At 42.4% G+C, this 72,089-nt stretch overlaps 1 protein-coding gene across 1 annotated transcript; it reads left to right on the top strand.

Moving 5' to 3' along the window:
- Positions 1-609: 609 nt before the first annotated feature.
- Positions 610-54,391, top strand: ADTRP (androgen dependent TFPI regulating protein). The gene is made up of 6 exons (XM_006138772.4): positions 610-1,022; positions 10,885-11,019; positions 12,579-12,680; positions 29,308-29,423; positions 38,572-38,723; positions 53,496-54,391. Exons 1-6 carry the CDS (start codon positions 870-872, stop codon positions 53,537-53,539), a joined length of 702 nt encoding a protein of 233 aa, XP_006138834.1. The 5' UTR covers positions 610-869; the 3' UTR covers positions 53,540-54,391.
- Positions 54,392-72,089: the final 17,698 nt, after the last annotated feature.

Below are 72,089 nucleotides of genomic sequence, written 5' to 3' on the forward strand. Positions count from 1 at the left end.
TTATCTATATACACATATATAATGCTGCAGTGTCATACCAGGGTAGAACCACTACCTGGAGGTTAATGTGCTTAAGCAAACAAGCAGGTAAGTAGCAGCTCAGTAAAGAAACTACTGAAGTTTATTACTCAAGAAGACTGTTGCTCCTTCCCTCTTCCTGCTCCCAGACATTAAAGTGACTTGAATTTTGTCAGACCAGCTGTGTACATTTACAAATACTTAAAGTAACATGGATTGACAGAATGACATACTTCAGGAAGACTTTCTGCAGAGGATGCCAAAGATTATTTCAAAACTTACAACATTTATCAGACCACAGAATCCTAACATCCGTGTATTAACCCTTTAGCTAACCCCCCTCCACACCAACAAGTGTATTGAGTTCCCTTTTCAAAGCCTCCTCTTTTTTCCATCTTTTTACTTTGTCCAGAGAAAAGTGACAAAGGTTCCACAAAATTGATCCAGGTTCATGGCAACACCAATATCTCACCAGAAGGAAAACTAAGGATTCTTCCCCTATTTGTCCAAAAGGCATGTGAAACACTCAGTTATGCAAAACAAGCGACAACCTCCTCCCCTGGTGCAGAAACACCAAAACTTATGTAACTCTGCAACTAATCTTCGGTAATCTTGAGTGAGGCATTTAAATCCAGGGAATAAGCCTATTTTTTCCCAAGCTTATCAGTAGAACAAAAAAGAGAAGAAAAGGGAAGCAAAGTCCAGCCAGTGTTCTAAAATTTGTTTCATGTGAGCAGTGTCCTGACTTTCTTCGGGTAGCAAATTCTCCTGCAGTGCAATTTCCTATGCATGGCTGAAGAACATTAAAAGAAGAGCTGCTTCAGGGTTTGAATAGGACTCACAGCAGAGCCATGGCAATCGCTACCCTGGCTGTGTATCATTCCCTTGTTTTTGTCTGGTATGTTTTTGTAACTTATTCAATCTCACTCGTAAGAGCAGAAGACCGGCCGTCTGAAGTATTCCTTTATGGTAGGCAGTGGAAATATTTGACAGTTCTCAATCTGGTAAGCACATAGTATACTGTGGTACCAATCTGTCTATTTGTCTGTCTACCATCTGTGCCTCAAAACATATGCAGCTGGTGTATTTGCTGCTGTGATACTGCTTTCTTTTATGGTTTGTACCCCAAAGGAAACTATGTAGGTATCCACATTTGTGTTGTTTATGCATAAAATGTATACTGTAGCTAGTTGCCTCATTATAAAGAGACAAGTTAATTGGGAGAAGGAATGAAATGTAGAATATGTACAGGAAGGATGTACAGCTTTGAACCATGTTATCTAACCCTGGGAGTAGAACAGTTATCAAATATTATAAGTATATTCAGCATGCAGTAGTAGCTATGCAGTGCTAATTATAGTTCTTCCAATGGGATTTTACCTATTACAAAACAGACAAGCAGCAAAACAAAATAAGGGGAGGCACTAGCTAATCATTGCATGTACTTAATTACAAATTGTTTAGGGGGGAAACATTTTAAGTCACAAGGGCTAAAAAGAAATGCAGAAATATGTGCAATATTATCGCATGCATTTCAAGGAGTGTGATCAGTGGTTTGCTCTGTTTCTTAGAATTACATTAGGATATACTGACAATAATATATTTCTGCATCACACATTATTACTAATGGCACAGCATTACTAAGCGAATGAAAACATATGTCATGCTGCTCATGGGACAAAACTTGGTCCAAGTAACCAGCCCAAGTATCTGGGCTGCGACGTGAGGATTTCTATAGGTAGAATAGGGGCTTGTGGAGAGGATTCCAACTGAGCTGTTGCTTTGGAAATGGAACCATTTCAGGGATATTCGTTAGCCTTGAGGCTGACAAGAGAAATCCTTGCATTCCCTTTGTACCCAGCCTGTGGTGCATGGATTTGCAAAGCAGTGGAACCTCCAGACCTATCATGCCCATCCTTATCCCTAGAGGACCTCTGGATGATACTACTCTGGGAGTCACCACACAATAGAGGGCACAGTGGTCTACATTAAAGCAGCAGTGCCCAACCGCCAGGCTGTAAACCACTGGCTGCGGCAGCTCTGGTGACCGGTGCTTGGGCATGCTGCCTAGCATCTCCCTTCCTGCCAGTGTTGGAAGAGGTGTATCCTGCCCCCGCCTTTCAGCCAACCAGCACTAGGCAGCAGCAGGGTCTCCTCCTGGACATGGAAGAGTGGTTTGCTGTGTGATGGGAGGGCCACGTAGAGCCCGGCATGGCAGCTTTAGAACGACTGCAACGTGGGCAGCAACACTAAGCTGGGAGGCAGCATAGGGCTAGGCGAGAGGGGCCAGGCAGGCACTGGGGGTTTCGTGGGGCTAGGATAGTGCTGTGGGGCTCAGAGTAGGGGGAGCTAAGAGACAGGGGGCTCTGGGGAAAGGACTAATATTGGGGACTGGCAGCTGGCACTGGGGAGGGACTCTGGGGGGTTGGGTGCAGTAGGACTCTGGAAACAGGAGGCTGGCACTCGGGAATCTGGTGATGGGTGCTCTAAGGGGTGGAAGGGCTGGCACTGAGGTGTTTGGGACGGGGGCCTGGCACTGCAAATATGTAAATAAAAAGTTACTGGTTCATCAAAAGTTTGTGAATGGTCCACAGTATAAAAAAAGGCTGGGAACCTGTGCATTCAAGCCCTTTTTTAGCCTTGGCACTTCAGGGTAAGGATTTGTCTCTTCTGTGTCTGTGTGAATAATCAATGTGAATAGTTACTGCTGTGGCTACTAATAACCAGAAGCACGATCTACCCAGGGGCTCCTGGCTCACTGGATGGAAACAGGCTGTAGTCACCACCCTGGGACTTGCTTAGGAGCAGGAGAACATGTCAGAAGTTCTGCTCTGGGGCACTTGAGCTTTCTGCTCTGGGTGTGGGCATCAGCAAATAAAGACTAGGAGACTGTTCAGAGATTCTGCAGCCTTTTGAAATAGAACTATGGCTCCTCAAAGGATACTAAGAACTGTCTCTTGGAACTAAAGTTGGCTGAAAACATTCAGACCAGTTTTCTGTCAGAAAATGCTGATTCAATGGAATCGAAACATTCTGAGGGAACATGTTGATTCTGGTGGACGTTTAAAGTGAATCCAAGCAGGCAGGCAGACTGGTCAGTAGGCCAACTTGGTTTCCTGCCTGTGCCCCACCCCCTCTTCCCACAGTCAGCCGGCCAAGTGGTGAGCTCATCAGGCTGCCTGGGATCTCTAGCACCCCATCCAGTTGCCCAGGTTCCTAATAGCCAGCTTGCCAGCCTGGAAAAATATCACAACGTTTCCTTTTGGTCCTTCTGAAACAGACTTTTTTTTTTAAATGTCCATTTTGATCTCTGGCTTTTTGTTAAGATTTAGAATGAAAAAAAAAATCCAAAATTCAGAGTTGTCCATGCCACGGAAATCCTTGGTCCTGAACAGCTTGGCTTGGAAACACATACTTGCTTTTATGTCTGCTGCTCTTTTAGCAATTTCTCCACATTCACACCTACTGTGTGAGCCTCCAAAAAGCCAGATTCCAGCACTCACATACCACTTCAAATCCACCTACTCGCTATTTGTTGCAGTCAGAGCCCCTGAAAGGAGAAAGCATAGGGCAGTGTGGCACAAGAGGAGAACAAAAGCTCTAGTGTTCAATGTTAAAGATTTCCTTTCGTCCATTCCTGAATTGATAGAAGAGACTATTGGACAGATAAGAATAGTTTTACATCCATTATTGTGTGATATGAAACATACATACATTCTAAGTTCTTTGGGGCTCTTTTTGTTCTGTTTTTGTACCATGCCTCATACAACAGATCCTGGGTCCATGACTCAAGATCTTAGTTGCTACTTCCATATGTAAGGGGACTGTTACCCCTTACTAAAACTCTGTGGGAGTTTTTTGGTTTACCAGCTTCAGAAGGGGAAGGGTTCATGAGACTGACAGACCCCAGAGACAATGGAAAGCAGTCAACACTCCAGCTCAGCCTGACTGACAGGTTGTAAGTGGGGATTGTTCTGGCTCTGTCTCTGAACAAACAAGCTGTGTGCAGAAGAGGTCCTGCAAAGACAGAGAGCTGAAAGAGGAGTACAAGAAGAAGTCCTGCAGCGACAGAACCAGACACAGACAGGCCAAGCAGTGCAGACCCTGTGTTGAGCAGCAGACTGGCAGTGCTCAGAAAGCCAAAAGGAACAGAGAAGCAACACAAGGAACTGGAACTGGCCAAGCAGCACAGCCTGCAGCTGGATGTGGTGAGCTACTGGGACCTGCAAAGTGTGGGGAAAGGCTCTGGACTGGGAGAGGGGTCTGGCCACTTAGAGACTGAGGCTGTGTGGTCACTGCCAGTGCAAGCGTGTCCAGCCTGCAGCCCCTTGCAGCACATCCAGGGCTTCTAAGGAAGAGACTGTGAACTGTCCTTACACTCTGCAGACTGCTGCGTTGATGTCCCTGTGCTACAGAGCAGGGCTGTGTGTTCTCATTTAACCATTCTCATTGATTCTTATTCTATTCTCTTTAATCAGTTGATGTTTAATAAATTGTATTTGCTTTGAACCTTATGAAGTGATCACTGGGCCAAGAAGGCCTGCAGTGTAAAGAGAGCACCTCGGAGTGGGGACACCCTAACTCCTGCCCCTAGTGACTACAAGGTCAGGGATTAAGCCCCAGGAAACCTGGGCCCAGCCTTGTTGGGGTTTCAAGGGCTCTGCTACTCAGGAGAGTGGAGGGGGAGCCCTCAGGATCAGGGAGCCGTGGGGTAAAGGAAGTGGGAGCGGGTACTCAGATCCTTTCGCTGGTTCATTTCACCGGGGTGTATAGAAGCCAGGAAAGTTCCCCACAAGAGCGGGACCATTCCCCCGCTTACACATACAATGAATAATGCAGCATCCAGAATATGTTATTGCTACCAAATCTTTCCATTTATCACATAAAAAAAGGTTTGTTGCATACACACAAGATGAGTTCTTCATAAAGAATATCCCTCAATGCAGAACATCTGAATACAGAAATTTGCATTCACAAACACCCCTCCCAAATTTCATTCATTACATGGAGCACTCATTTGCATATGCAGCATTCTCATTTGCATTTCCTCTTCCTTTCCCCTTTGTGCAAGAGGGTTTGGCGCAAAAAAGTGCTGTGTAGACGGCTCCTTTTTGCGCAACAACCCCCTTTTGCACAAGAACCGTTCTTCCTCTAAAAAAATGAGGAAGAACAGCTCTTGTGCAAAGAGGCGCCATCTACGCAGCGCTTTTTTGTGCAAAAGGAAAAGGAAGAGGAAATGCGAATGAGAGCGCTGCATATGCAAAAGAGTGCTCCATTTGCATTTGCTCTTCTGCAAGAGGCTTGTGGTAGAGACGTAGCCCATGGCTACTGCAGCTCCAGCCAGCACAGTTGGGGGAAAGGTGCATATCCCCTGTCTGGGGCAAGTCCCAGTTTGTCTGCCTCCTGCGCTCCTCACCCAGAGTGAGGAATGCAACAAACTGTGCACTTTCCCTTGCTCCCTGACGAAGGGGAACAGCCAGCTCCCAGTATGGGAGGGAGCTTCAGTACCACTTATCTCCTCTAGGGGGGACCTGGGGATTGGGAAACTCAGCAATGGGGCAGTCCCAGCCAGCCCCTGTCAACTGCCTAATGATTCTGTCTCTTTTCTTTATTGGTTTTCTGAGAAGCAATCCCATCCCAGGCACATCCCATTGTCTTGGCACAACCAAATCCTTTCCTTAGGATAAGAGGAAGCTGCATACCCATTTTGGTGGTCTTAGCTCTTAATGTTTAGGAGGAGTTCTTGAACAAACAGACCAACAGACTCTGTCAAATATATGGTAGAGTAAACAAACGCCATGGGCACTATTTACGACTATCAGTTTGGGAATGAGATATAGTCACGTAGCCAGATGGTGTCTTTGAAAATGAACCACAGGAATAAATAGATGGAAATACTTGCTTTGATCTAATTAGGTGAATTTGATTTTTGCTGCTGATGCCTCCTTAGTTGATCCAATCTGTCGGGCCAAATTATATGCATATTGTTAATGAAACACATCCTGTCTGTCTGTACATAAGCAGTTCTAAAGCACTTATCACTGTGGCACTAAAAACAGTTTACAGAAAACATAAGTTTGTCTTGAAGGGCTAGTCAATTCCCCATCCTTCTCTGCAGGTTACTCATTGGATTCTTCTTTTCAGAATGTTTCTGTGCTTGTTTCTATTCCTGTTCTGGTGTGGGGTGCGGGGGAATACTCTGGGAAATCCCTTTGAACAACACCGGGCAGATTTATATACTGAGAGTAGCTGCAGTTGCAAGTGCCAGTATTGTGTGTGGAAAGTCATAGGGTCATTGGAAATAATTTCATCCTTTTGTATATTTTTAGTATGCTTTTACCTTTCTTAGAGCTGAGCTAGAGTGGCAAAATGTGGATTCATGTCCAGGAAGGAATTTTCCTGAGTTTGTGCAAGTTCAGATCTGGTGGTCAAGTCCATCTGTGTTCTATGGCACGGTGATATATTATAGAAGTACTTGTGATGACTCCATAATGAAGACTGTGCTCAGTTTTCCAGTTTTAAAGTGGGGTTAAAATTCTCTTGTTACACCTGAAAACAAAGGCCGGGTGTAATCCAAATGAAACCACTTCCCAGAGGGTATCTATGCAGGCACACAGAGCTCCTTTCACCGTTTACAGGACATTTGGGGGGGGGGGGGTGATCTACACTGCATTAAAAACCCACAGCTTCCCCATGCCAGCTCACTCGGGCTCACCAGGCTCAGGCTAAGAGGCTGTTTAACTGCAGTGTAGACATTTGGGCTCTGGCTGGAGCCTGGGCTTTAGGCAGAGGTGAAAGCAAACTACTGTGCTCTGGTGCACTGTTCTGGCAAGCAGGAGCTGGCTGGGGCACTCTGCTGCAGGAGGAGGTGGAGAGTTTACAGCTGGGCTCCTCTGGCTCTCCTGCAAGCTGTCATGCTAAGCAGCTGGCAGCCCAGCAGGTTAAAGGGGCCACTGGGGGCACATTCCCTCCCTGGTCCAGGACTGATCTATCCCCAAGAACCCTTTCCAGGGTGCCATTTAGGATGAGGGTGGGGCTTAAACTTCCTACCCGAGACTCACACTGGTATGCTCTTGCTGTTGTTCCCCTTCCTGTCACTCTCAGGGAGCGAGAGGACAACACACAGCGTGTCTGCCTGCATCCCTCTCCCTCCTGGCTGGGGAGGGCAGGGGGCAGAGGAGTGAATGACCCAAGCTGTGTGCTTTCCTCTCACTCCCTGACAGTGCCAAAGGGAAACAGTAAGCAGTGTTCTGGCAGAAATCCTGGGGCTGGGAGCTTCAGCCCCCCTGCCCTCCCTAAATAGCATCCTTGGTCTCCTGCACTTCCCCCGGATGCACACACACCAGTTCCCTGCCTTGTGCTGCTTCTCACAAACCCCCAACCCTAACTCCTGCACCCCTCACCCTCCCAACCCTTGTGCACTCCTGTGCCCCTCCTCCCAACCTCCTGCCCGGAAGCCCCCTGAACTCCATCCCACACATCTCTTATAGGTACTATCATATCATCACCCAACCCTCTGTCCTGAAACCCCCTCTAGGAGGGAGTGGGTGCAATACAATAGCACCTGTAAGAAATTAAAGTTACTTTCAGCTCTGGTTAGAACCCTCTGAGGTGGAGTGACCCAGAACACAGATTGCAGGCTGAGCCCAAATGTCTACATTGCATTTAAATAGCCCCTTAGCCCAAGCCCTGCATGCCCCAGTCAGCTGGCACAGGCCAGATATGGGTGTCTAGTTGCAATGTAGATGTACCCTATGGCATCAGGGCTTCTTTCCTGCACTCCTCTAAAGGTATGTGTACGCTTCAAGCTGGAGGCATCATTTCCAGTTTGAGGAGACTAGCTTTCATCAGACTACAGCACTAAAAACAGAGGTGTGAGTGGTGGCACAGACTAGGCATCCAAAGTTCTTAACTAGTCTCTTGGCCTGGATCATAGATGGAGTGGCTAGACCCTCTGCTGCTCATTGAATTGAGCCTACATCTCTATTTTTAGTGTTTGAGTTTGACCAGAGTTAGTGTAGATATGTCTCGTTGAGCAGAAATTTCGCCTCCAAATAAGGCTTAAGAGGGACTGAAGTATTCATAAGCCTCAGGCAGGCAGGCCTTCCGCACAAGAATGAGTCTCACCATCCTAAACTGACTAGCAAGATCACAATTCCTTTTCTGAGATGGGCGAGGACAATAGCTAGCTTTCCAAAGCCTATCGTTAGTTGCTCTTGCAATTTGAGAGTGCACACTCACTGTTAGCATGTCTCTATTTCTGTTCAACCAGGTATAAGATGGAATGTTATTTCAGTTTGGTGGTTAATTTCCTTGAACTGTTCATTTCTGTATTGTCACTGTTTTTGAAGACAAAGGGAGTGGGAAGAAATATAGAAGCTTGTGCAATATTATCTCATGCATTTCAAGAAGTGTTATCAGAATAAAGAAAAATGAATGGAAAGTTTTCAGCATGGAAGATATTATTGACTTCTTCTGTAAGCTACAGGGAAAAAATGCTAGACTGAGAACTTGGATATTTTGGGACCATCTGTTTCTTTTCCATCCAAATGTTTGTTTTAATTGATTTTAAGGAGGAAATGAAGTTTATTTCTGTTCCATGATTAATGTAGGGCTCACCATAAGAGCGGCAATCATACCCGTGTACTCTGGGAACTATGCCTCTCTCAAACAGGGAAAGCCTATGAGATGCTTTATTAACCATTAGTCATGATGCGTCACCAGACTTTCACTGTCATCATGTCACCCAGGTCATTTCATTGCCATTTGTCATGCTGTTTAAAGTATAGGGAGAAAGAACTGAATTGAATATTATAGCTGGCTCTGCAGCCTGTGGTATTTACAGCCAACTGCATACAGGAACAAAAACAATTCTTAAGCACCCAGCTCCCATGTGTGCACCTCAAGAAACAGGCTCCCAGGCCCTGATCTGACAAGGCGTGTAAACGTGCTTAACTTTAAGTATACATGGAGTGCTACTGAAGTTGGGCACATGCTTATGTGCTTTGCTGCTCTCAGTGCAGCACCTTGCAAGATGGAGCCCTTAAGAAAGAAAAATTGTACCCACAGTTATAGAGGCCATCCTTCATAAGAAAGATCTCAGAGTCAATGGTGAAAGACGTGCACATATTTAAAGGGCTATTTTTGTGTCTCAATCTAGAATGAACTTAGATGGTTACTATTTCTAGTTCTGGCATGGTCATTTTTAATGACAATTACATTAATCAGTCCGTAAGGCTCCTGTCCTTTTTTGGAGGAAGAATGGTCTTGGTGGTGTGTCACAGTCTATTTGCCAAGTGATCTGCATTTCACTCCCACATCTCCCACATATTCCTATGTGACCACCAAGGGCAAGTCTCTCAGTTTCTCGGTACCTCAGTTTCCCTGTCTTTTGTTTAAAGCTAATTGCCTGCCTGATAAGGATGTTGTGAAGAGTAAGTAATTAATATTTAAATACCCTTTGACATCCTAAGGTGGGTTGCGGGGGGAGAAAGTCATCCTGCTCCCCATCTTCTATTCTTCTTCTAAAACTTTATTTAGGGAAAAGTTCATTGAAGTACAAAACTGAAGACTGCTGACCTGAAATCCCACCACTTCTTCCCTTCTGTCAGACATCTGATAGTATAGCATTATCTGTGGAAGTGCTGTTCAAACACTGTCCTCTCCCAGCCTCACCTCTCCAGTCTCCCAAAGCAGTCATCAGTCCTAGCTCAGCTATCACAGGTACTCAAAATAAAAATCTGATTCAGGGTAAGATCATGGTCAAAGAGACATCATTCTGCATACCGGACAGTATCTTTCCATTTCAACAGTGCCTGCATTTGCAATAGGCAGTTTCCCAGCACAACAGTGGGACAATTTAGCCTTAAAAATACCATCAGTGATCAAGAGACCTGAGCTCAGGTTCAAAGTGGAGCACAGATTAGCAGTCAACGAGCAGCAAGCTCTTAATACGCTTCATCTTTACTTCTTCCTACTTTAATGCACCACGGTTCATTGTGTAGCACAATCAGTGGTTGAACAATGAAAAGCATTATTTTCAAATACAATTATTGGAGGATCAGTAGAAGAGAATACAGGTTATACATTATTTGCATACTATTATTGGACCAGCTATAAAGTCAGCTAATTACAAAAAAGAGCCAGAATTTGTTGGTTACATTTTTTGGTTACACCCCAGCTCTCACAGTTCTAAGGTCTTCTTTCTAGTTACTGAAATCCAGATCCTCAAAGGTATTGAGATAGCTAACTCCTGCCTAAAAACCTTTGAAGATCTAATTGTGAAGTCCTACTCTTGCATCCCCCTGAATTCAGCAGAAATAGGTTCAGAACCCAGTCCAAGACGATTCTTTTTTTGATGGCTTCTCTGTCTAATACCGTCCTATTTGAGTGTTTTGTTTGGGTTAAATGGTGTGATGTTGGCCTGACCTCCAACACATCACCAGACAGGAAGCACCATCGTGGCTAACCTGTGAGAATGCTTATAGCAGCTGCTTTGCAGGAATAGCCACAGATTTCTCCCCTCCCATCACCACTGTGGTACCTCGAGGTTAAAAATTAACATATTAATTGCAAAAAGGCCTATCTTTCAACATATCTTGCCACCTCCAGTCTGAATAAAGCTCACTCTTCACGCCACACTGTTCTGCTTGGGCCATTAAATGAGGTACTGTTAAAGTAATCTCCTGAACTACTGAGTTCAATCACTTTCAGTTAATAAGGAAAATTGAGCCAAAAGCTATTTCCCTGGTGCTGACTTGTAGTTCACCAACAAAACAGCTCCCTAAAGAGCAAGTATTGAGTTCATGCAGGAACATGCTAATTAAAGGTGGATGAAGATTCCTTCATTATCTGTAATTAATTTAGGTTTTGCAGGCTGTTTTCTATGGAGTCTCCTTCCTGGCTGATGTGCTGAGACTAATTAAGAAACTGCAAAGTGTTAAGTACATAATTTCCTGCAGAGACCTTCTCTTCAGTGTCCTGGCTTTCCCTGTGGCCACGGTAAGTAACCAGTGTCCATTATAATAATCAGATATATACATACACTCATACCAAATAGATACAGATATTACTAGAGAGCCTCATTTTGTCTTTTGAAAACAGTAGGAGTCCATATAAATGAAGAAACAATGTTTAAATCTAGCCCCAGATGTGAGGCCAGTTAGTGGTTTAATGTTGAATATGTTGCTTCGACATGGTGGTTTACAAGCCCCTCCTACAACTCAGACATAGGCACATGGAAAGCCAAGAAAATTAAAGGGCAGAAAGTGGACATTCTGCCAACCTTATACGAACAGAGTCACTGAAATTATCTACTGAAGTATCAGAGGGGTAGTCGTGTTAGTCTGAATCCGCAAGAACTATGAGAAGTCCTGTGGCACCTTTATGCTCCAATATATCTGTTAGTCTATAAGGTGCCAGAAGACTTCTTGTTGTTCCTACTGAAGTAGTTTCACCAAAAGGGCAAGATCTGCCTTAAGAGTCTTAAAAGGCAACAAATCCTCATATTATCTTCCCAGACAGCACAATGAAGTTAAACACAAAAGAGAAACAGACTTAAATGACATGACTTAGAGTAATCTACATCAGATTCTTTTTGGACTGTCTGTTCATATGTAGATATTTGTCTGCCAAATGGTTCTGCATAGAATGGGCCAGACTTGAACTAATGCAATACTCACATGAGTAAGTACAACTCAGCGTGAGAGGGACTGGCAGAAGCTGGTCTCCAGAGAGCTGAAGCTCATCTTTAACTGGGGCCACAAGCATTTCAGCCAGGTGACTCAAAAGAGGTCCTTCCTGTGACTGAGACTAAGCTACCGGGCTACTAGTCGTTCTTTGTGTGCCAGTTTCTTTAACCCAGCTGTCACATCTTCTGTGCACACGTCCGGGTATGTAACAGAAAAGGGTTGAACTCCAGGATGTACCTATCTGTAACCGGCCTGCACTATATTTAGTATTGACAATCCTCCCCACCTCTCATACCCTCAGTTTCCATAATATGGACAACTTGTGCTTAAAACATCAAACCAGGCCAAGAAAGTACAAATGAGCTTTCGGCTATCAGTAGCTGATACCGGGATTCATTTCTTACTCTTAAATCCTCCGGCTGTAAATCCTCCCCTGTTGGATCAGATAGACCCAAGATACAGCCTACTCCTGTACCTATAGCTTAGGAATGAAGCTTACAGACTTTACCGGCATGCCAAGATTTAAACAATCAGTCTTGCCACGATCTGCTTTTACTTTGTTATTGAGCAGAACAAATCCTTTGGCCTCATAACTAAGGCATAGGAACCTGGGACCATCCCAGATCCCACTGGCAACATAAGACTGGTTCAAGTCACGTGTTCCATGGAAATTTCAGTGTCAGCAGTTGCTAGAGTAGAGGAGAAGTTTCTTATGGATATACGCCCCAGCAGCCCGCTCAAGACTAGCTGCATCTTGCAGTACTGTCCCTTCTTTACTTTGTTATTTGTGTGATATGTCAGCTATTTTATCTCACATTTTTCCTGCAAACTGTTTTGCCTCTTAAAACAAAAAAACCTCTTTTGTTGCAGTTTGTGTTTATGTCCTTTTGGGTGCTGTATACATACAACCGAGAACTGGTTTACCCCAAGAGCCTGGATGGCATCATTCCAATGTGGCTAAATCATGCTATGGTGAGTAAAATGCCTGATTCGCACCTAAAGCCCACAGACTTTTGCAATGAATGTCCCACTGTTGCATTATTTATCTTTCCAAAAGAGTTTCACAGTTATTTTTTTCCTGCTGTCTATTTAAAGCATACGTTGAGCTGTATGTAATGGATGGGTGCATGTGCTAGAATTGCCTAAAGAAGCCTTTTAGCACATACAGGGAACGTCAGTGGATCATGGCTTGTCAAGCCCCTTAAAGATCAATGAAAAGATGTGTAATCATAAAAAGAAAACCATGTAGGTTACTGCAGTTCAAACAAGAAATTGTCTCTGTAAACAAAACGTTATGAAATACAAAATGATTTGAAATAAGTCTGAGCACTTGGTAATTTTTAAAAGGGGTGAAAGAATCAAAGAAAATCTGACAGCTCAATAGCTCATACACTAATGTGTGCATGGCACTGAATAGTGGAATTGAAATGATTGTTTACAGATTTCTATAAATATATTCCAGATCTCTCCTTCAATTGCCATAGCTGTTTTTATGATGTGTTGAACAATCACATACTTCTCATCAGTCAAGTGTAAGGATGCTGACAATAACATGGAAACCGTGGGTGGTTAGTAAGGTCATGGCAGCCTCCTGGGGGAAGGAAGGCAGGAAGGGGAGAGGTTTGATGCTAGTCCGAAACAGAGGAGCCAAAAAGTATGAAATCATAATACAGACGTCCCAGGCTTGTTTCTCTCAGGATTCCACTTTTTAAAGATTTGTCCAACTCCACAGCTTTGCAACACTGCAGTTGCTGACATCTTTGAAGCTAATGGAACTCCCCAGATATCTCTGCCACTTTCCACACAAATACTTGTGCTGTTCAGCATGAACATATGCATACATCACTTACCCGTGAGTGATATCCATGTGATAAATGGAAGCCAAGATGCACTTTTGACCCTATCACCTGCTCTCTGCCCACTAATCCAGCTTCACTGGGACTACGTCTAACATTCCAAACCTGTGAGCATATGCAAACAGCCACAATTTTTTTTTAAATTACGTCACGGAAAATTATTTCTTTTCTCCTTGAAATTACACAGATCTCAGGTTCAGCATTTTGGACCAGCAATAGGTCTACCTTAGTATATAATTAATTGCTAGATTTTGGAATTTTTTTTAATCTCAGTACATAGCTGGGATTATGCTCTTTCCAATATAGCATGGCCTAGGCAGATAGAGAGATGCTGGGACTTCCATTACAGATAGAAAAACTATTTGCAGAAGTCTCTAAAATGCATGTGTCATAATTTCCTCTCTCCTTCCCATGCCTGTACAGATGGACAAACAGTACAAAGGATACGACTGAAAGGGTTCAAAAAAATTGTAACAGTAAAATGTTTTCAAGCTCAATGAGATATCTATATTTATCCCCTTTGGTAAACATTCAGCATATACAGGATACCTGACAATTTTTGTGGTACCGAGGTTTTATTGGCATGATTTTGAGATGGATCCTAGTAACTCAAATCTTCCAAATGAGATGACTTACATCACCCTCTGCAAATAGCCTGCTGGAGATGAGTACAACATTCCAGACTCCGTTTAAAAATGATACCATCTTATAAGTGTAGTCAGAAAAGAACATAAATTAAATCGCAGTTCCCAAATCACGCTATGTTCAGGGCAGGTTCAGATCCCACATACGTGAGAAGAAAGAACCGTGTTTTCTCTTTGTCAGAACAGAATCTGGTTACTGAGTCTGAATAAATGACTGCTTCTAGTTCATCTATGACAAGCTTCCTCCTGGTCCTCATGGAAGCAGTTCCTGAAAACACACCTATTTTAGGAAACATTCCAGCTACTGCACAATGATCAGCCAACCTCTTGGTGACTGTCTGCAAACCAGCTGCCTGTAATATAATGAGCCATTATATAAATGATTAATACTATTAGCAGTGCTGCCAAGTTGTGGGAGGAGCATGGGGGAAGTTTCCGTCCCGTAACTGTAGAATCCAAGATGTCTGCTAGAAGTGAATTAAGAGCTCTGAAAAGATCATTGTCACTGAAGGGCTGGGGGAGAAGGGGCAGAGAATCTAAATGAGAGTTATAAATGCTATCAGCATGTAAATAAGGTTTTTAAATAGCCAAGGGCATTTCTTCCTTTTGATCCAAGATGTCCGTTGTAAATACTGTGAATCTGGGGAACTGCCAGATATTTAAAGGAACAGCACTTTAAATGTCAATTGTCAGGGAAAATTTGATAAGGGGGTGTTTCCTCTACCCAGTGAACTCCGCTATATTTCATAGCTCAAAGGTTAGCAAAAGTTCATATTGACTGGCACAATATCTAGCTGGCTACAGGGGGACAGTTTTGCAAAGTGGCTGCGTGTCTTAGAGATACATCAGTTGCTAGCAGCTGTACCTGGCATTGCTCAGGTCTTTAACTGAAGTAATTTTTGGAGGTTTTTTTTGAATAAATGAAAAATGTACATGCTTTATTTCCAAGATTGAATATTTTAAAAATGAAGGAAAATCAAGGCTGGAGTGAGGGCTCGGGGGTAAGGAGAGGCAGAGGGTTAGGGGGTGCTGGGCGTGAGGGCCAGGGAAAGGAGGTGCAGGACTCAGGGCAGGGAGCTCAGGACTGGAGGCTGGGAGATGGGGCGGGGCGGGGAGGGGAAAGACTAACTGAGGCCTCCTATGGCAGTGAGGATGGCACTGCTATGGCAGCAACTCCCTCCCAGGGGGTTGTGGCAGTGCTCCCCGCCAGTGATCCTCCCGAGAAGCTGGGGCTGTGCTCCCTGGAGGGTGACTCCTCCAGGAGGGAGGAATCAGGGTCTGTGCACTTGTCAGGTGGAGGTTGGGACTCTCCCAGGCCTGAAGCTTATCTGGGGGAGGGTCAGCTTCAGTGGCTTCAGGAGGGTCCTTGTTTGTGGCAGTGGCCATCCTGTCCTGCAGTCTGTTGCGGGGGACAGCACTCTGTGAGCCTGAAGACTGTCTGCGGGAAGTGGGGAGTGAAGAGGCTTCGTGGGCTGCCCACTCCTCCAGCTCCCCCCCCCCACACACAGCCTGCAGGCTGTCTGGGGAGGGGTCAATATCCTGGGGCTGCGCCTGCCTCCAGATGCCTTCCCTGCTGCCCGCAAGCTGTCTGGAGAGGGGTAGCCTCCAGAGGCTTCCACCACACACCTGCCTTTGCTCCAGCAGCCCTCCTCCCCCCCCCCCCACTGCCTGCAGGCTGTGTGCATAGGGGCCAGGTTCTGGAGGCTGACCCCTCCTTCAGTGAGTTCCCCCCCATGTCCTGTGGTCTCTCCCCCAAGGGGAAGGGTGGCTCCAAGTTTGGGGCAGAGGGCTCCTTACCTGGTCTGGAGGAAGGTAAGATAGCAGAGCTCCAGCCATCCTAGCTATGGGTATGTCTACACTACCACCCTAGTTCGAACTAGGGTGGTAATGTAGGCAACCAGAGTTGCAAATGAAGCCTGGCGCCGCCATTTTTAAATGTCTGCTAGTGCGGAAATGGAAAATTTTCATTTTGAAAAATGAAGAGTGGTTGGAAATCAAATTTTGTTATGCAGATTTATGGTGCTACAGAGAGGCCCAGCGGAGACTGTGCTGCATTGGGAGACAGGCAAGCCAAGTTCTGGTCTTGGCTTTCCTATTGAGCCTTATGCAATTCATTTTCTGTGTGCCTCAGTTTCTCCATCTGTAAAATGGATGTAATTATGCTTGCCCATCTTTATAAAGAGTTTTGAGATCTATGGATAAAAGCTATTAAATCACTCCTAAGTACTATTATTTTACCTGAGCTCAAATTTTTGGGTGGAGGGTGGCTCAGGGAAAAGCCATTTTGACTCATTCTTTCCTGGTGTTCTGTTTTCAAACTGTATCTGGATACTCCCTCAAAAAGCCACTCCCTTCTATGTACAGTTTGAACTGAATCACTTGTATATATTATTCATTTTAATTGCAGTTGAGAACAACACTGAATTTTTAAGAGGCTGACAGGATTGACAGTTAAACAAAAAGGAGAATTGTGGGTCATTCAGAATCAGTAGTTTGCGTCAAAAGCAAGAAAATAGGCAACTATTAATTGAGTTGCATTGGAAACAACCATAAACAGACATGTTTTTCTTCTTTATTAGATATTTTCTTTTAGTCTGCAACACATTATCCTTTTCAATTTAATTTAATATTTTATTCTTTTCAGCTATAGACAAGTTTTGGTTTAACAATACCTTAGCCTGAATTATTTGCATGTATTTGTCATATGGCAACTCTTACAAGCCTCAATAAAGATCAGGGCCCCATTGTGCTAGGCACGGTACTGATACCACAAAAAGTCATCGGCATGTGTCAACACCCCCTCATTTTTTTTGTTTAAAATGGGGATTTTTTCAACTTTAAATGGCAAGTGTGGACATACCCTGAGGACAATTTATGCCAGTATGGTTTAGTTTTGTATGGGAAGGAGGAGTATGCAATTCTGCTATAATCACTACTAGATTCCTGGGCAGCACTGAGGGTTGAGTGGGAGAGACTAGCACCTAGCCCTGCCTCTTCTACCAGAGGCCCTATCCCTTACAGGGGCCAGAGCAGAGCCTCCTGCCCCCCAATCTTGCTCAGGACCTGGTGAAGTCTGTTGCCAGTCCTGGCTCACTGCATTCCATTCAGGACTGCTATTTTTCAAAAGACTATATTTACTCATAAGCTATATCCTTGGGCATTTTCAGCCACATCCCTGACCATCTTATACAATTTCTCCTGCATTTATATTAAACATTTAATAGCTCCTTTAAATATGCAAAAAGATAAACCTTTCAATTTGCTTGCATTTCCAACTATCCTGGTTTTAAACCCTCTGGCAGCTATGGACATTTAGAGGTTTCCCTTTATATTCATTTGTTAGCAGAAAAGAAGAATATCACTATGAGGGTTATGGTGCATTAAACTAACTGCCACACACATTTGGGTGCTATGATGCTTGATTTTCCCCAGTGCTCTATACAGTTTGTTTCCATTTTTGTTGGTATTACCCCATTTACTCAGAGAGAGAGAGGGTATGTCTACACTAGAAAGTTAGTTCGAACTAACGGACGTTAGTTCGAACTAACTTTCCTATGCGCTACACTAGCGCTCCGCTAGTTCGAATTTGAATCGAACTAGCGGAGCGCTTAGTTCGAACTAGGTAAACCTCATTTTACGAGGACTAACGCCTAGTTCGAACTAGCTAGTTCGAACTAAGGGCTGTGTAGCCCTTTAGTTCGAACTAGTGGGAGGCTAGCCCTCCCCAGGTTTCCCTGGTGGCCACTCTGGCCAACACCAGGGAAACTCTATGCCCCCCTCCCGGCCCCGGACCCCTTAAAGGGGCACGGGCTGGCTACGGTGCCCGTGCCAGGTGCAAGCCTGCCAGCACCCAGCTAGCAGACCCTGCACCTGGCACGGCACAGAGCCACCCACCCGATGCCCCCCAGCCCACCCCCTCTTGCCGGGACCAGGCTGGCGGCTCCCGGGAGCTTGCCCTGGACCGCAAGAGGCGGGCACCTTCCTGGGCTAGTGCGGACATCGTGGACCTCGTCCACGATCTCCGCACTAGGCACAGGAAAGTGGCCGGCTAGGGCAGGAGAGCTGCCAGCCTGGCCACCCAGGACCAGGTGTGCATGAAAATCAAGGGGGTCCACTGAGACCCCCGACACTGAGCCCTGAGCTTACAATGGCCGTACTGGGTCAGACCAAAGGTCCATCTAGCCCAGTAGCCTGTCTGCCAACAGCGGCCAACCCTAGGGACCCTGGAGGGGATGGACCGAAGACAATGACCAAGCCATTTGTCTCGTGCCATCCCTCTCCAGCCTTCCACAAACTTTGGGCAGGGACACCACTCCTACCCTCTGGCTAATAGGACTCCATGGACCCAACCTCCATGACTTGATCTCACTTCCCTTTAAACTCTGTTCTAGTTCTAGCCTTCACAGCCTCCTGCAGCAAGGAGTTCCACAGGTTAACTATTTGCTTTGTCAAGAACAACTTTCTCTTACTAGTTTGAAGCCTGCTACCCATTCCTTTCCTTTGGTGTCCTCTAGTCCTTCTTTATGGGAACTCATGAAGAACTTTTCTGAATGCACCCTCTCCACCCAACCCCTGCTTTTAGAGACCTCTATCCTGTCCCTCCTCCGTCTCCTCTTTTCTAAGCTGAACAGTCCCAGTCTCTGTAGCCTCTCTTCATCTGGGACCTGTTCCCAACCCCTGATCATGTTAGTTGCCCTCCCCTCTCCCAGCCTTTCTCTTCCCCTCTCCCACCTCCTTTTCCCAGTCTCCCCCAGTTTTTTTCAATAAAGACAGAGTCAATGTTGGAAGAAACGTTATCTTTATTTTGTACATCAATAAGAAGGGGGGCTAGGGAAGGGCAAGTGGAAGGAGGTGAGGGAGGAATGGGGTACGAGCCCCCGATGGGGAGGACTGGGCTGGCTCTGCGGGCTTCTGGGGGTGGAAGCTCTCCTGCAGCCCCCCAATTACTCCCTCTCCCCAGATGGCAGCCTGCGGCAAGTGCAGCCGGGCTGATGGCCGAGTGGTGTGATGTGCCCAGTGTGGGCACTCAGGGCACTCCAAGCCAGAACTTCTTTGCAAGCGGGGCACCCCTTAGAACTGTGTGTCCGGGGTGGGGGTCGGGACCCTTTAAGCGCAGCCCTCGGCTAGCCTGAGACAGTATCTCCATGCTCTAAGTCCTCCTTTTATGCCCTGCCGGCACTGCTTCCGGCCAACATTAAGCCCTGTTCAGAGTCCACTCAATGTGGACTTACTAGTTCGAACTAGCAAAACGCTAGTTCGAACTAGTTTTTAGTTCTAGATGCGTTAGTTCGAACTAGCTTAGTTCGAATTAACTAATTCGAACTAAGTTAGTTCGAACTAGCGCTGTAGTGTAGACGTACCCAGAGAGAGCATTTGTTTCATTAATGAATGTTATGGCACAGAATCCTCCTTGATGTCTGTTATTCCAGAATGCACAAGTGCAAGCTCCCTAGCCCCGTCCCTCTTACTGGACAGCTGGAGACAAAATTCCGCGTTGGAAGATTATATCATTTCAGTCTCATGTCAGCTCCAAAGGCAATATGAACGTCACCTACTTACGTGTGTACTTCATTTCTGAGCAAAATATTATTCGGATGTTGGCTCCAAAACACACTCAAATGGTCTTATAACAAGAATTACACTATTCTACAAGGTCCACATTTTCAAAGAAATGCACACATGCAAAACTGTGTGCACTATTGCTACAAATTCCCTCAAACAGCACACAAGATATTTGCATATACAACTATAGTGACGCATGCACTCATGATAACGATGCAAACAAATTACATATGTGCGTTTCTGAAAATGTGGGACTCGCATGGCTTCCTTCATTCTTTCGTGGTGAGCACCACGAGAGCTGGAAAGGGAGAAAACAAGTCTGGTATGTTTTCTGATATGTTAAAGGCATGATGAAATTTGACATGTGATAAGATTAAACTCGAACAACAGTTCCTCGGTTGTGTGCACGCCTGTCTACAATAGCAGAACTTTTTGTATCTCCTGCATATATATGTGTATATGATGACAGATGCAGACTAGCTGGCTGTCACGCACTGTGATGGAGGGGCTTAGGTGAACGGCTTTCTCTTCTCCGAGTTAAAAAAAGCCCAAAACCTAACAGGAAGGCACCTGGGGTCAAATACAGCTTGCTAGAAGCTCCAGATTAGTTACCTGCAGCCAATTAAGGCCTGTGGTGCTGCTTTAAAAAGCCTCCCCCAGGCTAGGAAGGGGAAGGAAAAGAGCACAGGACAGGGAGGAGGAAGTGCTATGTGCAGGAGCTGTGCAGGTGTGAGCGGAGAAGTGACGAGTAGGTACCAAAGGAAAGGTACTGGGATCATTTGGGGAAGTGACCCAGGGAACAGCTGCTAGATTGCAAGTGGCAGTAACTCTGCCTGTTGCAGCTGCCTTAGGATCCCTGGGCCAGAACCCAGAATAGTGGGCGGGCCCCAATTCCCTCCCAACATCTCAACCTCTGCCTCGAGAAGGGAGATCAGGACTCCAGAAGGGATTTTACGCCCAAATTATGAACTAACTGGTGATAAGTATGGCTCACTAGGCTGTGGCTTCTGCCTCTAGTAAAGAGAAAGAGGTCACATGGAAGGTCACAGCAAGCCTCTGAGGCTAACAGTAACTGCCAATAGCATGAGTCAAATGGGGAATAGCTGGAGCTTTGCCACAGTATGTACACCCCCCCATCCTCCCCCCACACGGATACTAATTTTGTTTACTGGCACTGCACTGCAGTTCCAGACTGCAGAGAAAATTACATCATAAAATAATAATAAATAATTCTGAGAGCAGAACCTCATTTATCAAAGCCTTTAAACCCAGGTATTTTATTATTCAAATATGAAACAATAAAAAGAACTGTGCAGTTTCATGCTAATAAAAGCGGAGAATGGAAAGAAGGAAAAAATAAGGACAAACAACAAGTAAAACAGCAAGAGAAAAATCTGAAGGAATACAACAACAAAGAGTACATCAAATGAGGAAGCTTGCGCCACCAAGGGGCCAAGAAGAGGGAAAGAGAACAGGGATGTAGAAAAGCACTGGGAATAGTAAAACTACACAAAAATGGGGATGGTTAGAGGGGCTGTTTGGTATCATCCTGAGTCGTAACTACCTAATTTGGTGCCTGAGGCAAGACTGTCCTCAGCGCGGGCAGGGATGCTGAGGTGGTGCAAGGCATGAGCGAAGACAGTGTAGGAGCGGTCTTTTCTGCACCCCCTCAGCTATGCGCCCGAGGCAAGTGTCTCACTTGCCTCGCCCTTGTTACAGCCCTGGTATCATCATACAAGGATACAGTTGTGCTGGAACAATTTTTTAGGATGGAATGCTGTTTGTTTCACTCCCCTCTGATGGATGCAAACGTTCCTGGATTGGACTGACTGGACACCAATTGTGTCAAGGGCATCCAGTCCATATGGTCAGGGAGAGTTGGGATCCTAGCTCCTTACTGCCCACAATGGATGGAAAATTGCTGAACCCTGGGCTGAGGCCAAGACCCCAGGCAGCAGCAGAGCCTCCAAAGCTAGTGGCCTGCAGATCCCATAGGGGTGGGGACAGTGGGCAATGGGTCCCAGAGGGCCAGCAGAGCTTGCAGGTCTGGTGGTGAAGCCAGTGGAGCCAGGGGACCTCAGAAGCCCAGCTGGACCCCTGCAGGGGCTTCCCAGAGGCCAGGACCTGGGGCTGGTGAAGCAGCAATGACTCTGGCCTCTGGGCATGGGGAAATTGGGTCCAAATGTAACCACCACCAGGTGAATTTGAACCTGGGAACTTGGTGTAGGAGTCTCTAAAGCTTGAGCTATAAAGCCAGCTGGCTCTCAGCTTAGGCTGCAGAGCTCACTCCTTCTTATCTCTCCCTGTAAGTGGTCTAAGTGCCACTACATGGGACAGTGAACCACATTAGGTGTGTGGGTTACACAAAACCTAGGGGTACCCTCCTACTTCCTATGCCTATGCAAGGGTTTTAAGAGGTAGAACTTATGAAAACAACACAGGCACTGGTAAAATCCTTTAGACTTGGCCTGAGTATGGATTGCATAAAAACTAGGTAAAAACCGCAGAATTTAATCTATGAGTATTAGCCTTTGGGTAACCATCTTGAGTCCCCTTTCTTTGTCAGTAACATTCCTGATAAAGAAGACATAAATGTAAATCTCTCCAGATATAGAGAGAGCTGTTAAACAGCTAATCCGTTCTTAGGATTTGATTGGAAAGAAGAGAAATGAAAGAGGTATTTTCAAAAACCTTTACCAGTGGTGTAACTCTGCTCCTACTAAGGTCAAATGCTAAGAACTTGTGAAAATCCCACCACAAGACCTGGCCTACACTTAAAATGACACTTAGGATGACATAGCTACATTAGTCAAGGGTATGAAAAATCCAAACTCCTAACTAATTTACTTATGCCGACACATAGAATGGAAGACTGTTTTTGTCAACGTTGCCACTACTGCTTAAAGAGTTTTCCTATACTAATGGGAAAAATCATTCTGTCAGGGTAAACTGTGTTTTCTCTTTGGGGGTAAGATGGCATAGCGATGGTAACCTAGTTATGCGAATGTACTCTCTATAGTGCAGCCATACAGGTTTCTCAAATATTCATAGAAAACAAACATGAGTAAGTATAGTTAAACGGAAATTCAATTTGGAAAACAAACATCCACAGACAGTTATTTGCTATTTGCTTAAATATGGGGCACTTATCAAGCAGGATAATGAAACACATGCTTAACTTTAAGTATATATGTAATCCCAGTGATTTTCACTGGACTACTCAGATTCTTAAGCATGTGCTCAAGTTGAAAATAAATTTCCACACATTCAGTCAACTCTGTAAACCTGTATTTTCAAAAACAAAAACTAACAATAATAAAAGAAAATATTAGATAAAACAAATTATTTGGAAATTAAATAATGAATTTCGGAAGTAGAAGCACTTCAAGTTCTTGATTCTTTGTGCAAAAGAGATAATTTGTGCTTGTTAGATTCATGCATAGTAAATATATCCCGGGGAGTGAAAGAATACAGAGGGGAAAATAAAAAAAATCACCATTTCTGGTATTAACAGAATATGAAAATATCACAGTTTAACTCTTATATACAAATATTTATACTGTAAAAAAGAAATAGTATTTTTTCAATTCCACCAACTGCTTGTAGTATAATGCAATCTCTTTATCTGAAAGTTGAACTTACAATGCAGAACTATATACACAAAAATAACTTAATTCAAAAATAAAATGATGTAAAACATTAGTGCCTACAAGTTCAGCCAGTTGCTCAGACAAACAAGTTTGTTTACATTTGCAGGAGATAATGCTGTCTGCTCCTCATTTGCAATGTCACCTGAATGTGAGAACAGGCAATTATATGGCACTGTTGTGGTGAGCGTCCAAAGATATTTGGACCTGCCAGATGTGCTAAAGATTCATATGTCCCTTCAAGCTTCAACCACCATTTCAGAGGACATGCTTCCAAGCTAATAATGGGTTTTCCTCAATAACAGTCCGAAGCAGTGTGGCCCAAAACATGTTCATTTTCATCGTCAGAGTCAGCTGCCACCAGCAGAAGATTGATTTTCTTTTTTGGTGCTTCAAGATCTGTAGTTTCTGTGCCAGAATGTTGCTTGTTTAAGACTTCTGAAAGAATGCTCCACAACTCCTCCCTCTCAGATTTTGGAAGGCTTGTTTTTTGTCTTAGATTCCTAAATCTTGAGTCAAGTGCAGTAACTCTTTTTAGAAATCTCAGATTGGCATATTCTATGTGTTTTGTCAAATCTGCAATGGAAGTGTTCTTAAACTGAACGTGTGCTTTCTCATCAGCCAAGACTGCTATAACATGAACTATGTGGCAGAATTCAGGTGAAACAGAGCAGGAGACATAAAATTCTCCTTCAACGAGATCAGTCACAAATGTAATTAACTTTTTTTTAAATAAGCATCATCACTTTCAGGTGACATTGTAAATAAGAAGTGGGAATCATTATTTCCCATAAACGTAAACAAACTTGGTATCTAAGTGACAGCCTGTGTAAGAAATAAGACTGAGTGGACTCGTAGGCTCTAAAATTTTAAATTTTTTTGTTTTTGAGTGCAGTTATGTAACAAAAAGTAGTGTACATTTGTAAGTTGCACTTTCATCATAAAGAGATTGCAGTACAGTATTTATGAGGTAAATTGAAAAATGCTAGTTTGTCATTTTTACTGTGCAAATATTTGTAATAAAAATATAAAGTGATCACTATACCGTTTGTATTCTGTGTTGTAATTTAAATCAATATATTTGAAAATGTAAAAAAATCCCAAATACTTAAATTGTATTTGATATTCTATTTTTAATCACAATTAATTTTTAAAATCATGATTATTTTTTGAGTTAATCGCATGAGTTTACTGCAATTAATCAACTGCCTTGCTTTATATTTTATCTTCTTTATAACCTGAGCTGCATTTCCAAACATCTGACCATCTGACAAAACAACTTGGAGAGTTTCATGAATATTATTGCTTTTCATTTTCCAATCACCATTCTGCAAAAAAGCAAGATCTTTAGTTTCCCACTTCAAATTCTGCTGTCCTAACAAAAGACATAAACTAGTTTTTCCTCAACAAGCAAAAGTATTAGTTAAAATATACATTAAATTAAAACAAACGAAAAATAGTGAAATTTTCTGGAAAGAGGCAAATGTGCTTTTTCATTCATTCATTCAGTTATCGACAAGAGAGATTAGTACACACCATTATTGTTTTAGACAGTGATTTTGGCTTTTTTAACTGCAGAATGAAACAATTCTCTCTCCCTCTGTGATAATTATTTTTTTTCAGTTTCCCTGTTTACAAATGAGAAACTGTTAATTGAAACACAGAATGAATCATTGCTTCCACCCATTTCTGGCAAAATTCTGATTTGTGTCAATCCAAGTCTAATAATTAGGTCTCTTTTTAAATCAAGAATCATAACAGTATGTATTTTAAGTTTGTGTCCAAATAAAGATTGACTGATTTGAATAAATGTTAGATTAACAATACAGTTTGGTTAAAATTGGGGTTGTAATTGTCTTTAATAAATCATGGTGTTTGATGACTAAAGACTAATATTAAATATAGCTAAAATGAGAGCACAGTTTTTTCCAGGTGAAAAAGAAAAGCCTTTAAAGGCCTTACAACTAGTATTAGCAGCCATGGTATATGGGCCATCACTAATGTTCATCACTAAAATCAGCTTTTTATCAGCCATCCAAGGGAATTCATTTGGAAAGCTAATTGAATGTCATTGGCAAGGGCACACTTTGCAATAGGTGGCCAATCATGCATTCTTTTGGTATTTGCTGTATAAACATGAATCACAGTGAACCCATTTATTCTTGTGAATATACTCCATTATTCCATGTGAATTCCATTGTAATTTGCTACTCTAGAAGAAAACAAACTATTGATAGGGTTCATAAAATGTGTGAAAACACCAGCATGCTTTGTGATACCAGTATGGTGATGAAAGACTCTTTCTGGTTTGGTTTGGTTTTCCATTTCAAATTATTTAGTTGCATTTCATATGTATGATAGGGCCCTGCACACATGTTCAGTATGGCAAGAACATGTACAGTGAGCATTCAAGTTCAGAAATGAAAGACTAGAAAATGAACATACACCAGGGGTAGCCAAATACTGGCCCTGAGCAGGCCCCCACACCACTATATTTTCCTGCTCCTTTGCAGATATAGGGGATCACAGTTCCCATTGGCCATGGATCATCATTCCCAGCTGACGGGAGTTGCAATAGCCCATACCTGTGGAGGGGCAGGTAAATATAGCAACAGAGGCCTACCAACGGCTAACCCTGGTGAACCGTTGCCATTTTATTACCCAGGCCTGACATACACTCATACTCGTTTCACCCAGAGTCAGAAGCCAATATAAAAGAAGAAGCCATTTGTACACCAAAGAGTTTCACCAGTCCTTATAGCATTCCCATAGGCACACACAAGGATCCTTCTTTATCTGCCTGTGATTAAGGTGATCATATTTTCAAAGTCAAAGAAATGGAAAGTCTTTTGTAGCCAAGTGTTTTTAAGGTCATGATTTGTTCACATACCGTACTTTTTAATAAAACATACGTCTGTGTCAATGTGACTAGCTTCTGACACAACATGTTTTTCGGTGTGGAGGATTTTTTTTTCTGCCTAGTAACTTGGTGGCTTTTGTGAACCTCTCAACAAGTGTTAATATTCATTCTGAGCAAAATAGCACCCAACAAAAACAGCGCTGATGAAGTATCTACTATAAATTCATTTGATTTTCTCTGGACTTCAAACACATGTCTTCCCATTGAAAGGTTATGCCCAATGAACACAGAATGAAATTTCCTCTGTTACAGTTATCTGGCTTTGAACAAATAATTTGTTGTTATTGGAATAAAAGCAAAATGTATTCACTGATCAAATGGAAAACTAGGATATTATGTGTCCCCCCCAAAGTAATTTCCTTGGGCACTGGGTGCCATGTGAAATATTGGTATATGTGGCCATTTTGCCCTCAAGGGGCAAACAAATTGAATGCCTGAAACAGAGTAATAAGGAATATTAAATAGTTTCCATTATTGTCTTTCTCTCTGGGCAATATTTTGATTTTGCACAAACTATAGACCTTGTTGTACCTAGCCATTGGCAAATACAGGTTTACAGTATTAAACCTGTTGAGTGTGACAATAGGAGTTGTAACTCTTAATTCTGTAGGCCAACTAAGAATCTCTGTACAAAGTAATTGAAATGTGAGATCTTATTCCATACTTAAGGTAACCTTTGGGTGACAGTCTTCTGCTTTCTAGGCTATTATCCACATCAGGGAATACAAAAGCGAGGAGATAAAGCAAGCAATTATATCAAAATCAAATATATAATAAACACTTAGAAGAAGCCTCGATACCTAGCACATTTTTAAGTAAAAGACATAGGGAATGTGAGCAAATTAATTTTTTCAAACTAAAGACCTCTTGCCTACTTAAGTTTATCAAAGAATCACTTAGTCTTATAAGCTGGACCTCTGATATTAACCGTGAGGGTCATAGAATTCTGGAGTATGAGATAAAACAGAGAAAACTCAGCACTGACACGGAGATAAATTAGAGCAATCAAACTTATCTTATCTCTACCTCCTAGAATGCAATAATTGAAACTGAAGAATATTTGGCTACAAGACTTATGGGGCTTAATAAATGACTTCTGAAGCCTAATGTGCTAGGGATGTGCAAGAAAGATGCAAAACAAACAAACAAACAAACAAACCCCAACCCAAACACGTTTCTACTAAGTGCTCTCTTGCACGATGAAGCCATAATATGTCTCTACCTCTACAAAAGAACATGTATACACACACATCTCTGCCAATTAAACTTACATATCATACCATGCCATCATGTCCTGTGTGTGGGACTGATCCAAAAATCCACTGATGTGAATAGAAAGATTCCCCTTGACTTCAGTGGACTTTGGTCAGACTTGTAACACAACGTAGCATATGATACAGAAAAATCCATGTACTGTGTTTGCTGCTGCAGTTTTTCCACATTCTATCTGTAAAACCAATTACTTTAGTTACTAGGAGCCCAATTGAGCAGGCCTTGCTATGGTTGCCTGCTGCTGAGCATTGGACAACTGTTTACACTGAGCTTTTGACAGTAACATTCAGGGCTTTCTCCTGAAGAGTTACAGTTAATTTTGAGCCATGGCATCTCCTTTCATATTGAAAAGGAGAGAAGCAGGCTTTAGATGTAGAAATCCCCACAAGAAATTTCTCTCTGAGAGACTGACTGAGTTGACCTTGTATGAGGGGAGGGAAAAAATGCCTCAAAACTTGGAGACCACAAGACCCTTTGTGAGAGGCCAACATCATCCAAATGGAGATCGTGAAAGATGTACAATCTGCTTCTAGCAGCTCACCCCATGGTAACTTGCAAAAGTAGCTAATACAATCTGGGTTTGTATCAGCTTCTCTGGTTAATTTCTATGGGGTTGGATGGACTAAAATGCATCTCCTAAAAAGCTCTGATGTCAGTCTGCCCCCAAGTCGACACTGTAAACAGGGCCTGGCTGTGGAGGCCCCCAAATTCCCTTTCTGTGCAGACAAATAGAGCTCCACAGGTAGACCTGAGGGTGATGTTAATGACCTGAAAAGGCCTTCGAACAAACACAGCAAACTAGTTGTGGTTCCAAGAAGTTAGAAGATCCTCCAATTTGCATGAATTTGCATTTGTCAACACTGAATTTCATCTGCCCTCATGCTGTTCATTCACTTGGCTTTGTTAGGTCTCTCTGAAAGAAATCTTTTCTAATCATTATTTGCCTAATTACCTTTTGTGTACTCTGCACATGTTGTCCCCTCAAAATCCACACCATTTTCCAGATCACTGATACATATATTTAATCATCACCAGTGTGGGAATAGAATTTTGCAACGCTGTTTGCAGCATTGGAAACGGATTTTTTAAAATTTTTATTCTTAATATTTCTGTTTCTTATATGTAGCTTTCTAATAATAACATTACTTCACATTTCATCCCATAACTTTTCCCCAAATTTGTTTTTATTTAAAAGGTGAGTTTAAAGTAATTTTCCCCCACTCTCTAATAACTCAGAAATGGCTAAAGAGATTTTCAGCAAATTTTTAAAAAGGGAAAAAAAATCCAACAATTCTGGACTTAAATTAAGCAAGAAAAGCCTTTCAGAAAACACCAAAGGATTTTTCCTTTCCATCTCAAAATAAACTGATAGATTTCACAAATCTTTATTCTGCTGTTAGATGAAGGTCACTACAACTGCTTTTACACAAATGATAATGCAGTAAATCACTACAGCATCCACAGTAGATTACAATGCATAGCAGTACAGAGTTCTAGAGGATCATCTCATAATCATGGTTTTTACTATGTAACAAGAAACTTTCAGTGCTTGCTGAATTACGGGAATGTACTCATTGGGAAAGTGGCATGCATTATATAGTGTTAACCAATAATTGCATGAGTGTACACATTTTCACAGGTGTTTGGTTACCACAACACACTATTGCCATACTCTGACATATTCCTTTTTCTTCCCAGCACACTGTTGTATTGCCACTTGCTCTGCTGGAGATCTTTGCTACCCCACACCGTTATCCATCAAAGAAGAAAGGACTGATCCTATTAGGATTTGTTTCTCTTGCCTATCTCAGCTGGTAAGAATTATATATTGTAATCACTTGATTTTTCAGTAAGTGGTCCGCTCCAGAAAACCTGGCAAAATTCTGTATTTAGAAGATTATTTTTCCCTATAAAGAAAATGTATAAATCGAAATAATCACATCATGGCCAGTTTTCAGGAAAAGCCATTCAGAGGAATTTTTTTGTATGTTTGTAAGAATTACATGATTTTCCCTGAAAACAAAAGGCCAAGAGGACTTTTTCCAGCCATGCGTTTAGTCGGCCTCCTCAAAAAACAACAATGTGCCTGAAGCCATCCACAACATGACCTGCTGCTTCAGAGCCTCTCTTGAAAGACAAGTTGTGCTAAATTTTAACAAACCAGGGGGTTGCTTTGGAAATCTCCACTAGAGCAGTGTCCTCAGTTTGTTTCCACCCATGTTTCCTTACTGGATCCTACCAAATTCACATGCAGGCTTGCAAACCTAGTGAGGAGGACTTTAAACTAGGTTTGTTGGGGAATGGTGACCTAAGCCCTGAGGTAAGTGGGGAAGTGGGATACTGGGAAGAAACACAAGGAGGAAGGAGCAACAAAGGAGGACCCCTGATTTAAATGGAGAAGGTAGGGCAATCAACTAGTTATCTAAGGTGTTTGTACATGAATGCAAGCCTGGGAAACAAACAGGAAGAATTAGAAGCCCTGGTCCAGTCAAAGAACTATGATTTGACTGGAATAATGGAGACTTGGTGGGATGACTCGCATGACTGGAGCCCTGTCATGGAAGGGTATAAACTGTTCAGGAAGAACAGGAAGGGGAGAAAAGGAGGAGGAGTTGCACTGTATATAAGAGAGCAGTACGATTGCTCAGAGCTCCAGTATATGGAGGGAGAAAAGCCTGTTGAGAGTCTTTGGGTTAAGTTTAGAAGCAGGAGCAACAGGGGTGATGATGTAGTTGGTGTCTGCTATAGGCCACCAGATCAGATGGATGAGGTAAACGAGACTTTCTTCAGACAACTGAGAGAAGCTTCCAGATCACAGGCCCTGGTTCTCATGGGGGACTTTAATCACCCTGGCATCTGTTGAGAGACCAATACAGCAGTACACAGACAATCCAGGAAGTTTTTGGAAAATGTTGGGGATAACTTTCTCGTACAAGTGCTGAAGGAACCCACCAGGGGCCATGCGCAGCTTGACCTGCTGCTCACAAACAGCGAGGAACTAGTAGGTGAAGTAGATGTGGGTGGCAACCTGGGAAGCACTGAGCTTGACATGGTAGATTTCAGGATCCTGACCAAAGGAAGAAAGGAGAGCAGCAAAATACAAACCCTGAATTTCAGAAAAGTAGACTTTGACTCCCTCAGGGTATGTCTACACTACAAAGTTAGTTCGAACTAACGGACGTTAGTACGAACTAACTTTCATAGGCACTACACTAGCGCTCCGTTACTTCGAATTTAATTCGAACTAGCGGAGCGCTTAGTTCGAACTAGGTAATCCTCATTCCACGAGGATTAAGCAAAGTTCGAACTAGCTAGTTCGAATTAAGGGGTGTGTAGCCCCTTAATTCGAACTAATGGGAGGCTAGCCCTCCCCAGCTTTCCCTGGTGGCCACTCTGGCCAACACCAGGGAAACTCTGGCCAACACCAGGGAAACTGCCCCCCTCCTGGCCCCGGACCCCTTAACTGCGGTGCCCGTGCCAGGTGCAAGCCTACCAGCACATTTGTCTCGTGCCATCCCTCTCCAGCCTTCCACAAACCTTGGGCAGGGACACCACTCCTACCCCCTGGCTAATACCACTCCATGGACCCAACCTCCATGACTTGATCTCACTTCCCTTTAAACTCTGTTCCAGTTCTAGCCTTCACAGCCTCCTGCAGCAAGGAGTTCCACAGGTTGACTCTTTGCTTTGTGAAGAACAACTTTCTGTTACTAGTTTGAAGCCTGCTACCCATTCCTTTCCTTTGGTGTCCTCTAGTCCTTCTTTATGGGAACTAATGAAGAACTTTTCTGTATGCACCCTCTCCTCCCAACTCCTGCTTTTAGAGACCTCTATCCTGTCCCCCCCCCCCCCGTCTCCTCTTTTCTAAGCTGAAAAGTCCCAGTCTCTTTAGCTTCTCTTCATATGGGACCTGTTCCCAACCCCTGATCATTTTAGTTGCCCTCCCCTCTCCCAGCCTCTCTCTTCCCCTCTCCCACTTCCTTTTCCCAGTCTCCCCCAGTTTTGTTCAATTAAGACAGATTCAATTTTTGAACACAATTGTCCTTTATTTTGTACATCAAGAAGAGGGGCTAGGGAAGGGTAAGTGGAAGGAGGTGAGGGAGGAATGGGGTACGCGCCCCCAATGGGGAGGACTGGGCTGGCTCTGCGGGCTTCTGGGGGTGGAACCTCTCCTGCAGCCCCCCAATTGCCCCTTCTCCCCAGATGGCAGCCTGCGGCAAGTGCAGCCGGTCTGATGGCCGAGTGCTGTGATGTGCCTAGTGTGGGTACTCCGGGCAATCCAAGCCAGGACTGCTTTGCAAGCGGGACACCCTTGAGAACTGTCTGTCCGGGGTAGGGGTCGGGACCCTTTAAGCACAGCCCTCGGCTAGCCTGAGACAGCATCTCCATGCTTTAAGTCCTCCTCTGATGCCCTGCCGGCACTGCTTCCGGCCATCCTTAAGCCTGGTTCAGGGTCCACTTAATGTGGACATGCTAGTTCGAATTAGCAAAACGCTAATTCGAACTAGTTTTTTAGTCTGGATCCGTTAGTTCGAATTAGCTTAGTTCGAATTAACGTTGTAGTGTAGACGTACCCTCAGAGAACTGATGGGCAGGATTCCCTGGGATGCTAACATGAAGGGGAAAGGAGTCCAGGAGAGCTGCCAGTATTTTAAAGAAGCCTTATTAAAGGCACAGGAAGAAACCATGCCGACGCGCAGTAAGAAAAGCAAATATGGTAGGCGACCACATTGGCGTCTTTTCAAAAAGGGGGATGCGCTGGTGAATCTTTTGGTTCTGCTGCTTCTTACCTATGACAATGGACACATTATTTCAAATGAACTTGCCTTGGTCATTAAATTGTTTGTTTCAGTCCCACTAAAACCAAAACCAAAACCAGCCCATAATATTCACGTAAACTGTACAGACAAAATGCACTTATGATTTCAGATCCTTCTATAGTGGCTTGGAAATATGGGGCTTTGTTACTACATTATATGACCATATGTTAGGAATGGTTTATCTTAATCTTATTTTAACCTTAAAGGGTTTACAATCATTGCTTCCCAAATTCCTCTCCTGTGAGCCATTTTGCTGCATTCGTTAGCATTAAGCCACATTTTGTTTTCTTCTGAGGCTCAGTGACGTAATGATCAAACAGGCTCATTGCTTCCCTGGGCAATGTGTGTGTTCGGGGGGGGGAGGGGGGGAGAAGAGGTAGCTCCATGCTTCCAGAAAGGGTGTGGGCCTCAGGTAAAAGGGGCAGGGCTGCGTTGCTCCCCCAACCGGCCTCCAGAGCTGGCCAGAGTGCATGTTAATAGTCCAATCATTGGGTCTGATGCTCCATAATCAGCATCTTTACCACTCCTCTTTCCTCCAAGCTATGGAATCAGATGGTTCATTTGCCATGTGAGGTATTGGATTAGCCAGGAAAACAAGTAAAGAATCAAGCAGGGTAGCCAAAATGGCTTCCCACTGCATGTGCCTTTCTTCAAGGGCTGCTTCCACATGGGATTTCATTACAAAATGTGATTTTTGCTGGACTCAAAACTGGGAGGTGGCTTCCAACCAAGGGAGGCTGCCAGGCATGGTGAGAAATCTGGCAGACATACTAGTGAATTCCTACCGTGACAGATTTTGATATCCCTTCTCATGATAAGTAGAATATTACTCTACAAGTAGTCAACCAAAAGTATCAAAAACCTGGCCTGTAATCATCTTCCCGGTCTTAAAATACCAATACTAGATCTGTGGAACTCTTATGTTATGCAACTTTAGACCTTAAATACATCCTGCCCTTTCCCATTTTAATTGTAAAATCAACATAACAGCAAAAAGCATAGTAATATGGGCGCCAATCACCAGAAATATACCTTGGGCCATAACATGGATTAGATCACACCACCTTTCTAAGATCAGTAAATATAAATAATCATATAATATGCACTGCATCTTAAGCTATAAATAAATACATAAGTAAATAAATATGGGGTCTCTACTCCATCGCTTTCCAGTCATGTATCCACTCCATCTTGATGATGAATTAAAATATTTCAAGTACAGATTGAACATCTCTAATCCACAACTCTCCGGTCTGGCAACATCCATGGTCCGGCATGATTTTAGTTCATCGTATGTCCACTTATCATGGGCATGGCCTAGTCCCATAAAGTTTGTTGACGGTCACCAGTCCTGGCTCTCAGTGTTCTGTGCTGTTATTTAGCTCTAATTTACCCCTACATGTCTTGGTTGGTACTGCTACTGGACAAGATTGATGTCCTGTGGTTTGGCAAATTCTCTGGTTCGGCACTCGTCAGGTCATAAGAACATAACATAAGAATGGCCATACTAGGTCAGAACAAAGGCCCATCTAGCCCAGTATCCTATCGTCCGACACTGGCTAATACTAGGTCTCTCCAGAAGGAATGAACAGAACAGATAATCATCAAGTAATCCCACCCCTGTTGCGCATTCCTAGTTTCAGACAAACAGACGCTAGGGACCCCATCCCTACCCATCAGGGGTAATAGGCATTGTTGGACTTATCCTCCATTAATCTATGTAGCTCTTTTTTTAAGCCTGTTAAAGTCCAAGTCTTCATGCACTCCCTGCCAGGGGATGTTGTGAACCTTTTGTCTGTTTTAAACGCGCTACCTATTAATTTCATTTGGTGACCCTTAGGTCTTACGTTATGAGAACAAGTAAATAATTTTTCCTTATTCACTTTTTCCACACCAGTCATGATTTCATAGACCTCTGTCATATTGCCCGCTGTCTCCTCTTTCCTCAATTGAAGAGTTCCAGTCCTTTTAATCTCTCTCCTTATAGGACCCATTCCAAACCGCATTTCTGTTGCCCTTTTCTGAACTTTTTCCAGTGCCAATATATCTTTTTTGAGAAGAGGTGACTATATCTGTACACAGTATTCAAGATGTGGGTGTACCACGGTTTTATATAGAGGCAATAAGATATTCTCTGTCTTATTCTCCAACTCCTAATATTCTGTTTGTTATTTTGGACTGCCGTTGCCCACTGAGTGGTTATTTTCAAGGAACTCTCCACAATAACTCCAAAAATCTCTTTCAAGTTGTAATAGCTAATTTAGTTCCCTTCATTTTATACCTATAGTTAGGATTATGTTTTTCAATATGCATTACTTTGCATTTATCAACATTAAAATTCATTTACCATTTTGTTACCTAGTCTCCTACTTTTGTGACATTCTTTTGAGGGTACCAGACTAGAAAGTTTCAACATGTATATTTTGTCCTAGATACCAGTGCTCAGCTTCAGTTCATGTCCTTCTCTCTTTGAAATTACATGCTCCCAAAAACCTGATTTGCACCAATATGTTCTTTGCCTTTCCTGAAATTACACCTGTCTTTGCATACTCTCTGTGGAACTGCTTTTTCTTCCTTCAATGACAGTGTAGCTCCCATTAAGATTAGTGGAAATGAGGCACATTTAGTGAAAGAACAGGAGAAACCCTAAATCTTTCTTTTAGGTTACTGTGATACATCAGGTATTACTGATTTATAAAATGCTGCCCCCAAATCTGGTAGTGTTCTAGTATTCTTGTTACCCCTGTGTCATCTCTTCCTATAATTACTAAGAAGTGCAAATATTACTTCAGTATTACCCTGGACTATGCATTGTTACTTGATACTCTATTGTATGTCTTATCACAAAAACCTATTTTATTCCATTTCTAAGTTGACATCTACATTTTCAAAATAATAGGCATCTGAATATGGTATGCATGTTGAACCTATAATCGCATATGCAAAATGTTCAATTGTACAATGAATGCAAATTTTTGACAGTGCATTTCTAGCTGTGTGCTAAAAAATTCATCCTCTCCATCCATTGTTTCAGCTCACTGTGGCCAAATTTTTGACATATAGGTACCCAAAGACAGGCACTTAAATAAATATTTATGCACCACAACAGCCAGTCAGATTACTTACGTTTCATCAGCTCAAGTGAGAGATGATGATGATTTGTGTGTCTGAAAATCATACCACTTATTTAAATGCATTAAAAAAAATGATGTAGGTGCCAAACCTAAGGTACCCAAGTCTAAAAAATTTGATCCACATAATCTAGTCTCATACTACCTAAGACCAGGATCACTGCCTTTGTTATTGCCTGAGACACGTGTATCATATTGAACAAAATACATAGAGGCTCTGCATAATAATAAAAAAGGGCAGCTACATCATTTTCCCTATTGAGACTCCAATTAGTGTCAAGCAGCTAATGCTTCCTGTTATTATTACTGAGGCCTTTTTATAGGCTTTTTTATTTCCTCAGTCATTTCACACCCCAGTTGTTTCTTTTGAACAGAGGACCTATGATGTATCTATAAAACTAGCTTCTACTCTTAATGTTCCAAGCTCAGCCCAATAAAACTCTATTACTAGCAATACTGATTTCTCCCATCAACGCTTTTATTTGAGAGTTAACAAATCTTTCTTCACAAACCTCTTCTTTTAGGCCCTACCAGCGCCTTCCTTAACTACTGTTTGTCTGTTTTCCTGCTTTAAGACCATCAAGGAAACTTGTTTTCTCTAGCATTTACCTGTTTCTCAGATTTGTGACATCTCTCAATTCTGGTGACACAGATACTCTGAGGCATGACTCACATAGCCCCGGGGCAGGGTAGTGTTTTCTCACAGAATGGCATACTCTCCTGACCTAGGAAGATAATGGCAGTGGGAGAAAATCACCAGGATTTCTCCCTACTGACAGTGCTGGGGAAAGTCTAAGGGCAGCTTAATGGAGACAACAGACATGGCTCAGCTTTCCAATAGAATTGTATCAAATCCATGGCCACAAAAGTGAATATCACACTTTCCAGTTAAATCCTAATGGACTTGGGCTGTGTCTACACTGGCATGAATTTCCGGAACTGCTTAAAACGGAATACTATTCCATTTTCAGTTTTTCTGGAAAAGGGGCGTCTACATTGGCAGGCTGCTTTTCCGGAAAAGCCCTTTTTCCGGAAAAGCGTCTGTGGCCAATGTAGACGCGATTTCCGGAAAAGAGCCCCGATCGCCATTTTTGCGATCGGGGCTTTTTTCCGGAAAAGACTACTGGGCTGTCTACACTGGCCCTTTTCCAGAACAGTGTTCCGGAATAGGGACTTATGCCCGAGCGGGAGCAGAATCGTTTTTCTGGAATAGTGGCTGATTTTGTACAGTAGAGCGTCGTTGCTTTTCTGGAAATTCAAGGGCCAGTGTAGACAGCTCGTAGCTTATTCCGGAAAAGTGGCTGATTTTCCGGAATAAGTGGCCCAGTGTAGACACAGCCTTGGGGTTTGTTTAACTGTTTAAAACAGCACTAAATTAAAACACACGAGGGGACCTTTTGTGCACACCAGCAGGATCTACACAGACCTTGTGTATTTAGCAGCATGTTATACGAATGTGAGACATGGGTGATAACAAAAGATTCGAAGAGAAGGATATTGGCATTCAAAAGGAGTTGTTATACAAAGATCCTGAGAATAGGAAGGATGCAGAAGGTCACCAATGAGGAATTATATAGGAAAATACAGCTAAAAGAGAACCTAGTGCAGAAGGTTATACCACGGAAGTTACAGTTATTCGGGCATATCTGCAGAATGAACAATGGGCAAAAAGTTAAGACCTTGGTAATTCAGCATAATGGATGGTCCAAATAGGAGAGGCAGAACCCACAGAGAATGGGTAGATAATATAGTAGATTGGTACAGAACTAGTCTACAGAAACAAAGGACACTCCGCACTGGACAGGGAAAGAGGGAAGGAAAGAGTGAGGGAGGTATTAGACACCAACGGGTGTTGAGCCCATGGTTGTTGTTGATGATGATGATAGTCTGCTTTAGAAACCATAGTCCCATATGGCAATACTAGTCTAACACATGGACAAGCTCTTGGGGGATAGAACTCAGGACTTTGCAATCCAAATGCGCAGGCTTCGTCCATTGTCAGACTGTATTAGAAGAGTGAGTGTCCCCACTTCAACAAAGGGCTAAATGTAGCCTCAGCCCATCCTTCTGGCTTTTTGTAATGTAAATCTAATTTTAAACTGCCCATCTTTTCAAGGCACTACATTTGTAGTTCTAATCCAATTTGGATGAGTCAGGGGCCATTTGAATAGCACTTATCTACTGATGTGTTGTATTGTTAAAAAAAAGTTCAACCATGATTTATCAAAAAATTAGTTTCAAGACTCTTTTGACCAATGGAAGTCACAGTATGCAAATAACAGAGATTAACTGATAACCATAGCAATATGTAAATGGGACTTAGGGAACAAGAAGCAGGATAGAATGAAGCTCTACAAACAACCCAAGAAAGGGCAGGAGAGGACAATGCCACCACATCCCCTGCTACATAGCTACATTGCTCTTCCTTCCTTTTCTCGATGGGACAAAGGGAAGAGGTGCTGGGGATCTTTGCCCCCTTAGTGGAACCAGGTCATCAGCAACTCACTGATGGGGCTGGTCACTGCAGAAGGGAGAGAAAGACAAGAAAAAGCATTTGCCTCTGCCAAGGTGCAGTCTTGGTGGATGATGAAAAACGAAGGCAACCATTTGGAAAAAGATGCATATAAAAGCTTATTTGCTGCATATAAAAGCTTATTTGCTGTTCTACAATATAGTTAAGTACATTATAGTTAAATGTCCATATTTCTCAAATGTGGAGACTTACCTCAGTTACTTAAATATCACTATAGTCACTGAAGTTAGTCATGATCGAACCAAGCTAGTTGTGGTAGAATATTGCATGTCTTCTAATGCATGCTGAATGGCATGTGTACTTAAGAGAAAAGAGCCCTGTCTTCTAACTGATCAGTAAAGATCCAGTATATCACTAATTAAATGTTTTATTCTTGATTATGACAGTTGTGATAACATATTCCTTCCTGGATGGGAAATCTTTAAATTCTTCTTCTAACTGAATATCCTAACCAAAAACCATTTATCTCCTTGTCTAGGGTCCTGTGGATTTACTCTGTGACTGGAGAGTGGGTATATCCTCTCTTCACCTTTTTCAGCCCAATGGGTCTAGCGGCCTTTTTCTGCAGTAGCCTTGTGCTCATTGTCTGGATCTACAACACCGGAGAGTTTCTCAACCGTATGATTTGGGGTCAGTTCACTTTTGATTTTTCCATGTGTAATCAAAGGAAATATTGAAATGTGCTTTGAGAGTGAAAGCTGATCAAATAACAGAGTGGTGTTTGTGTGCCTGTCTAAAGGGGAGTCATGCACAAAGCAGATGTTTTATCTCCAAGAGAGTGCCCCAGTTTTTAGCAATACTACCACCCTCCCCCCGAAAAAAATATGCGATACATCAGTTTTCCCTAATGTAACTTGAGAAGGGTCTTCTGCCAGCACAATAATTCAAATCTGATCCCTTCTCATACCATCATGCATAGAATCAAAATTCCTCTGGCCTAAACCTTTGCACCTATGTGCAGAAATTATTCAACTATGCACGGCTGCCATTAATGAGGGGTTTACAGATGAAAGAAAATGGACATTCGTGGACCTGAGAAGCAAGCATCAATGCTTCTGTCAAGGGAACATGATAGATGGCATGTTTGTGATCTTTAACCAACCATTCAATGTCTGCTTTCTGCTTCTGCAGCCCCGAGTTGGTGTCATGAGCCAAGATATTTATTTTAAAAAATTTAGAAACCCACATAACAGAATTGATTTTTATTTTAGGTAGTTATATTATACATTGAGGGGAAAAAAAAATTTCCCTCGGGTTTTGCATCTTTTTCCCACTCCCTAAAAATAGTTTCTTACGTGAAGATGTTTCTGTTGGGAGGAAATGTATATATTTTGCTCAGGACAAAGGTAGGAAAATTTGTGATTTCTTCCAGGGTGGAATTTTGCAAGCATTGGGAGGAGGCAGGAGAAGAGATCTTGTGGAGACTCATGAAAATCTCAGGCCAAAAGTTTTCAATCAGAGGGCTTAAAATCCACCTAAATAGAAATTACTGAATTTCACAGTTGCTGAGTAACTCTAAAGAGGATGAATGCTACAGGCACCCAGGTTTGAAAATTTGGCCATAGCCTTTTCTTGCTTAAACTTACCAGGTGAAGACTAGTGTAGGTAGCTGTAGCGAGACCTACACAAAAAAAGATGAAAGGCCAGATCCTTCATTCAAACCTACCCAGGTATTTCTACTGATTCAAGAGGGACTACAGAGTTGTAAGCGAGCTAAGAATTTAGCTCCAAATCTGTGATCAAAGGCCACAGGTATCTCTGCTATGAGGAATATAATTTGTTTGCAAACACCACAAGATGCAGTAGCTGGATATCTGTTTCTAAACAAGTATGCCTCTGTTTCTTGGAAAGATGTACCAACAACAAACTTTGTACCATAGAATCACAGAATCGTAGAATGCTAGGACTGGAAGGTACCTCGAGAGGTCATCGAGTCTAGTCCCCTGCCCTCATGGCAGGACCAAATACTGTCTAGACCATCCCTGATAGACATTTATCTACCTACTCTTAAATATCTTCAGAGATGGAGATTCCACAGCCTCCCTGGGCAATTTATTCCAGTATTTGACTACCCTGACAGTTAGGAACTTTTTCCTAATGTCCAACCTAAACCTCCCTTGCTGCATTTTAAGCCCATTGCTTCTTATTCTATCCTCAGAGGCCAAGATGAACAAGTTTTCTCCCTCCTCCTTATAACACCCTTTTAGATATCTGAAAACTGCTATCATGTCCCCCCCTCAATCTTCTCTTTTCTAAACTAAACAAACCCAATTCCTTCAGTCTTTCCTCATAGGTCGTGTTCTCTAGACCTTTAATCATTCTCGCTGCTCTTCTCTGGACCCTCTCCAATTTCTCCACATCTTTCTTGAAATGCGGTGCCTAGAACTGAACACAATACTCCAACTGAGGCCTAACCAGCACAGAGTAGAGCGGAAGAATGACTTCTCGTGTCTTGCTCACAACACACCTGTTGATGCATCCCAGAATCATGTTTGCTTTCTTTGCAACAGCATCACACTCCTGACTCATATTCAACTTGTGGTCCACTATAGCCCCAATATCCCTTTCTGCTGTACTCCTTCTTAGATGGTCGCTTCCCATTCTGTATGTGTGAAACTGATTGTTCCTTCCTAAGTGGAGCACTTTGCATTTGTCTTTATTAAACTTCATCCTATTTACCTCAGGCCATTTCTCTAATTTGTCCAGGTCATTTTGAATTATGACCCTATCCTCCAGATTAGTCGCAAACCCTCCCAGCTTGGTATCATCTGCAAACTTAATAAGCGTACTTTCTATACCAATATCTAAATCGTTGATGAAGATATTGAACAAAGTCGGTCCTAAAACAGACCCCTGCGGAACCCCACTTGTTATGCCTTTCCAGCAGGATTGTGAACCCATTAATAACTACTCTCTGAGTACGGTTATCCATCCAGTTATGCACCCACTTTATAGTAGCCCCATCTAAGTTGTACTTACAAGAATATCATGCGAGACTGTATCAAACACCTTACTAAAGTCTAGGTATACCACATCCACCGCTTCTCCCTTATCTCCCTTATCTTGATAAGACTTGTTATCCTATCAAAGAAAGCTTTCAGATTGGTTTGACACGATTTGGTCTTTACAAATCCATGCTGGCTGTTCCCTATCACCTTGCCACTTTCCAAGTGTTTACAGATGATTTCTTTAATTACTTGCTCCATTATCTTCCCTGGCACAGAAGTTAAACTAACTGGTCTATAGTTTCCTGGATTGTTCTTGTTTCCCTTTTTATAGATGGGCACTATATTTGCCCATTTCCAGTCCTCTGGAATCTCTCCTGTCTCTCATGATTTTCCAAAGATGATACCTAGAGGCTCACATACCTCCTCTATCAGCTCCTTGAGTATTCTAGGATGCATTTCATCAGGCCGTGGTGACTTGCAGGCATCTAACTTTTCTAGGTGATTTTTGATTTGTTCTTTTTTTATTTTACCTTCTAAAACTACCCCCTTCCCACTAGCATTCACTATGTTAGGCATTCCTACAGACTTCTCAGTGAAGACCGAAACAAAGAAGTCATTGAGCATCTCTGCCATTTCCAAGTTCCTGTTCCTGTTACCATCTTTTACTACAGATTATTAGGTCTCCCCAGAAGTGACTCCATTCTGAAAGTAGCATGCAGAACAAGTCGCTCTCTCAAAGAAAGCCTTTTGATTCATTTATCGATTGTGAAACAAGCTCAGGATAGGTTTCTTTTTCATGCCATATGAATATGTTTCACTACTTCATGTGTGTTTCGCCATTATTTCCTAACCTAAAAAAGCCAGTTACAGCAACTGGAGACTATATATATTTTAAAGAAAGTGGAATACGAATGATTTGATGTGAAAGATGGTAACTGAAGAAAAAGGAACATATCAACCAGCGATCAAATTAAATTCAAGTCAGTGTGTGTTTGGAACTAGTGACTAAATATATTCAGCTAAAAATAAGAAATCAATTTCACTAAGGTCTGTTGGCCAGAGATAAACACAATCCAGGACACCAGGTCCACCCTTTAACTATACCCTGAAATTTGGACAAGTTCAGACTATGACTACTTTGAAGATGCTGGTGGATGTCTCAGGAAACATATATAAATGCACTTTATATACACAGCTTGATCCTCAGCGGATGTAAACTAATGTAGCACCGTTGAAGTGACCAGAATGCCACTGAATTACACCAGGTGAGGATCTGAACCATACTGTATAGTTTATATGCCTCAAATCAGACATAAAATCATGGCCTCTTCTTGTGATAATTAATGATCCTATGACATTGCTCATACAAGTACAGCGTGTTGCTCCTGGGTTAATATTCTTTTCTGTTTATTTAATTACATTCTTCCCAGCTCATCATTTTAAATGCATGTTCAGTTCTTCATATTCAAAATTACCGTATTTACAATACAATACTGTCTAGCCTTGCCATACACAGTTAAGTGATTGTTGGCTTCATTTTATACATGGCTACATGTTAGTGTCCAAGGGAAGCTATTTATGCAACAGAGTATAATATGCAAGAGCAAAGACTTCCTCCATTCTTGTTCACTTTGTTCTGGACAAAAGTCTCACTAAACTCTGAGGGAATTTGGCAAATGTAAAAAGACTGATGGATTCGGCCTCAGATTAGTTTGCTAAGCTATCACAGTATTTTTGGATCCTCCTAGGGAAAAAAGAGATGGTGTATAAATACACACTTCAGTCTCATTTCAGAGCAAATCTAACTGGTTTAAATGAAGTTTTCAACATGTATGGAATAATGCTGTTGTGACTACACACTTTTGGAGACTTAGGGTCAGACTGAGCCCTTTGAGAGCACAAGCAAAGACAGTGCAATGGGGCCTGGGAAGGGGGCCAGTGAATGCCCAGCTGTAGTGTCACACTTCTCTGGGCTGGCCAACCAAAATGGTGTGCCACAAAGATGAGTGAATGCTCCACATCCCTTAAAGGTGAAGGAGGAGGTCTGTCTGAACTGCTATGCCACTCTGGAACTCCCATTAGAGTGCTATTGTTTTGTTCTTCTCCCGCAGCGGAAGAGTGGCTGAATGCCACTATTTAACCTTTCGTGTTATGGGAAAATATAATGGTATGGTATGCTTAGAATCCTGTTGGCAAATATAGAAATAATTTTAAATGATAATTAGTCTTCCTTCCAGTCACTTACTGCTGTCATTACTGACATTCACTAAAAGCTACTCCCACTCTCTTCACATTGTAGATAATATCTGGAGGGCACTTTGTAGTACTGGACAGTGTTTTGTCCAATGCCTTGGACTGATGGCTCCAGGGCAGGTACCTGTTCCTCCCTCTCGTTTCTCACCAGCAACTGGATTTTAGTTAGCTGTATGGCCACTTATCATGGGTGTGGCCAAGTTTCCCAAGGCCCCATAAAGTTAGTTTACAGCCACCAGTCCTGGCGCACAGTGTTCTGTGCTGTTATTTAGTTCTGCTTTACCCCTAACTGTGCAAGTGTCGGTAGTGCTGCTAGACCGGTGTGGGCAATAATTTTTCCCCAGGGGCCACTTTGACATTTTTTGAAGTAGCCCAGGGCCACCCCTGAAGGGGCGGGGCCTAAAAGGAAGGGCGCGGGGCTACCCCACCCCCCCAGACCAAAATTGCTCACCCCTGTGCTAGACAATACTGACCGCACATGGTCTGGCAAATTCTCTGATTCGGCACCAGTCAGGTTCTGAGGGTGCTGGACTAGAGAGCTTCAACCTGTAGTACAGTTTAAGCCTCATAGGTACTGCTGAGTAAAAACAGAATACTATGTACGTGTACGTCCTTCAAAATCTGTGTCTGTCCTGCAGGCTGCTTCTCAGAGTCCCATCTCTCTCTCTTTCTCCTTTAATGACCATATACAGCCTTGGTGCCTGTCAAGGCTGTTCCCCACTTTCGCACAACAAATGCAGAAGTGGAGGCCTACAAGAGCACTCCAAATCCTTGCCTTTACAGGGTCTAGTACAAAAAGCTTCCCCCCAAAATCCTAATACCTGGATTTAGGGAAATTTGCTGCCACCACCCAAGTAATTCCAAGAAAACCAGGGAAGAGATCACTTGGAAAACCTTCTCCCTAATGTAAAACTCTCCCCTGCCCCAACCTTCATTTTCCTTAGAGTTGAGAAAACCAGAGAGGATTCACAGACAACAATAGACTCTGCCCTTATAACTAGGCACTGAGTCAAAGGACACAACAATCAATCAATTCCGATTAATTAGAAAAAAGAAATAAACTTTTATTATCAAAACAAAGCTAGAGTTGCAAGCATAGTAAAGTGGCTAGATAGTACCTAGATCAATTAGTGGCTCTTTCTCAGGGGGACTCCCTGGTCTAAAACTTTAGTTACAAAAGAGAGAAAACACAATTACCATCTCAGACATTAGTTCCAAATTCCCAAACCAGGAAAACAACAAAATCCTGACAGACTATCAAAACTTTGCCCTACTTACACATTGTAGGAAGTCTGTTCTTGGAGAGAAAAGTGCCTCCTACCTCCCACAGTCTTGGAAGAAACCAGTCTGCTCTCAGACAAAGGAGGGAAAGATAAAAACTCCTCTTTCCCAGTTTGAAATTCCTATCTGCATTGTTATTGGCTGACCACCCAATACCTGCCAAGGTACTGAAGACATTAGTTAACCCCTTCATCTGCAGGTGCTTGTCAGCTCTGGGTTTCTGGCCCTTCCTAATCAGACTATCCTCCTCCCTCTTGGCTTGCTTTTTCCTTATGATTCCCCCCCTCTCCCTCATCACTGGCCATTTAACCTAATCTCTTTGTTTTATCTCTCTTTGAGACAGATCTTCTCAGCCATTATCTTCACAACTACCCCTTACTCTGAACTCCTCTTTTATTCAGATCAGTAGCTCAGTATGTCAGTAATAACTCTCCTCTGTGCAGAGACTCAGCAAAGCTGTACAACTAGCCAACATACACAATAATATATAAATATACCTCTATTTGAAATGACCTATTTCTCTGCGGAAATGACAGTTTCTTTGTGGAAATGTTTGATTTTTGGTTGAGAAGCCAAAATTATTTAATTTTATGATGGATTTAAAAAAAAAAAAAAAAAACCTACCGCCTACCATGAAAATTTTCATTGTGTGAACACCCCAGTTTTCTGTCAACAAATGTTGCAATATAAAACTTTAATGACTCCTAATCATCATGCCCACTGCATGTGATGAACAGCATTTGACACAGACCTTTAATTAGGGTACTCAACTCACTTATCCATTTACCCCAGAACTAATTGCAATTCTAACCTGTGAGTAGCTTTAAGCAACCGCAGCTTTTCTTAAAAATAAATAAATAAATAAATAAATAAAGCAAGCATTGGCCACAAATATTTCCTCTTTCCTCACAAAATATGCAGGTTTCCCCCAAAATTATTCCAGAATCCAGGAATGACTATATTCAACCTTTGTTAAAGTTCAATACCTTGTGCTCCACAGCAGAGAAAAGGATATTGTACCATGTTTGAGCCTGCATCTTCAGCTCTGATTATATAATAACATAACATGTTTTTCTACATCTGGAGAGCCAAGAGTTAACATTTTTTTATTATTTTTATAGACAAACTCTTTTATGCAGCATTTGAGGTCTTAAAAGTATGTTATTTTCCATTTTGCTTTCCCTTAGATTCAAAGTAGCCAAGTCAAGGCAACCCACATATACAGGTAGAAAGATACAGAAAATAGTACTAATATTTTCTTAAGAAATGCCAAAAGTTTCTAATATTATTGAATAATGTGGACATCCCATACTGGGTAACCATTTACACCAACTGAGAACCTGAGCCATGGATCTGTGGGTCCAAAAGTGAAGTGTGAGCCATTTCTGATAGGTAGAAAATATCCACCATTCAAACTGAAAGAGGAACCCCAAAACAGAACAAAAAATGCTCTCCAGGTATTGTTCCCAACAGAACTTGAGACACCCCCCACCCCCAAAGTGGGTCATATCAAAGTCCTTGAATCCAAACATCCCCATAAAACAATGAGGAGGGGATTATGATTTGAGGTTCTGGTGTAGACTAGAGCAGGGACTACATCTGAACATTTGGAGAAATGGCTGATTCTTTTTTTTTCTCCTTTAGCAGACATTCAAACCCTTTTCTATCTCCTTTACTTCACCACTTTGAGCTGGATGTGAGTAGGACCTATCTGGGATGCCTGTTGCCTTACTGGCTATCACCAGATAGCTACTTTGCAAGAGATTTAAATGCATGTATTAGGGAGAAGCTATGCAAAACAGCTGGGGTCTTTAAATCCAAAAAGTGTCTGGTAAGTTCATATAAAACTGACAAGTGGCTTATATCTACCCTGAAAGAATGAGGCAAACTTCACACACTAAGAAAAAAAAAGATCAAACACTTGGTTGCAGAAGAAGAAGCTGCAGCCTGTAGCAGTCAACTGTAGTTGCTTGTGAAATGCCCTCCATATAGGCCTGCAGCAAACTGCTTCTCTAGGGTTTAAAGACCTAGCCCCCCAGGTAGAGAACTCACTGGGAAAGGAGGCATCTAACTAAAGGAGAACAAAAGTTGCTTCCTAAGTGATTTAATTAGCCTGGATTAAGGCATGAGACTAAATGATATAAAATAACATGTAGGTTAATATAGGGCAATTTCTGCCAAAAGAGGGAACATGTCAACAATGTTCCACCTTTGTATTCAGCTGTGATACTCTGAGTGGCTTTGCAGACCTAGAAGGACTGCTCTGCATGGTCCATCTAGGGGACATGCATAAAAAATATTGCCTCCCCACCCCTTGTCTTTAGAAAAAGGAAAGTTATACTAGGCATGTAGGAAAGAACTAAGAGTTCTCTGTGATCAGCCAGCCTGTAAACACACAGGTGTGATTTATTCTGGGGTAAGGGACTATTTCTAACTCCCTGAGGGTTAAGGGTCTGGAATGAAGTACTTCAGGCATGGATTGGGGTGGTGGGTAAATTGTCTAACATACATAGGATATATACAGGCAGTCCCCGACTTACGCGGATCCGACTTATGTCGGATCCGCACTTACGAACGTGGCTTTTCTCGCCCCGGAGCTCACGGGCGGCGGGTCGCCACTCATGTCCTCCGGGGCAAGAAAAGCTTCTCCTGGTCTCCCTGGTCTGCTGGGGGGGGGGGATCCAGCAAAGCCGCTGGACCCCCCCCCCCCCCCCAGCAGACCAGGGACACCAGAGCAAAGCCGCCACCTGGGAGACGGAGACCAGGGAGACGGAGCAAAGCCATGGAGGACTTGGGCGGTCCCGCCACCCCCGTCTCCCTGGTCTGCTGGGGGAGGGGGGGTGCAGCTAGTGCCCCCCCCCCCAGAAGACCAGGCTTTTCTTGCCTACTCCTGGGGTAGAGCAGCTGGGGTCTGCCGGGTTGGTCCCGCAGCGCCGCTCCGGACCAACCCGGCAGCACCCCAGCTGCTCTGCCCCAGGCGTCCTGATTCAGCCGCTGCTGGTCAGTTTCAGCAGTGGCTGAATCAGGACACCTGGGGCAGAGCAGCTGGGGTGCTGCTGGGTTGCTCCAGTAGCGGCGAGGAGCCGCGCTACTGGAGCAACCCAGCAGCACCCTAGCTGCTCTGCCCCAGGCGTCCCCAAGTCAGCCGCTGCTGAAACTGACCAGCGGCTGATTACAGGAAGCCCGAGGCAGAGTTGCTCTGCCCCAGGCTTCCTGGAATCAGCCGCTGATCAGTTTTAGCAGCAGCTGACTTGGGGACGCCTGGGTTTCTTAAGTTGAATCTGTATGTAAGTCAGAACTGGCATCCAGATTCAGCCGCGGTTGAAACTGATCAGTTTCAGCAGCGGCTGACGCCAGTTCCAACTTACATACAGATTCAACTTAAGAACAAACCTACAGTCCCTATCTTGTACGTAACCCGGGGACTGCCTGTATTTGCTTGGTAGTTGTCAATGTATATTTATTCAGAGGGGGGGTTCAGTACTATGCAAGTTCCTGCTCCCCACCAGACTCTTCATGTTGTGGGGATTAAATTATCTTCACAGACTGTGGTACCCAGGCCTGGCAACAGAATTTGCCAGATCCTGGGCAATATGGTAGCACTCGGCTTTGGGCTGGGCAGAAGGGGCAGAGCTAGGAACATTCAGCCCTCGCTGCCACCTGGACCACACTAGTGCCCTGTCCAGTCCACAATGAACCACAAACAATACAGGGCGTGTGCTTGTGAAAGCTCTGGAACTCGCATGACAGCCTGTCAAACACTGATCATTATGAATCAGATTCATGAGTTTTGGCATGCCTCCAAATGTCAGACCTGGGGTGTGTCTAGACTACATGCCTCCTTCGACGGAGGCATGTAGATTAGCCAGATCGGAAGAGGGAAATGAAGCCGCGATTAAAATAATCGCGGCTTCATTTAAATTTAAATGGCTGCCCCGATCTGCCGATCAGCTGTTTGTCGGCAGATCGGGGGAGTCTGGACGCGATGCCCCGACAAAGAAGCCTTTCTTCATCGACACAGGTAAGCCTCGTGAAACCAGGCTTACCTGTGTCGATGAAGAAAGGCTTCTTTGTCGGGGCATCGCGTCCAGACTCCCCCGATCTGCCGACAAACAGCTGATCGGCAGATCGGGGCAGCCATTTAAATTTAAATGAAGCCGCGATTATTTTAATCGCGGCTTCATTTCCCTCTTCCGATCTGGCTAATCTACATGCCTCCGTCGAAGGAGGCATGTAGTCTAGACACACCCCTGGAGTGGTAAGGCTAGTCACCAGTTCTCAAGAAGGATAATCCTTCCCTAGCCTGCACAACAGAATTCTTGTCTTAGATACATTAAGCAATTTTAAAAAATCCTCTTCAGTGCCAAAGGCAGACTATTGACTTAAAGGACCAAAAGTCCAATGTGGTAGAGAAAATACTGAACCCAGTCCTGCAAGCCCACTGATGGGGGCTCTGCATGGGGCAAGCATCTACCCACAAAAAACAATGTGGAGGCTCAGGTTGTTAGTATGTACAGGTTGTTAGTGTGATCCTGAGTACCTATAAACTAGTTATACTAGATTAAATCTTCATGCAGTTTAATTACATGTGGAACACAAAGTAATGCCTATAGTTAAGCACGCTGATGAAATTTTGTTCAGAACCAACACTTTCAGACGCTTATAATTTTGTCAAATATTACCATTCTGGCTGATCTGTGGTGTGATTATTGTCAGTTGGACAGAAAAAAAAGTAATAGAAAGAGCTCTTTTTTTCCTTTTGAGCAATTCTTGTTGAAGAGAAAACACCCTTGTGTTGCTAGAAAAAGGTTTTTGCAACTGCTGTGTTTGTTTTTGCATCAGTGATTAGTGTTTGAAACATTTCATTTAGCAGGGTCATAATCCTTTGCTTGCAGTTGCGTCTTTCATTGGTCAAATGAAAAATCAGATTTGAGTTTGAGAAAATTATAAGTGCTTAAAAATCCCTTCTTTTCACACATGCAGAAATTTTGATTTATTCCAGAATATTCCAGCATGCCACTGATAGCACACCTTCATGCCTGCAGAAACCGAGTGGAATTTTTAACTGAAATATGATTTGTGCATAAAAAAAGAAAGTTACCAACAAATTTTAAAATGCCAAAGCTTATGAAACATGATCTGTAACAGAGAATATGACTGGCAGGTGAGGATATGTTTGGAAAGGAACAGACTTCTGAAGAAGTCATACGTTTCTGCATTGTATGGAAGAAGGCAGATATTGATTAAAGCAAGGGCTCCTGCCTCATTGACTGAATGCTATGGAACATAGCCTGTTCTACTTCTTTGTAACAAGCAGTTGGACAGATGGAAGTTTTGTTCATTTTTCTAAAAAAAAATCCTAAAAGGAATACAAACATTATATTAAAATAATTATAGTTGCAGAGTAAAACACTCAAAAGTCAGGACAGGACAAAATTAAGGTCACCATCATAATTTTTAACTCTGTTCTTTGTGTTTATTCACTAAATGACATGAGACATGCAGGATGGAATAGCATGTGCTCATTGAATTAAAGGCAGTATTATAATGCATTCATACAAAGGGGAAGAGTTATGGTTACACAGACAACCTTCAGGGTGTGTCTAAACTACATGGCTCCATCGATGGAGCCATGTAAATTAGGGTGATCGGCAAAGGGAAATGAAGCCGCGATTTAAATAATCGTGGCTTCATTTAAATTTAAATGGCTGCTGTGCTGAGCCGACAAACAGCTGATCAGCTGTTTGTCGGCTCAGCGTGCTAGTCTGGACGCTCCCGCGCCGACCTGAAAGCCCTTTATCGACCTCCCCGTTATGCCTCATAGGATGAGGTTTACCGGGGAGGTCGATAAAGGGCTTTCATGTCGGCAGGGGAGCGTCCAGACTGCCCCGATCTGCCGACAAACAGCTGATCGGCCGAGCGGGGCATCCATTTAAATTTAAATGAAGCCGCGATTATTTAAATCGCGGCTTCATTTCCCTTTGCCAAACAAACAAATCTACATGGCTCCATCGACGGAGCCATGTAGTTTAGACGTACCCTCGCATTGGCATTTCCCGCCTTTGGAGTCCTTTACATCATAATCCTAACATTCTTTTGGTGCAGTAGAGTTTGTAGGGTATGCACAATACTTTATAGACATTTATTAAAAGTTTAGGGACGGCACATTTTATGGGAGCTATTGCATTCCTCAGCTTGTAAAGCCAAATTTCCTTAATACACGGTGGTGAACTATTAGGAAACCCAGCCACAATGGCAAGACATACATTAGTGCAATTAAAAAGTGGTAGTGTAACTTAGGGATGCAAGCTTGCAGCTTTTTAGTGGCTGCTTTTCCCTTGAACTGCAGCTGAATTGAGAGTGCAGTACCTACGATGATAAACTAAAAGTATGTGAACTCCCTGGAGGTAGGTAGGAAATGAATCTTAGCATTATCCTGGAGTGGACTTCATCAGAAAGTCAATTTTTACATAAACTATAAAACAGCTGTGTTCTCTGAGAAACTAACACTCTAAATCCCAGTTTCACTTTTCTTTATTACAGTCCAGAGTTTTTTCATGTGGCTGCTTTTATTTTTCAAAGATTTTCTTTTAAAAAGACCCTTCTTTCTAGAAAATACCTCCACTTCTGTTCTCTTTATGTTTGAAGAGTAAATAAGCAATGTATCCTCATTACCATTAATAAAATAACTTTAATTTCCACAACCTCTATACTTCTGCAGTAGGAAAAAAGACTCCAAGTTTCAGGAATTCTCTACTCTGTCTTGTCTGTCAGTCATAGTTGTGTAAATAGTTTGTCTCTGTAGATTCTTCATATTTGCCAGTCAAACCACCAAAGACCACTGGGGTTCAGGAATCTGGGTCTTTTATTGTTGAAAGACAAACCTGTATCTCTAGAGAATTTTCATCACCTGACAGTGTTAAGAGGACTTATCACCTTTTTACTTGCCATGCAGTAGAGAGCAACATAATCACAAATACATGAGCAAGCAAGCATGATTCCATCAGCAAAAGCCAATCATAGAAATACACAACAGCCAGCATGTAGAATCATAGACACATAGGCTATGTCTACACTGCAGGCTTCTTGTGTAAGAACAGTTTTGCATAAGAGGTCTTGTGCAAAAGGTCTTCCACAAGAGCATGTCCAGACTGCCATGCGCTTTTGCACAAGAGATGTGCTTTTGCGCAAGAGCTTCCAGGGCAGTGTGGATGCTCTCTTGCGCAAGAAAGCTCTGATGGCCATTTTAGCCATAGGGGTTTCTTGTGCAAGAAATTCATGTTGCCTGTCTACACTGCCTTCTTCTGGAAGAGCTCTTGCACAAGAGGGCTTATTCCTCGTGGGGAGAGGAATAACTCTTCTGGAAGAATCTCTGTTTTCCAATGCTGTACTGTAAATTTACTTGCTCAAGAACGTGCGTGCAGTGTTGACGCTCTGCAAGTTTTTGCACCAGAACAACTGTTCTTGCGCAAAAAGCCTGCAATGTAGATGTAGCCTGAGAAGGAACAGACTTCAAGCAGTCATCAATGCCCCTCCTCTTGCACTGAAGTAAACCCATACTGTCCCTGACTGGTGACTATCCACAAGAAAGGTACATTACCACTATTGTAAAAGTACCTCCTTTTCCTATCCATAAGACACATGTTCACACTGGTCAGTCTAATATGGCTGTTCTGCTAGGATATTTAATAACTATGCAAGTAATGCTGCTGGGTGTCAGACTGATTCCTGCATGTTATGCAATCTGGTGTAATTCTACAAGGGATGCTTAAAAGGGGCAGCAATTAAATCCAGTACTAATGTTGGAGGAAGAGTTTCAGGGTCTCCCCTGAACGATGCTTTTGGAGGTTAGGGGAGCGGGCTACTATGTCCTCTAAAATGTTCTCAGTAAGCAGGAGGATTATTGGTAACAGCAAAGGATAAGGGGCAGGAAGAGCGTGTAGATGGGAAGGCTTGTAACAGTTTGGTCACTTCAGACCATCATCTCAATTGGCAATTGCTTTGGTTTACCCAGCATTCTCATGTCTCTGACTTCATTAGAGGGGGAAAAAGCTCTTTTCCATATTAACTGTTTTCCCATAGTAGTTACATTGTATTGTTCTTTGTTTTGACCATTCTGTAATACATGTTTAGTGGAATACAACTGATTATTTCGGGCATAATAAATATAAATATGTCATTAAACTTTCTCATGCCATTGGACAGTCTGATAACTTTCACATGCCATTGGGTAGTTTGATTTAATGACACAATGAAACAGCCTTAACAGGGTGTGCACACTTTCTTCTCATTTTTCACTATAATGTGATGTACTCACTTCATTTCCATCTGTAAAGCTGTAGAGCATTTTGCCATACTGCAAGTAAGCTTCAAAAACTTGCCAAGACCAACATTAATCATTGCTGGTTACTGGACATGCAGTGCAACTAGAAGGCAAACAGAGTGAATTGCCAACTGGCTAGCAGCAAGTGTCAGGCTGGGACATAGAGAATGGAGGAGAGAGAAGATAATGTTTGGACTCCAAAGTCCAGGCAGGAGTACTTGATTTTTAAAATAACTTAAAATATTCTATTATCCAATTAAAATATTCTGTCCTTTTTTATTGTTTTTATAACACTTGTTATTTTCAGTGGCACCTGGGCTTGGCCCATGGTGCATTTCAAATTCTTCTTCAGTGGCTAATAATCTAACATGTGCCAGGCACAACCTAGGCAAGTTTGCCTTCCTGCTTCACTTGAAAACAAAGATCAGTCCAAAACGCAGAATTCAGATCTCACCTTTATTCCATCTCTACTCAACATCAGTCGGGTGTTGAGACAGAAGGGGTGGTTCTATCATAATTTGAACATGCTTCACATATAAATGAACTTTTATGTTTGTGCATTTAATTAGCAATTTGTTCCCCTCTGTCTCTGACTAGGAGATTCAATAGTAATACTGGAATACAAGAGAAAGGGCAAATGAAGCTTTCTTTTCAAAGGAGTGCTCCTTCCATGAATTTTGAAACCATGAAGTAGTGAAAAAGAAATAACACCACGAAACTCCTTCTTCTACGTACTTTGTCTTCTGGTGAATCCATTTGGTCATCACCACCATGAAAACTGGTGGAAAATATTAAAGAATAGTATTTTACAGCCTGGTTGTGAAACAAAGTAACTGATACGAATAAGGAAATGCATACATCTGTGCACAAGATTTCTCATCCCTTGCACAACATATATGAGGATATGTCTGTGGTAAACTTGTAACGGGCAAATAAATTACCTCATGATTTTGCAGTGGGACTTGGACCACATCTTTAAATGCCCTCTGAAAGCAAGCAATCTTTACTCAGCACTCGCTTGGCTCAACCAACGTTTTTCTAGAAGTCCAGATGGAAAAATAAAAGAATAATAATTTTTTCAACCTTGCCATGACTTCCAGACTGAAAAAAAGATAAATTATACTAATGAATGACTTATTAAGAATGTTTTCTCAGCCCATTCACCATGAAGCTACCATTTGTGCAACAGAAACATTCTGGAATATTAATATGCATAACCTATTCTTCTTAGTTTTCAACAAGAACGTGACACTTTTTCTTTTTTTTTTTTTTTGGTTTCAGATAATCTTGAAGCAAAAATAAGCTAAGTAATTACACTGACCATATGATTGCTTTGACAGAAAGTATGTTAATTGAAAGCATGGTTTAAAACAAAGCTGCCTGAAATAAAATTATATTACATTCATATGTTTACTAACCTTGCTTGATATGTTTGATTTTTATTACTAGCCTCAACATTTTGTTAACTGGAAAGGTGCTTTGAAATCCAAATAAACAAACAAAAATATATTCTGGAGTGAAAGTGTACTTTAATGGTCAGCATAAACGAGTATCTCTGTACTTTTAATGATGCATTTAGATGACGATTTTAAACTAGCTGGCAGTACTTCAGTAGGTAACTCCTACTTCATTGACATGCCAATAGCTCAGCACTGTAGCACATTCAATCCACTAGAATGTTGTTTGCATCATTGGAGTGCTGCTACATCTTACCAGCCATAAAAGAGAAACATCCATGGATTAGCTGTTTGGGAGTAATACACAAAAACTAAAGGGACATGCATGTGCTCTTCTCACATATTAAGCACCTGCTAACACTTTAGACTGGGAGCTTAACATAACTAAATTGCCCAGCATTTTATGCCTAAAAGCCATGAGGAGACCCATGCAGCATAGCTATTTTCAAGTTACCTGCAAATTCACTTTGAAGTCTAGTGGGGGAGGGGAGAAATATAGTTTTTCTTTCTCTGCTTGAACTACAGGGAGAGAACGCAGGAGAAGAATAGAGTGATTTAGAAGATGGGGAAAAGGCAATCATTGGAAAAGTTGAAGGGAAAGGCAGGCCAAAGAAACAAGTACAGTGAATTAAGGGAGAAAAATGAGGGAAAAATTGAGAAGACTTACTGTAGAAAGTAAAAAAAGAAGTCTAGTGCCAAAATATTACCATGAAATGGATATTAATGCATGATAGAAATGTCAGGGACTTGGCTCAACAAAGCATAAGATCCCAGTATTCCTGAAGAGAAGATAACTTGTTCTAGTTTCATGTGGTGGGGCACACTGTTCTTAGTGATTTGGGTATACAGCTATTAATGTTTAATAGAACACAATCCAATTTATATTAAATAATTGTACTTTCTCACACTTTCTTTTCTTAAAGTGAGGGTCTCCCCTAAAAATGGCTTGAAAAATGGCACCACGGAGTACTACATGGCTGGTGTCTCAGTGATTTCCATATCCTATGGGCTCTGTATTCAAGAAGATGTAGTTTCCTAACTGCCAGTCCCTCAAATTCCTTCTATGCTCTGAGAGTCCAGCCTGGTTCTTTCAATCTCATGGATCACCACCAGTCGGAGGTTCTACTTGCCATATCATACCAGCAACTACCCTGGGGCCATCAGGCTCTCTTCGGTCTACTACTTCTGTTACCTCAGTGCAAAGCTACAGAAAGTAGAGAAGAATTCTATAGGTTGCACTACATATCCGATGAAAGGATAGAGTTCTCTACTTAACTGCATTTGAGGGAGATATGGGACCTGAACTGTGAGGTTAAATTCAGGACAATAAGATGTTTGTGCATAATTCTGGATGTTCAGCCCCTGGGCTCCGGTTTGGGTCTAGGTCCTTCTTTCTGATGCATACACAACCAAGTAAGAAGTGAAAAATTACAAGCTGCATCTGAATAAACTGGTATAAACTAATATTGCTCCCTTGATTTCAACAGAGCTGTGCTGATTTACACCAGAAGAGCAGCTGGCCTTAAATTACTCTTATACAACATTTTAAAACAGCACAGCCTAGATGATGTTTCTCTCTTTCTTTCGAGTAGGCTTGCAAAGCCAGTCAGAACTGTTTATATATAGCTGCAGATATTCATGGCTGTATAAATTAGAAGTTATTACTGAATGAGATGCCCGCCCACTCACACAGCGCAGCTGTACATTAATCCTTTCACACTGCTTGGCTGCATACAGTATAGAATCAGAGGAACAATGACATGCTCCCAGTTTAATGATGGGATCACTGCTCAACCGGTAGGCAAAACCCCCAGCAATTAATTGTCCCCCTGAAGCACAATGTGCAGAGTACAACCGGTACAATTATCTAATATTGTTTAGACCTGCCAGTTTGTGTGGTACAGACACAAAATAGAGGGGTAAGTGCGTTCGATGGAAAAATAACTATCCTTGGACTTCTTTTCCCAAAGAAGTGTTTTGTAAGGTGAAACCGGTGCTCATTAAAGGACGGCAAAAAGAACCACTCCATAAAAACCTAAGCACTGCCATGCCACTAAAAACAAATATTAGAAATCAGTATCTCCTGTCCTACAAATTGCTGGTCTTCTCTCTCAGCTTGACAATAGTTAACCTGGAAAATCCCAGAACTTATAAGACAGTCCATGTAGACCTCTAAATGTAGCTGAATCATCAGATTAGGCTCTTCTACCAAGTTACAGGACTTGATTCTTACCCAAGTCCAGGGTAACTCCCCTTCCTTTAATGAAGTTAATTCATGTTTATGTTGGTATATATGAGACCAGAATCTGGCCTATAGAGAAGATGTATAAGCAAGAATAACACCAACTAAACGCTCTACAAAGATAATCCTGGGAGGCTGAAGTTCAATTTGAGGCCATGAACTTGTTTGCAATGCTTATCCCATTATCACTCAATACTTTCTTAGATTGGCAAGTCACAGTACTGATTTAAAGATGAATTGGAATATAAGAACTACAGTTACTCTCTGTGTAGGATTAAATTTGTAGGGACATTGAGTGTCATACTGATAACAGGAAGCACTGATACTTAGGTGCTGATCCTGTGAATTGATCCATGTGGGTTGACACCCACACCTGTGCAGTACTTGATTGAGAGCAGTAGGTTTTCACGTTGGCAGTGGGCTCCAATCATGCTTGGAGAACTTGCAGGATAAGGCCTTAATCGTGGGAGCAGTTATTCAATACGCTGATTTGTATTATGCATGGGAAGTTCTTCATTCATCATAGTGTACACTTACAAAGGATCATATTGGTACAAATTTGCACGCCCATGTAAAACAAATGCCATGAGTGAGTGCTTATTCTATCATCTCCATACCCAGTTAGTGCAAATGCTGGGTCACACTGTATTGCATGCAAAAATGTAGAGACGGAACAATGGCAGCTTTGAAAACTTGGTACATTATTTGTTTTGGCACAGATTGTATCACTGTGCCAACATAAAATGTACGTGAAGTAACATGGACTGACTCCTGAAAAAGGAAGTTAAAAACCCCCACCTCCTTAAGGGACCATGCAACCTCTAGGCTATGGGTTCCTAAACTGGGGGGGGAGGAAGGGGGAGGGGGAGGGGGAGGAGGTTCGCTGTCCTGGTCAGGTTTTTTTTTTTTCTCAACACGTTTTGATGCTATTTTGGGGGGTGGGGTGGGTGTGAGGGTTTCTCAAAAATCAAAAATGGGGCGTGATGCCGAAAAGTTTGGGAACCACTGCTCTAAGCTGTCCTCCTATTGCTGCCTGTTCTTCTCTGGATTGCAACCGGTCCCATTAAATCTTTCTGCCTTGTGGTTGCAAAAATGTCTTGACACGTGTGACTAGAAAGTCCATCAGTCACAAGGACTGGTGTTCTCCACCTATTTTTATTTCCATCAGATTTTTTCTAACCACCATTTCATAAAATTTGAGATGGAATAAGTAGAGAAGAACTAAGAGGGGGAATAATAAATAAACAAAGATTAGTAAGGACAAAAACATTTTTAAAAGAATATTTCTTAACTGGCTTTGAAGGATTAGTGTTTATTGATAAATCTCAGTAAGCATCCATTTCACTGTATGCACAAATCAATGAAAAAATATTTCCATGAATAACTGAAATTTACATAGAGGCAAAGAAACAAAAATGCAATTTGAGAACTTAGAATTTGATTTAAGAATATTTACTTGGTATATTTTGACATGATGTTTATTATTTGAGTTTTAACAGTTATAACACATTAACTTTTTGAGCCTCAACATCTACTGTCATGAAATAATTATGTGACCTCCCCAAATAATTCCCAACAATTGTGAAAATTTAAATAGAGAAAAATTTTAAAAGTTCTTTAATATTAATATCTGACACAATTATTAAAAAAATAAAAAAATAAAATCTTGTCACAGCTACAATATTATCATGCTGTTAGTTTCAAGTGGCCATGCACCCAAGAAGTGGACTATGATGTCACTAACATGTTTCAATGGAGCAGCAACAGGTAGAGGAGTATGTACTTTAAAACGCTATATCAGGAAGAAGCCAGTCGCAGGAAGAAGCCTGGAATTAACCATGAGAGCTGAGCAAATACAATTTGTCAGATTAATTATTCAATGAGTAATGGCAAAAGTCACTGAATAATTTATTCATATCCTTTTTTTATTAGTATTCATCTAGATCTACTACTCACAGTTACTTCACATAAAGACATTACTGTCTGTATATATTGGCATTCATATTAATAATCTTCATCCGTAACAAGTTTTGTTCTTGAACCGAAGCCACTGCTTTATGTCTGGACTCGTTCTTTTTCTGCTCTTTGTTTCTTGGGGTCAAACAACTTATTAAAATGATAATAGGCCAAATCCAGAAGTGTGTATTCAATTCTTTGTTCAAACTCCCAGAGTGCAATGCTGTCTTCACCGACTTCATTGGAATCAAGGGTCTGCCATCCAGGGGAATGAACAATTCTGAAAATCTTGACACATATTTAGATGCCTTAATATGGATTGTCTGTAGGTTCCTCAGCCCTATAAACTCAGTTTTAACAAACCCGTACGAAGTAAAAAACTTCAGGGTGTGGCTGAGTAACAACAACAACTAATACTTGGCCTTGCTACAGCCATTTCTGTCCAAGGATTTCAATGCATTTTACAAACGTTCAGCCTCGCTTTCTTTTGGGAGTGACATTTTACTCCACTACCCTGACATCATTTAAAGGGCAAAGTAATTTCTCATAGTAAGAAAAATAGCTTTTATGCACAAACAGACTTAGCTACTTTGGACATATACGGTAATCTGTTTTCACTGTCAACGAAAGGCTGGGTTCCAAAAAGAAAAAAAGGACTGCAGCATTTGAGGGCATTTTGTTTGCACATTAGTGGCGTAAGCCACCTGCTTTTCACAGTGACATGTTAATTCAGTTAAGCAATGTTAGATGACAGTTTGTGGTCGGGCATCACCCAGCGAATTATGCAATAGGCAAAAAGCAGGTGTTGCGTGACTTGCCTGTCATTTCACTGATTTTGCAGTTCACACGCCATAAAATGTCACAGCCCTCTCCCCTGACATTTTGTGCCAACCATTTCTGCTCTGCTGTCATAAAAAACTATTACCAGGAGTCCCCTGTCCCCACTCCCGCAGCTCTCCATAGCAGCATTATGAGGATCAATCCATTATGTGGGTGAGTTATCCAGTCATTACACTGTTATGAGATGGAGTCACCACTAAGGGCATTTCTACATGTCTCATCATGTCCTCAGCCCACGAACTGAGCCAATCAGAGATCAAGGGCTTGGGTCACAGACACACACACACTTCTTATTTTTAGGAAGACTTTTTTAGGGTTGCAAAATATTCTAAAAAAACCCCAAAAATACACTTTAAAAAAAAATGTGCTGGTGTTACTTCTGTCTCAAAGGCACTATCAGCATATTTACCAGAGTGGAGGTTTTTTCCAGTCTATACTCAGCATTAAAGCATGTGTTTAATTGTAAGCATATGCTGAAGATTCCTAGATGTCTATGGAACTTAAACACATGTTTAACTGTTTTGCTGAATCTTGCAGTATCTTGCTGAATATTAACAGGATAGTATTAACACTCCCACTTAGCAAAAGAACAGCTGTGATAGCATCCACACTCATTTGAGTTTCCACTCAACGTGTTGTCTGTCAGCCTGAATGATTGTTCCCACTGGACATTTATTCCTAGTGAATACACAATAAATCCTACTCAGGTCAGCAGTACATTTTGAACAATCCTCACATAATTATTTTTTAAAATGCAAATGTTTTGATTGAAGACATAAAAAAATGGGACATTTCAGATTCTTGTGATCAAAATCAGGAAGTGCAGAGCAGCATCAAAAACTAACCAAATCCTTTCAACGTTGCTCAGTCTGAAATTTTAGGAATCAATATTTCTGAAAGGATCAAAATAAACGGTTGCCAGCTATATTCATGTAAATGGGTAAAATAATCTTTATATTTAGGAATAAATATTGTGGAGAAAAAAATTAAGGCAAATGTGAAATAATATAATAAAAGATTCAGAAGAATGGAAGAAATATGAAATTTCCTGGCTAGGTAGCATAGCCTCTGTAAAGATTAATTTCCTCCCAAAGTTATTATTTTTGTTTCACTTCACCTCTATTGATATCCTTGACATTCCATTAAAACATGGAAGGATATGCTATTGAAATCCATATGGAAGCATAAAAGAGAGGGTGTGAGATCTAAAGTTCTGTATCTACTATATATTTGAGAGAGTTTGGCTGTTTGTGTGTGTCTCTTTTTTCAAAAACTTCTCCAAATCAGTAAGAGCTTAAAGCAAGGTAAGGATCTGGTGGTGCCAGGAAAATGGGATGTCCCTGGAATGGGATTGCTTCTCATAAAACCAAACAGAACACAGATAGAATCTGTGAATGGGGCTGGCTGAGAACATCCCACCATATGAAACAGCCCCATCCCTGAGCCTCCCTTATCCCTCCCAACCCTGCCTACACCCTTTAGGAAGGACAGGGGGTGAGGGAGCGAAAGCTTCCCTCTCCCTCAGTTCATATGGGAACATTGCTGGCTGTTCCCCTTTGTCAGGGAGGGAGGGGAAAGTGCGCAGTTTACTGCATTCATCAATCTGGGAGGGAGTGCAGGGGGCAGATGAACCTGGACCTGCCTCAGTGGAGGACATGCACCCCTCCCCCAATTGTGCCTGCAGGAGCTGCAGCAGCCATGAAGAGGTGCTCCTCACCTGTTCCAAGCTGCTGCAGTGTGAGATGGCTAGGGTATTCCTCTCTCCTTGGGGCAGTCTGCATACTGAACCCCTCACCCGCAGCTCCACCCAACAGCAATGATTTAAATGAAGACAAACAAAAAGCAATTGAGTTAAGGACCAAAGCAACACTGGGTAAATCTTCTAGTAAGTCTATAAAGTAGTGTGAACTAACTTTCCATAATTTGGCTTACTATTATTATGCACCACTATTAAAAGATGTGATCAACTGCATTAACAATAGACCATCCAGATTGGGTAAAACTCATAACTGACCAGAGTCCAAATGCAGCTATTTATATTAATGACCTCTTTTCTGTATGAGAAGTTTATGAGAAGCAATCCCATTCCAGGCACATCTTATTTTCTGGCACAATGAAATCCTTACCTTGCTTTAAGTTATGATAAGAGAAAGCTGTATACTGAATTTGGTGGTCCTAGCTCTTTCCATTTATGAAGATTTTTTGAACAGATAGGTACAAAAAAACTCTAAATATATAGTAGATTGTTGCATTAAAAAGAACTTTCCATCACCAGATTTTGTTTTAAATCACACATTTAGCCACCTGAGCAGCTTTGAACTAATTTTTTAGAAGCCTGTTGCTAAGATTCTCTCTCTCTCAGCTGTTTTCAATAATAAGCAGGAATTTATCCCTAGGAGTTATCAACATGACTATTCATCATGGTTAGGAGCTGAGCTTACTCAGTTCAGACAGCTGTTCCCAGGTCCTGATCTGAAATCAAACCCAGAGATATGTAATAATGTAAATAACACAAAGAGCCTGTATTCTCAATATTTACAAGTAAAATATTTTATTGTGAAACTTGATAAAATGTAGCTATCTAGCTCTTTTGTCATATTTAAGGACTTAACCAACAGGAAGCTGGAACAAAAGATTTAATTTCCAAATATACACAAGCTGACTGAAAATGATGTTAATAAATGTGACTCTGAGGCTCCTTGGAAAAGGGCCCCCATTCTTTGCAAACAACTCTCATCTCAGACCTGACAAACTCACTTTACCAAATATGCTTTGTGAGATATATATCCATAAAAAGTAATATGAAAGGTATCCATAGAAGATTCATAACTTTTTAAGATACTTATGTATGGGTAATATTTCAGGAATAATGTGTTTATATTGAAAGTATGTTTTATGAACGTGGAGTAGAAATTAGTCAGCAGGAGATGTGTCTCCTGTGATGGCCCATTTAAGCAAGAGTGAATTACCACTCTTCCTTAGTCAGCTGGTGAGATATTTCAAGGTTCTATTGTCTACTTTTGCTACACTGCAGGACAGTCAATGGAGAATAACAGCAACCCCTTTCAGATGGAAGGGAACACTTTAGCAGGCAGGAAATTGCTCTGGCTGTGAATAAGGACAAACAACTGTTTCTGTATAACAGAGTATAGGGATAGGCACTCTGCACTCCTCTCAGAAAATCCCTTAAGGAATTCTGGTTCTTGTGAAACCAGCCAGCTTTGCAACAAACTGAACGTTGGGAGGAAGCCTACTTTATTATGTAGGAAAAGTAAGTATTGGTAAGTGTAGACCAGGAGTGGGCAATAATTTTGAAGGTTGGGGGGCACTCCAAGATTTCGGTAAATGGTCAAGGTGGGGTAGGGTCGGGTCTAGGATGAATGTTAAGTGCAGAAGGGAGTTTAGGGTAGAGTATTGGGGTGCAGGAGAGGGTGGGGATCTGAGAGGGAGATTGGGTGAAGGAAGGAGTTGTGATCTGGGGCAGGGGACTGGATTGCAAGGTCTAGGAGGAGGAATGGGTGCAGGAGAGGATTCTGGCCTAGGGGGAGAGAATAGGAGGGAGTGCTGGGTTTGGAGGGGAGCAGGGGGAATGCAGAAGGTTTGGGTGGACGGACATGGGGTGCAAGAGAGTGAGTGCCACAGGCAGGCTCTGGCCAAGAAGCGCTTACTTAGGCAGCTTCTGGCCAGCAGTCCAGTGGCACCCTTGGGCAAGCTCCTTGCCTACAGCAGCCCCAGGGCTCAAAGCAGCTGACTGCCCATGTGACTCTCTGCTCCTCATGCCAGAGTGGGCACAGGGGAGACTGAGACTTTGTGCTGCCCTTACCCCCAACACAATCTCTCCCTTCCCATTGGTCAGAATTGGCCAATGGGAGCTAAGGGACTGTGCTGGGTCAGGAGCAGTGCATGAAGACTTCCCCTCCACTCCTGCGCACAGTGCAAACAGACACATAAAGCAGCCAGCCGCTTTCACAGGCCTGGTGCTGTTCCCTGCTTGAAGGTCCCAGCTGGATCTTTGGTCTAGACCCAAGTTTATGTTTTGTTTTGTGTTGTAACTGGTTATTTTAATCTCTTTCTATCACTTCTAGTTACATCTTTATTCTTTCTTAAATAAAAACCTACTTTTGTTTTATTTTAAGTGCTCAAAACTGCTGTGTGGTTTGCAGGAAGGTGGATTAAGGTAAAAATGGTAAGCTGGAGCACACTGCACCTCTGAGAAGCTGGAATTTCTGGAATAGTCAGTGTCTGGTCTGAATATCAGAACAGAATGATTCAAAGGGATTCAGGGCTTGAGGTGCACCTATCATTAGCCTGCAAAGACAAGGGCTGGCATAGCCTAGAAGAAAGTGCTTGAGTAGCTGCAAGGATGATGGTATCAGGGAACTGAGTGGCATGCAGCTACCACAAAAAAGACTTCCTTTTGCTGGGATAGGAGAGAAACAAGATGACTCACAGTCCTAGGTACCCCAAGAACTATCACAATAAGAATTGACATTAAAAAAGTTCCTAACTGTCAAGGTGGTTAAATACTGGACTAAGTTGCCTAGGGATATTGTGGAATCTCCATCTCTGGAGATATTTAAGAGTAGGTTAGATAAATGTCTATCAGGGATGGTCTAGAGGGTAATGGGTCCTGCCATGATGGCAGGTGACTGGACTAGATGACCTCATGAGGTCCCATCCAGTCCTAGTATTCTATGATTCTAAGAAAAGAATCTGGATGAAAAAATGGGAGGGGGATTTGGACAAAAATGTGTCTGGATAAGCATGTCTGTATATGGGAAAGAGGATAGATACCTTCAAACTGAGTAACTCATAATGCAAACGCATCTAAATTACTGTACGGAAGGCATTTTACTTCTGTCTAGATCCATCCTATTTTTGCTTTTAGGAAGGTGCTCTGTTACAGAAGCTGCAGGTAAAAAGTAACATACATGTAACCAGGAATAAGGTAGTTTGGGGAGGAAATTATTAGAGACAAAATGCTGGCATGTTAAAGAGTCCTTGACCAGCTTATTTAATCCTTCAATGAAAGGATCTACATTTTAAACAAAATGACAAACTAATTTTTTTTATTGTAAGCAATAATTGCATTACCTATTATTGGAAAATGTCACTCTTACTCTTGAATTGTGGTATAGTAAAACAAGGACTATTCTTGTAATGGAAAAGCTTTCAGAACATGTACACAAGAGAAGCACCACAAAAGGACAAGTATTTAGAAATGTGTTCACTCATTTTAGCTTAGTCAGAGGAGGAGAGCTCCCCAGACAGCAAGCCAGAATCTTTAGGCAATTTCTTTGAATATTAGCCTGATCCTGAATAAATAACATATATATAGAATGGTCATGTTTTATGGAAAATTTTCTTTAATGAAAAGGTTGGGGGAGGGGAGGGGGTTTAACGCTTAGTCTCACTTTGGTTCTAGCTGGTTCTTAGGTAAACAGAATTCTAATGCTTACTTTTCACCAACAGACAGCTGTAGTACTTACATCAGGACTGGACAAAAATATGGCCTGTGGGCTGGATGAGGCCCACCAAGTCACTGGATCCAGCCCAGGGATGTGGCGGGGAGCCCTAGGCAGGCTCCCTGCTTGCCTTGCCCCACTAGCACACTGCTCAGAAAAGCAGTAGCCGCAGCTGCTTCTTTTTCACACTACAAACCCAGAGCGAAGGGGAGTAAGGCTTCATGAGCTGTTCCCACCCCCAGAACAATCCCATTGGCTGGTTTTTGGCCAATGGGAACTGCCTTTTTGAAAAGTATCATGCTCCCTCCCCTCTGGCTGGTAGTTATTCACACACGCATATGACCCCTGCAGCCTGTGCGAGGGGAGATGGGGGAGATAGGCAGGGAGGCTGTATGAGAAACGTGCTGGGCTGTTGACCAAGAGTTACCCAGGTACTCCAGCCCATCCGCCCCCAACCATCTGCCCCCCACTCCTGCCCCCTTATCCCACATCATCCAAACCTCTGCCCCCCTTCTGCACCCATGCCCTCTCCCAGAACCTGCACCCCCAATCCTCTGCCCCAGGTCACAACCCCCCTCCTGCCTCAGTCCCAACCCAAACCCTTGTACCCCAGTGCAGTGCCCCAGATCACAACCTCCTCCTTCACCCAAACTCCCTCACAGACCCCATACTCCCTTCTGCACCCTAATCCCTTACCCCAAGCTCCCTTCTGCAACCAATATGCATCCCAGACCCCACACTTCCTCAGTTAATATCACGGAACAGTACAGCCCTTGACCAATTTCTAAAATCCTGGAGTGGGCCCCCATCAAAAATTATTGCCCACCTCTGACTTGCATGGACTCCATAGAATCCTAGAGACCAAATTCTAATCTTATTGATGCTGGGGTAACCTACTGCATAATTTAGACCTGAGTGAGAGCACAACAATTGAATACAGGAAAAGCAGTGTTATCCAGCTCTGTACCAACTGGAAAGCTGTATAAACCAACACGTCTGATCTCCATAAAAAGTCTGGTTTATAGTCTGGCTAGTATAGGACTGGCCGGCTCTCTGCCTGGCTCTGCACGGCTCCTTGAAAGCAGCAATGTGTCCCTGCTGCTCCTAGGCAGGGGATTCAGTTAGTGGAAGCGGGTGCAAGGAACCACAGCCAGTGGGAGCTGTGGAGGCAGGGCCAGCAGGCAGAGACAGCATGCAGAGCCACCTAGCTACATCTCCCCCAACAGGGTCAGGTTTCCTCTTGTGGAGAACCACAGAAGTGAGCCATCCCCTCCCCCCACACCAGATCCAGCACCTCACAACACCTCCCATACCACAATCCGCTCCTGCACCAAACTTTCTTCCTGTTAACTGGAATGTTTCACTTCTTGGCTCCCCCCATTTCTCCAACATGCCCAATAAAGGAGCTTTTTCTAGCTCTCCACTTGTTTCCTTTACCATGCCTATTACTGATCAAACTATTTTGTAGACATATTTCAGTGCAGCCCCTCTTCTAACAACTTCATGCAGGCCTTTGTCTCTGCCCACCTGGGATCTAGATTTTACACCCCCATCCCAAATTATTTGCTCTCATACCCAAAATCTACTTTGGGGTGGCTTTTAGGAAGTTAGCTGTGTTGAGATACTTGCCTTACACAATGCTCTATAAACTCAAATAAATATTGAAGCTAAAGAAAGACACTTGTGCTTAAGAGGAGCAAATGCCTTACAGCAAATTAACCACTGACTGAGTAATGTTATTAGTCACCTATCATTTGGTTTCGGTCGCTTGTCATTTTGAGACCCACGCTGCTTTGCAAAGGGTGACGGCAGCAGCAGTTGAGAAGCTGGGCAAGCCACCAATCCAGACCTCACGCTCTCATTTAGTTCGTTCACCCCTAGCTATTCCCACACACTTCTGCTTAATGACAGCATGGAGAGACTTACTCCTTCCCACTCAGCGAACCTGCAAAAAGGAGCCTCACTAAAAATAGCTGCAGGAATGTGGCCAAGACGTAGCAGACACCTGTTGGAAATGAAACAAAAGCTTTACATGTGCTTAAAAATGTGATGCCCTTCTCAATGCCTATCCCCCATGCCACACTGTCACAGCTGCTGTCAGCCGGGACACCATACCCGCACTTCCCTCCTGATAAGAGAGGTAGGGGAGGTGTCCTGTGAAAGCGGCAGGATTCTGGAACCCTCACCATAACCCGGAGTTGGTGACCTGACAGACTGGCTGCAAATAACACCTGTGGGATAGGTTTATGAAGAGAGCTGAGGCTGCTTTTCTCATAATAGCAAAATGGGAGAAACTGAGCATCTCTGCCTGTCTGACAGTTCCAGCTGAAAATCTTTCTTTAACGTTGCTGGGATTTCACTGTATTTATTATATTGTTAACGATTGATTAGGGTGCCTACAATCTTGGATATGTCTCTTTTGTCTTACTTTTATACTCATAAAAATTAGACAAGTGAACCAACAAACATTTTTTAAGCCATCAGGGGTTGCTTTTAGGCCATATTCTGCACCATTTACTCATGTGGACTAGGACCTTATGCCCTGAGGCTATGTCTACACAGCAGTGTTATTCCGAAATACAGGGAGTCCTTGCTATAAGTCCAAGATACATTCCAAAAAACTTGGACGTATAGCGAAACAACTTAAAGCTTAATTTTTTTCCCGTGGCTGACTTCCACTTAAGCAAAGTGGGGGGAGTGTTTCACAAGACTTACAATGGGGAATGGGAGGACTGATAATGCATCAGTTCCTACAAACATCAATGACTTTAGTGTGAAATAGATGGATACCAGGGCGACTTATAGCAGAGACTCCCTGTAACATAGTCTGCGTCCACTTTGACATGTCAAAATACTGTCAAGCTGGAGGACTTCCTACTCCAACTCCTATAACCCTCATTTTATGAGGAATAAGGGAAGTTGGAGGAAGAGTGCCCTGACTCAGATTTCTTGCTGTGTAGATGGTGCCAAAAGCCAAAATAAGTTATTTCAACTTCAGCTACGCAATTGACCTAGCTCAAGTTGTGTAGCTTATTTCGGCTTTAGCCCAGCTGTGTAGATGTGCCCTGAGTAGTCTCTGGACCTGGCTCATGCCTCCCCTATGCTTACTTCCACACAGCCATACTTTCCATAGGCATACTCTTAGAAAAGAGGGACCATCTCATTTTCCTTCTCCTCTGTGCCTAGGAGACCAGAACCCGAGGCACAATTGTTTTAATTCTCCTCCAGTCTCCTCTCTTTTCCTTCTACTGGGAGACTGTCAAGTGCTCAAGGGGCATGATAAATAAACATAAAAACTTTCTTCAAAGAGGAGGGGTGTGGAAAAGCTGATTTTTAGTCCTCCCTGAGATGCAAATGTTGAATTTTGTCCCCAGACATTTGGGTGGGGGGAGTGATGTACTTATCAGCTCTAATCCAGTCACCCCTTAACCTTCTCTTTGTTAAACTATAGATTGAGTTCTTTGAGTCTGTCACTATAAGGCACATTTTCTAATCCTTTTGCTTATAAAGGATTCTTCTGATGGTGGTTCTGTGAAGCCTCTCCAAATTTTCAATGTCCTCCTTGAACTGTGGACAACTCCTAGCTTCTGATTTATAGTCATTGTGCACAACCTTCCCTTTCTTCCACTCATAAACAGGAACTAAGATCATGTCTACATTGTTTTAATTGTTAAAATTACCTCCTTCTCTGGAGATATTTAAGAGTAGGTTAGATAAATGTCTATCAGGGATGGTCTAGACAGTATTTGGTCCTGCCATGAGAGCAAGGGACTGGACTCAATGACCTCTCAAGGTCCCTTCCAGTCCTAGTATTCTATGGGGACTAGACTGGCTTAGCTATTGTGCCATAGGTAAATTAGCAAAATCCCATAACATAGATACAGTCTATACCAACTGAAAGCCTTGTTCTGTTGCTGTAGGACAGAATGGGGGAGGGGGCCAAAATATGGCCTGCAGGCTGGATCCTCCGAGCTTTTGAATCCAGTCCGTGGTCTACTCTGCCAGGACCCTCAGGCCAGGAGCACCCAATACCTGCATCGATGTCCCCTCCAGGACCTTATACCCAATCCCCTGTCCCAGGTTACAGCCCCCTCCTTCATCCTAACTCCCTCTCAGACCCCACATCCTCTCTTACACCCAAATCCCCTACCCTAAGATCCCTTCTGCACCTAACCTTCATCTTAGACCCCAAGCCCTCTCCATAGAAAAGTGCGGCCCTTGACCACTTAAAATCTTGGAATGTACCCCCATCAAAAATTATTGTCACCCCCACTACATGAGCACCACCTCCTCAAGTGATGGTACATAAGTCAATTGAAGCATTTTTCATTGACCTAGCAGTAGCTATGCTGCAGGGTAGGTTCAACTAGCTGTGTCAGTCAGGAATATGGATTTTTCACATACACTTTAACAATGTAGTTTTGTATAATTCAATTTTAAAAGTAGATCAGGCCTTGTATCCACTTCTAAGACAGCAGTTACAACATCGTGGTCATAAGGAGTTGAGGATGTGGGGGTACGGCTTGTCCCTGACAAGACCACAAGAGCTGTATTTCACACTTAGCTGTTAATTTCCTCCTTGATAACATGATCGTTTCTATCAAACTACTAAATTTTTGTAGTGCAAAGATGCGTCTGTTTTGTTTCCACTACTGATGATAAATTCCTCTTGTTGCTATTGGTAAACCCTGGCATCAGAGTTGTAGTAGTCAGAATTCACCAGTGTCATGTGCTCACAGGTCTCCTGATCAGTGAATGATAACCATTTGGCTGTATGTGTGTGTGTGTGTGTGTGCTCAGTCCTGTGTATTGTGTTGACTTTGTGCAAGTAGTCAACATAGATGACTCCAAGAGAGCCTCCAAAGACCACAAAAATCAGATAAAGATTGAAAGCGGCTGGCCAGGCTTATTATCGAAGTACAGTAATAGGTACTTTTACTCATAGGGTTGCCAGGTGGTTTTAACAAAAATACCAGACACACTTGACATTACATTGCAATCTACATTACATCTTATTTAGAAAATACCGGACATTTATATTCTCAATTTTTTCCCCAAACAAAAAGCTCAAATACTGGACTTTCCAGTTCAAAACCAGACACTTGGCAACCCTATTTACTCAACCACTATGCATATGTACCCCCAACAATGGACAGTCAGTCCATTGGTTCAGTCAGTGCCATGAATGTGACACTGCCCTCCCACCCCCCCAGTTGGACAGAGACAGCCCTCAAGACACAACTTTACATACAGGTACAAACAAGTTACACATACCAGAGGGGTAGCCGTGTTAGCCTGAATTTGCAAAAGTGATGAGGAGTCCTGTGGCACCTCATAGATTAACAGATTTATTGGAATATAAGATTCCGTAGGCAAAGACCCACATTGTCAGATGCACAAGTTACACATCACTCCTGACAGGTTAGGGTACTCATGTTACTTAGGTACTAGCCATTACCCTGCACCTGGTGGTTTGATTAGAATGTCTCTATCCATCATGCTGTAATTTCCTCAATCTGGGTCAGTATCTGTGGGGAGTGTGTAGGCACCAAGATACTTTTTACCAAGGTGCTGTTACCATCCTTCGAGAATGTGCTTTCAACTTATGCCCAGTACCAATTACTGTTTTACACCGGTACCTCATATCAATTACTGTTCTACATTTGGGCTTATTAATAATTAGTATTTTACACTATCAGCTCGGTTCTGTGCTACATTCCATAAGCAGGGGCCTGCCTCTTGCTCAGAGCTTAGATTTGTTTTATATTAGCAACCTCTAGACTGTTATTAGCTAGGCCTCAGGCCTCACACCAGGCCTGTGATACATGGGCTTATGTTTCAGAAACTAAATTAATTCTTTGCTTTGGTCTTCACAGCTGAGGATGTTAGGGAGATTCCCAAACCTGAGCCATTCTTTTTAGATGACAAATCTGAGGAACTGTCCCAGATTGAGGTGAAATTAGAGGTGGTTTTGGAACAAATAGATAAACTGAACAGTAGCAAGTCATCAGAACCAGATGGCAAAGAACTCAAATATGAAATTGCAGAACTATTAACTGTGACTTATAATCAATCCTTTAAATCAGCTTCTGTACCTAACGACTGGAAGATAGCTAATGTGACGCCAATATTTAAAAAGGGCTCTAGAGGTGACCATGGCAATTAAGGACCAGTAAATCTAATATCAGTACCGGGCAAATTAGTTGAAACTATAGTAAAGAATAAAATTGTCAGACACATGGATTAACATAATTTGTTGGGGAAAAGTCAACATGGTTTCTGTAAAGGGAAATCATGCCTTACTAATCTGCTAGAGTTCTTTGAGGGGACCAGCAAACATGGACAAGGGGGAGATATCCAGGAGATATAATGTATTTAGATTTCTAGGAAGCCTTTGATAAGGTCCCTCACCAAAGGCTCTTAAGAAAAGTAAGTTGGCATGGGAGAAGAGGGAAGGTCCTCTCATGGATTGATAACTGGTTAAAAGACAGGAAACACAGGATAGGAATAAATGGTAAGTTTTCAGAATGGAGAGAGGTAACTAATGGTACCCCAAAGGGACTGTACTGAAAATCCTATTCAATCTACTTATAAATGATGCAGATTATACTAACCTGCTCAAGATAGTTAAGACCAAAGCAGACTGTGAAGAGCTTAAAAAAGATCTCACCAAACTAAGTAATTGGGCAACAAAATGGCAAAAGAAAATTAATGTTGATAAATGTAAAGTAATGCACATTGGAAAAAATAATCCCAACTATACATAGGGACTAATTGAAGTATAACCACTCAAGAAAGAAATCTAAGTCCAAGTTATTGTGGATAGTTCTCTAAAAACATCCACTCAGTGTTCAGCAGCCGTCAAAAAAGCAAATAGAATGTTAGGAATCATTAAAAAAGAGATAGACAATAAGACAGAGAACATCTTATTGCCTCTATATAAAACCATGGTACGCCCACATCTTGAGTACTGCGTACAGATGTGGTTGCCTCATCTCTAAAAAGATATATTGGCATTGGATAAAGTTCAGAAAAGGGCAACAAAAGTTATTAGACGTTTGGAACAGGTCCCATATGAAGAGAGATTAAAAAGACTTGGACTTTTCATTTTAGAAAAGAGGAGACTAAGGGGGGATATGAAAGAGGTCTATGAAATCATGACTTGTATGGAACAAGTGAATAAGGAAAAGTTATTTACTTGTTCCCACAACACAAGAACTAGGGGTCACCA

The sequence above is a fragment of the Pelodiscus sinensis genome, chromosome 2 (genome assembly GCF_049634645.1).
Source record: "Pelodiscus sinensis isolate JC-2024 chromosome 2, ASM4963464v1, whole genome shotgun sequence".
Taxonomy (NCBI): domain Eukaryota; kingdom Metazoa; phylum Chordata; order Testudines; family Trionychidae; genus Pelodiscus; species Pelodiscus sinensis.

Bases quoted from the DNA above. Each gene is read 5' to 3' on its own strand.
- ADTRP (XM_006138772.4), top strand. From the start codon at position 870: ATGGCAATCGCTACCCTGGCTGTGTATCATTCCCTTGTTTTTGTCTGG. The intron at 1,023-10,884 runs GTAAGCACATAG...TAATTAATTTAG, and splicing joins ATTTGACAGTTCTCAATCTG to GTTTTGCAGGCTGTTTTCTA. The intron at 29,424-38,571 runs GTAAGAATTATA...CTCCTTGTCTAG, and splicing joins TCTCTTGCCTATCTCAGCTG to GGTCCTGTGGATTTACTCTG.